Source organism: Megalopta genalis, unplaced genomic scaffold (assembly GCF_051020955.1).
Source record: "Megalopta genalis isolate 19385.01 unplaced genomic scaffold, iyMegGena1_principal scaffold0200, whole genome shotgun sequence".
Classification (NCBI taxonomy): domain Eukaryota; kingdom Metazoa; phylum Arthropoda; class Insecta; order Hymenoptera; family Halictidae; genus Megalopta; species Megalopta genalis.
This window is the reverse complement of record NW_027476269.1, coordinates 208,674-280,762: the sequence shown is the minus strand read 5'-3', so window position 1 is coordinate 280,762 and position 72,089 is coordinate 208,674.

Below are 72,089 nucleotides of genomic sequence, written 5' to 3'. Positions count from 1 at the left end.
GGCAGCCCTCAGAGCCCACGCTGCCAAAGCTTATAGGCAGCTTACTAACGAAATTACGCTTCCAGGAAACGACATCCCGTCCACTGTGGTGCACGCCCTGTGCACACAGGCCGCGAAGTTTAACGACTTACTCATTAAAGCCCTCGTTTACAGCAGCAGGCTGGAGGGACGTCTTGAGGCAGCCCAGGCCGAGTCCAAGGAGTGCAAGCGCTCCTGCCAGGCGCTCCAGGACAAAGCCGTCGCCGTCGCCGCCGCCGCAGCCGCCGCCCCCAAAAAGCCGACAACGTATGCCGAACGCGTCGGTGTCAGGTCCGCTACGGCAGCCAGGTCTACGCAGAAGCAGAACCCACCCAACGTGGGCATCATCACGCCGGCAGACACCAGCAAGTACGAGGACAGCTCGAAGACAAAGGAGGCGGTCTTCGAGCTGGTCTCGCCGAGAGCGGACGGCCTGCAAATCAAGGGCGTCCGCAGGGTGCAGGGTTCAGGCATCGCGCTAGTCACGTCGAAGAACACCGACGTGGCAACCTTAATGGCGCACCAGAAATTAAAAGCTGCCGGTTTTATTGTAGGAGCTCCGGCCAAGCGGAACCCGCGGATCATCGTCTTCGATGTCCCGCGGGCCCAGGAGGACCCCAAAGAGACGACCGCAGCGATCCTGCAGCAGAACCTCAGCAAAGAGGAAGCGGCCAGCCTCTCCAAGGAGATTAATATAGTATACAGGAGCGGCGATAAAACCAGGGACCGCTGCAACCTGATATTCGAGGTCAGCAAGCGTGCCCGGGACCTCCTGGTCTCTAAGGAGAGGCTGTACGTGGGCTGGAACTGCTGCAGGGTCCGGGACCACGTCAGCGTGACCAGGTGCTACAAGTGCCAGGGATTCGGCCATCCCGCCAAGTTCTGCAAGGCCGAGAAGGAGACCTGCGGCCACTGCGCGGAGGCGGGGCACGGGATCAAGGGCCCGAAGAAAGAAAAGCCGGCCACCTGCGTAAACTGCATGAGGGGTAAGAAACCCTCCTCCCACTGCGTGACGAGCAAGGACTGCCCCGCGTATATAGCTGCCATAAATCAGTCGCTCTCCCGAACTGATTATGGTTGTTAGGCCCCCACCCAAAAATATCCCCGAAATCAGGATACTGCAGCTGAACATGAGACGTTCAGCTGCGGTCACCGGAGAGGTACGCGAGCTCATTGCCCAGAAGCGGCTAGACGTCCTGCTATTGCAGGAGGCATACGTCAGCCAGCTGGGCACGCGACATAGGATTAGTGGTTTAGGGTTCGGAGTGAGGTTGGCGGCAGCCGAACCACAACCCCCGTGGGCGACTGTTGCCGTCTGCAACCCCAACTTCGACATGATCTTCGTCTCGCAGCTCAGCAACTCCCACTGCGCCTGTGCGGAAGTGCTAGCACCCGGCTTTTCCTTTTACGCGGTGTCGTGCTATTTCCAGCACCGCGACGAAATAGAAAAGCACCTCAGCCACCTTGAGAAGGTGTTCTGCGCACTGAGGGGGGAGAGACTCATAGTTTCTACAGACGCTAACGCGCAATCCTCGCTCTGGAGCCCCCGGGGCACAGACGAGAAAGGAGCTCAATTCGAGACTCTGATTGCGGCGTTTAGCATGGACGTTGTGAACGACGCAGCTCAGCCACCTACCTTCTGGACGCCAACGGGGTCGTCATACATCGACGTAACCCTGGCGTCGCCTTCCATGTCTCCGTTCATCAGGAGCTGGAACGTAAGAAGTGCGTGGACGACCAGCGACCACAACGCTGTTGACATCAGGCTGCAGGCACCTGGAGCCGCGACGGGGAATCGCAGCGTCGCAAACTCTCGGTTCGACACTCGTCGAGCCGACTGGGAGCGATTCTCCGAGACCCTGTCCGATCTCTCACGATCGAGGCTCGAAGTCCTGAGCCTGGAGTCAGCGGAGGATACGATAGGAATGGCAGAAACGCTCACAGACATCATACAAGATGCCTGCACCGCGTCGATGCCGAGAAAGCGTAGATTTAGAAAGTCCAATCCGTGGTGGACGAAAGAGCTGACGGGCATGAAGAAGGCTGTCTACCGAAAGAGGCGTGCCTTCCAGAAGGAAAGAAATGAGTCCTCACGCCTCCTAAAACTGCTGGAGTACCGCACTTCGTTGCGGAACTACAGCAGAGAGGTGAAGAGGGCGAAATTCGAGAGTTGGCGAAACTTTGTGTCGTCGCACGGGAACACGGAGCCTTGGGGCATCGTGTACAAGCTGCAAGCGAACAAGCTCCGTGTCGAGAGGGTGCTCAGCACCCTCCGGCGAGCTAACGACAACACCATGAGCGCGGTAGAAACAGCCAACACCCTTCTGGAAGCACACGTCCCGGACGACCGGACAGAAGACGACACGCCCGAGCAGCGAGAGACTAGAGAGAACACGCGAGTCGCGCCAAACACCGCGGACGCCTCTCCGTTTTCACCGGACGAGGTCGCGGGAGCGATTCGCACGTTCAGAAACGACAAGGCACCAGGACCGGACCTTATCGAGGTCCGAGTACTGAAGGCCGCCTCGAAAGTAGTGTTAGGACAATTAGTTCGCCTATTCAACGGGTGCCTTCGTTGGGGCGTCTTTCCCCCCACCTCGAAGGAGAGCTCCCTCAGAGTGCTCCTGAAGGGAGAGGGCAAGGACGTGAAGGACCCGAAGTCCTACCGACCGATCTGTCTCCTCTCCGTCGTAGGAAAAACCTTCGAGAAGCTCCTTAAGAGCCGACTCGACCAGACGGCGATGGCAACGGGACGCATCTCCAGCAGACAGTACGGCTTCATGCGCGGAAAGTCGACTGAAGATGCAATTGTCGAGCTGCGCCGCATGGTTGATGCCTCAGAGCATCGGCATGTGATAGCGCTGCTATTCGACATTTCCGGAGCCTTCGACAACGTCTGGTGGCCTTTAGTGTTGAGATCGCCTTAGTGGCAATCCATGTGGAACTCTTCCCACAAGGGCCGCACCACCTACGCCTTCTTCAAGAACATAGAGGAGATGGTGGCGGCCAAGTGGACGAAACCGAGCCACTACATCACGCAAGTCCTCACCGGCCACGGACACTTCCGCTCGCGCCTACGCGAGTACGGAGTTTCCGACGGTGAGGAGTGCGTGTGTGGTCACGGATCGGACACGGTCGATCATTTTCTCCTCGACTGTCCGAATTTCGACACGCAGAGAGAAGCCCTCCGCGATATAGTTCCAACCGGAGACTGGAAATGGCCGGAGGCGGCACAACACTTCGTGTCGTCCCCAGAGGCCTTCCAGCTCTTCTCCGAATTTTGTAGAGAAGCCCTTTGGCTAAAGGGCTTCACGTAGATAGGCAACCTCGCGCACCCGCAATCCCCAGGACCCCAAAGGGGACATTTCACGTCCCCACCAACGACCCCAAACACCCACCCATCCCTCCTAACTCCCATCCTTCTTCCTAGGTCTTCGCTTAAGTGGACGCGAGGCGTCGCGTCACGAGTTCGCGTCCCCGTGGTTCCCCGTGGGCGCCAGCAGATGGAAGGAAACGGAAATCTGCTGGCGGCTAAAGAACTCGTCCATTGTAAACGGCTCAATGGCACGTGCGGATTTTTCCTCGGCCCGTTTCCTTGACAGTGGTTGAACCGGGAGTAGATGGTAATCTTTACCGTGTATGCCCGGAAGGGCGAGGTAACACATCCGTGTCACCTTCGTGGTGACCGGATTTGCATTAGATGTCCCTACCTACCGTTCTGCCGCCAGGTGTCGCAGGGAGAGGACGCGCCGTCACATCGCTCCGTCGTTCAACCGAGATTCCAGTAGCAGAACTTGAGGGAAAATTCCGAGAGGGTGTTCAAAGGGAAGAGGAGGCCAAGACGATCCGCTGGATATACAAATTGTGCAGTTTTGGTGTCAATTGTGAGGAAAAACAGTGCCGAAAAAATCCACGCCACGTGCTCGGCACGCCGGACTTTGGGACCGGATTCCTCCGGGAATATCGATCCCACGAACAAACTGTTTACGTGGAAACTAATTATTTGTGAAGACGTTTAATTTGAGACCTAAATTGTGACAATCGTGCAAAAACTGTGGAAGTTAAAAAATAGAAAAATAGATCGAAAACCCACCTCGAGCTTCGAGACGCCACCGTCGGCGTGGGTAGCGCTGCGGTAGCGGCGTCGCGCGAGCTGATTGGCCGCCGCCGAGTAGAGAGGAAACTCTCTACTGAAAAAAGGGACCACTGCTGCCAACTCCAAAAATTTTTCGACGGTTGGCAGCAACTACCTCCGGGGGCCAAAATTGAAGCTCGAGTCTCCACCATAGACTTACAAAGACCGCAGTGCGCGAAATTTGAAAGTGAACGCGCAGAAAAGGACGGACACTAAACAATTGTTTAAACAATTGTTTAAACAAATTGTTTAAACAATTTTTAAACAATTGTTTATAAATTTCAGGACTTTTCAATAAATAATTCTTTTTTTTTTTTTTTTTTTTGGCTAACTTCCGCTATAGTTTTCAGCCTTTGGCGGTGACATCAGAGCAGCCCCACGATGGAGGTCGCCAGAAGAGGCTGCTCACTACAGACTCCGAAACAGAGGCGGCAAATTCGGACGCGCCCTTCTGTTTCCGGAAGCCCGCGGAGGTCCTTAAGAGGAAAAAGAAAAAGAAAAGGGACAAACAGACGACACCAACAGCACAGACAACGCAGGAGACAACAGAGGAGCCGAGCCGGGTCAACTCGGAGGACGAGGACACGACCGTGGCAGCCCTCAGAGCTCACGCCGCCAAACAATACAGGTCGCTAACTAATGAGATTACTCTTCCAGGAAACGACATCCCGTCCACTGTGGTGCACGCCCTGTGCACACAGGCCGCGAAGTTTAATGACTTACTCATTAAAGCCCTCGTTTACAGCAGCAGGCTGGAGGGACGTCTTGAGGCAGCCCAGGCCGAGTCCAAGGAGTGCAAGCGCTCCTGCCAGGCGCTCCAGGACAAAGCCGTCGCCGTCGCCGCCGCCGCAGCCGCCGCCCCCAAAAAGCCGACAACGTATGCCGAACGCGTCGGTGTCAGGTCCGCTACGGCAGCCAGGTCTACGCAGAAGCAGGAACCCCCCAACGTGGTCATCATCACGCCGGCAGACACCAGCAAGTACGAGGACAGCTCGAAGACAAAGGAGGCGGTCTTCGAGCTGGTCTCGCCGAGAGCGGACGGCCTGCAAATCAAGGGCGTCCGCAGGGTGCAGGGTTCAGGCATCGCGCTAGTCACGTCGAAGAACACCGACGTGGCAACCTTAATGGCGCACCAGAAATTAAAAGCTGCCGGTTTTATTGTAGGAGCTCCGGCCAAGCGGAACCCGCGGATCATCGTCTTCGATGTCCCGCGGGCCCAGGAGGACCCCAAGGAGACGACCGCAGCGATCCTGCAGCAGAACCTCAGCAAAGAGGAAGCGGCCAGCCTCTCCAAGGAGATTAATATAGTATACAGGAGCGGCGATAAAACCAGGGACCGCTGCAACCTGATATTCGAGGTCAGCAAGCGTGCCCGGGACCTCCTGGTCTCTAAGGAGAGGCTGTACGTGGGCTGGAACTGCTGCAGGGTCCGGGACCACGTCAGCGTGACCAGGTGCTACACGTGTCAGGGATTCGGCCATCCCGCCAAGTTCTGCAAGGCCGAGAAGGAGACCTGCGGCCACTGCGCGGAGGCGGGGCACGGGATCAAGACCTGCCCGAAGAAAGAAAAGCCGGCCACCTGCGTAAACTGCATGAGGGGTAAGAAACCCTCCTCCCACTGCGTGACGAGCAAGGACTGCCCCGCGTATATAGCTGCCATAAATCAGTCGCTCTCCCGAACTGATTATGGTTGTTAGGCCCCCACCCAAAAATATCCCTGAAATCAGGATACTGCAGCTGAACATGAGACGTTCAGCTGCGGTCACCGGAGAGGTACGCGAGCTCATTGCCCAGAAGCGGCTAGACGTCCTGCTATTGCAGGAGGCATACGTCAGCCAGCTGGGCACGCGACATAGGATTAGTGGCTTAGGGTCCGGAGTGAGGTTGGCGGCAGCCGAACCACAACCCCCGTGGGCGGCTGTTGCCGTCTGCAACCCCAACTTCGACATGATCTTCGTCTCGCAGCTCAGCAACTCCCACTGCGCCTGTGCGGAAGTGCTAACACCCGGCTTTTCCTTTTACGCGGTGTCGTGCTATTTCCAGCACCGCGACGAAATAGAAAAGCACCTCAGCCACCTTGAGAAGGTGTTCTGCGCACTGAGGGGGGAGAGATTTTTAGTTTCGACAGACGCTAACGCGCAATCCTCGCTTTGGAGCCCTCGAGGCACAGACGAGAAAGGAGCTCAATTCGAGACTCTGATAGCGGCGTTTAGCATGGACGTTGTGAACGACGCAGCTCAACCACCTACCTTCTGGACGCCAACCGGGTCGTCATACATCGACGTAACCCTGGCGTCGCCTTCCATGTCTCCGTTCATCAGGAGCTGGAACGTAAGGTGTGCGTGGACGACCGGCGACCACAACGCCGTTGATATTAGGTTGCGGGCACCCAGAGCCGCGACGGGGAATCGCGGAGTCGCGAACTCTCGGTTCGACACTCGTCGAGCCGACTGGGAGCGATTCTCCGAGACCCTGTCCGATCTTTCACGATCGAGGCTCGAAGTTCTGAGCCTGGAGTCAGCGGAGGAAACCATAGGAATGGCAGAAACGCTCACAGACATCATCAAGGATGCCTGCACCGCGTCGATGCCGAGAAAGCGTAGATTTAGAAAGTCCAATCCGTGGTGGACGAAAGAGCTGACGGGCATGAAGAAGGCTGTCTACCGAAAGAGGCGTGCCTTCCAGAAGGAAAGAAATGAGTCCTCACGCCTCCTAAAATTGCTGGAGTACCGCACTTCGTTGCGGAACTACAGCAGAGAGGTGAAGAGGGCGAAATTCGAGAGTTGGCGAAACTTTGTGTCGTCGCACGGGAACACGGAGCCTTGGGGCATCGTGTACAAGCTGCAAGCGAACAAGTTCCGTGTCGAGAGGGTGCTCAGCACCCTCCGGCGAGCTAACGACAACACCATGAGCGCGGTAGAAACAGCCAACACCCTTCTGGAAGCACACGTCCCGGACGACCGGACAGAAGACGACACGCCCGCGCAGCAAGTAGTTAGGGAGAACGTAAGAATCGCGCCAAACACCGCGGACGCCTCTCCGTTTTACCGGACGAGGTCGCGGATGCGATTCGCACGTTCGGAAACGACAAGGCACCAGGGCCGGACCTTATCGAGGTCCGAGCGCTGAAGGCCGCCGCGGAAGTAGTGTTAGGACAATTAGTTCGCCTCTTCAACGGGTGCCTTCGTTGGGGCGTCTTTCCCCCCACCTGGAAGGAGGGCTCCCACAGAGTGCTCCTGAAGGGAGAGGGCAAGGACGTGAAGGACCCGAAGTCCTACCGACCGATCTGTCTCCTCTCCGTCGTAGGGAAAACCTTTGAGAAGCTCCTTAAGAGCCGACTCGAACAGACGGCGATGGCAACGGTACGCATCTCCAGCAGACAGTACGGCTTCATGCGCGGAAAGTCGACTGAAGATGCAATTGTCGAGCTGTGCCGCATGGTTGATGCCTCAGAGCATCGGCATGTGATAGCGCTGCTATTCGACATTTCCGGAGCCTTCGACAACGTCTGGTGGCCCTTAGTGTTGAAGAGTCTTAGGGACCGAGACTGTCCACGCAACGTCTTCGAGGTAGTCTCCAACTACTTCGAGGACCGCAAAGTCAGCCTCACCGTCGGAACGGAAGGAGTCTCCAAGCGCGCGACGAGGGGGTGCCCACAAGGCTCCGTCCTCGGCCCGGCGTGTTGGAACCTGATGTTCGACGATCTCCTGAGGTCTCTCGAGGCCTCAGTCGAGAATAGATTCGTCGCCTACGCGGACGACCTCATCGTCCTCGTGGGCGGAAACTGCCGTAGAGACCTAGAGATCGAGGGTCAACGAGTTGTTGACCTGATCCTAGGTTGGTGCAGATCAGCAAAGCTAGAGATCTCCGAAAGTAAATCCGAGGCGATTGCCCTGCGCAGCGGATATATCGAGAGATCGAATAGGCCGACGGGGAGGATCGCGCCCAGACCGAAAACGAACGGCAGTCCGCGCTTCCAAGTTAGATTTAGTCAAAAGGCCACCGACCATTCGGATCGTAAATAAGTCCTTGAAATTCAAACCCTTCGTCAAGTACCTCGGCGTCCACTTTGATAGGGGCATAGGTGTTCGAACCCACTGCAACTATATAAGTGACAAGGTCGGCTCGCTCTTCGCGAAGCTGGGTAGAATGGCAAGGCGTGAATGGGGGCTCCGCTTCGGGGCGCTCTCCGCCGTGTACCGGGGGATTTTCATCCCGGTGGCAACGTACGCTGCCGCCGGGTGGGCCGACCGGTGCACGGAGGGGGAGCTCAAGGTGCTGAGAGCTGCACAGCGCCGTGCTCTCATCGCGATGACCGGCGCATATCGCCGGCATCGTGGGACAGCATGTGCGCGGTGGCCGGTGCTATACCCATTGACGTTAAGCTCAGGCAAACCAAAGCCTTGTACGAGACGCGTAAAGGTAAAGACGCCAGAATAGGTAGCATCGTCGTTCCGGCGGGGGCCGACGATGCTAAACATAGGTTAGCGGTCGAGGCGTACAAGGTGTGGCAATCCATGAGGAATTCTTCCCACAAGGGCCGCACCACCTACGCCTTCTTCAAAAGCATAGAGGAGAGAGTGGCGGCCAAGTGGACGAAACCGAACCACTACACCACGCAAGTCCTCACCGGCCACGGAAACTTCCAGGCGCGCCTACGCGCGTACGGAGTTTCCGACGGTGAGGAGTGCGCGTGTGGTCACGGATCGGACACGGTCGATCACTTCCTCCTCGACTGTCCCAATTTCGACCCGCAAAGAGAAGCCCTCCTCGAGGTAGTACCAGCCGGAGACTGGAAATGGCCGGAAGCGGCACAACACTTCGTGTCGTCTCCAGAGGCTTTCCAGGTCTTCTCCGACTTCTGTAGGGAAGCCCTTTGGCTAAAGGGCTTCATGTAGGAAACCCCGGACACCTGTACTCCCCAGGACCCGGAAGGGGACGACTCACGTCCCCATCAACGACAACCCCAAACCCCCACCCATCCCTCCCAACTCCCATCCTTCATCCTAGGTCTTCGCTTAGTGGACGCGAGGCGTTGCGTCACGAGTTCGCCTCCCCGTGGTTCCCCGTGGGCGCTAGCGAAAGGAGGGTAAAACCAGAATTTCGCTAGCGGCTAAAGAACTCGTCCATTGCAAACGGCTCAATGGCACGTGCGGATTTTTCCTTGGCCCCTCTCCTTGACAGTGGTTGGACTGGGGGTAGATGGCCGCTTAGCTGTGTATGCCCGTAAGGGCGTGGAAACATATCCGCGTCACCCTCGCGGTGACCGGATTCACACTAGATGTCCCTATCTACCCCCCCCCCCCCTCCACCGTGGTTCGTACCTTGTCGTGGTGGGGTGGGGGGGGGCTTGCGAGCCTCGATGATCCTCAAGGCTGTGCCGGCGGGGAACTTGTTTCCCTGGTAGGTCCTACCTAGCCGGAGTGGCTTGAGGTGAGAGGCCAGACTAAAATTGAACCTCATACCGTAAGCCCGTGGTCATGTTTTACGGGCCCGGGGGTCTTGCCTTAACCGGCCGGACCGCGAGGATGATAACCTCTCTAAAAAATCCCTAACCCTAAGCTATGGTGCGCGGCGATGGGGTACACCCCGATCGATGGCATCGGGGTGTGGCTGGTGGGTGCACCAGTCACTAGCGGCCAACTACTGGATACCTGGCGACCTCCAGTAGTATATAGCCTTGCCCAGGTATGACGGCTCTGCCTGGGTCGACCTCTTTTCCGACCCTACTCGTGGGAACACTTATGGATAAACTAAAAAACAAATTCAAAGGAGGCAGTGGGAAGAAGAGGAAGGAGGGTGAAGTAGAGAGAGTAAGCCCAGAGGAGGCACCAGCTGCTAATATTAGTGGAGCCAGCTCGGTTACATCTATATTCTCTATCTCTGAAGAGACTTTTGAACCTGGGAATACTCCTGGAGCTAAAAGAAAAAGAATAGAAAAGACATTAGAAATAAGTGAACAAAAAACTAAATCATTAGAATCTGTTAGGGAAGAAAGAGAGAAGCTTGAACAGTTTCTTTTTGATGAAACCAATAAAATTAGCCGGCCTGCGATCAAGTTTATTCTTGAGAAATGGCTGGTATTAGAATCAGCCCTTCAAGCGGAAATGTTTCAAAATGAGAAACTTAAGTCGTCACAACTTACTATAGCTCAGGCTGAGAAACTAACTTATGCTAGCGCTGTCGCTACAGGCCGCTCACCTCCCAGTGAGAAACCTGTGATGGAGAAAAAGAAAAAAGAAAAAAGCAATAAATACGAGGTGGTTCTTATTAAACCAACAAATGAAACCGATAAGAGAAACAACGATCAAATTAAGGCTGATGTTTTAAATAAATTGAAAGATGTGAGGTGTAAACTAAAGGTTAGAAATATAAGACAGATGCGCAATAAAGGCTTGGTAATGGAAGTAAAAGACAAAGAGGATGTTCAGTTAATAAATGATAGTAAATTGGAAACTGCAGATCTAAAAATCGAAAAACCTAAAAAGATCAATCCATCAATAATTATATATGACGTAGAAAAGGAATATAAAGTTGAAGAATTAAAGGATGACTTCATTTCTAAGAATTTTAAGAATTACAGTGAAGCAGATATTGAAGAATTGAAAAATGAAACAAATTTTGTACATAGTTATAACTTAAATGAAAATAGAGTTAATTGGATTGCTCAGGTGCCCGGAAGATTTTTTGACAGTATAGTAGATCTAGGACGGATATTTATGCAGTGGAGAATTTACAGGATTAAAGAGTATTTAAACATCACTAGATGTTATAAATGTCATGGATATGGGCATATTGCAAAGGTGTGCGGGATGCCTGACCAATTATGTGAGGCGTGTGGGTCTAAGGACCATGTTAAAACGGATTGTACACATAAAGAACATCCAACTTGTATTAACTGTGCAAGGATGAAAAGAAAAGATGTCAATCATAGTGTTAAGAGTAGGGACTGTCTTGAGTATTTGCGCAATGTTGAGCTTTATAGAAGCAGGCTGAAATGATGCTAAAAATTGCGCAAATTTATGCACAAAGATCTGTTGCGAGTGCTGTCAACTTGGAGTTAATTATTAAAGAGCAGAATATTGATATATTATGTCTACAGGAACCTTATACCTTTAAGAAAAAAGTTAGAGGATATGGATCTAGGGATATGTACATTATCCAACCTAGTGTTGATACTCCATGGGTGGCAGCAATAATAAATAATGAAAATATACAGATACTTCAGGACGTCCTGATCCAGCACGAGCATGTATGTGTTTTCAAGTGACTACCAGGTTTATGGAATTTTATATTATTAACGTTTATTGCCAACCATCTCTCTCTTTAGAGCCGATTCTCAAGATACTGGAATATGTAATAAATAATTTGGACAAAAATTGTAACTTAATTATTATGGCTGATGCAAATTCTAGATCCACAATGTGGCACTCTGAAGTTACAGACGAAAGGGGAGCATTATTTGAAGAATTTATTTCGGCAAATGGACTACATATCCTAAACGAGCCAAATAATGCATATACATTTTCATGTAATAGGGGTGAAGGAAATATAGACATTACTCTAGTAAACAATAAAATGCTTAATATAATTTCTAATTGGAAAGTTCAGGATATATCAACAACAAGTGACCATAATTTGATTTCTTTAAACATTAAGAAAGTAACCCCCCCGAAAAGAATATGGATTAAGGAAAAGAGATTTAATTATAAAAAAGCTGATTGGGAAAAATTTGAGTATTATGTGGATCTGGAATTTTCAGAAGATATTACTGAAAATTTAAAACACATGGAACCAAATGCGGCAGTAAAACTTATTACTGAAAGGCTCGGTAAATGTTGTAAGCAATCAATTCCTAAGGCTGGTAAATATAAAAACACTATCCCATGGTGGAACAACGAATTAAAGGAGTTAAGAAAACAAACTAATTCTGCCAAAAAACAACTTGCGAGAGCTCGAAGGATGCATTTAATAGATGTAATAGAAGAATACACTGTAAACTATAGAAACATTAGAAATTCATATGTTATAAAAATTAAGAAATGCAAAAGAAACGCATGGCAAAATTTTGTCAAAATTGAAGCAAATAAGGACCCTTGGAGCATAGTTTACAAGATTGTTAGAGAGAAAATACACGAGCATTCAGTTTTAAGTTCTGTTATACTTCCTACTGGCGGGCATGTAAATAGTTATATTCATGCAATTAAGGCCATTCTTAACAAATGTGTACCCAGCGGAGACGAATCAAATGACACAGTTGAACTACATGATATTAGGAAGAAAATACAAAAGTATAGAAACTGTAATTTAGAAAGTGATATAACAAAAGAAGAAGTTAGAAACGCAATCAAATGTACAAAAAGAAAAAAGGCACCTGGATTAGACAACTTTACAATTGAGATTATTGACAATTTTTGGAAAATTGACAATAGAATACTTCTAAATATATACAATAATTGTCTCCGAAGAGGTATCTTTCCAAAACAGTGGAAACTAGCAGATATAAAAATTATATTAAAAGATAAAATGAAGGATAGAAAATTACTTAATTCGTACAGACCCATTGAACTGTTACCAGTTATGGGGAAAATATTTGAGAGAATTCTTATAAATAGAGTAAATGTTGCCTACCAGGAGAAAGGTTTAGTAAACAATAATCAATTTGGCTTCAGGAAAAAGAAATCTACGGAGGATGCTTTCATACGATTTAAGTATCATGCAAATTCACGAGAAGTAAAATATGTTGTTGCTTTATTCATTGATATAGAAGGAGCATTTGATAATCTATGGTGGCCGGCTATATATGAAAGACTTATGGAAGCAGGGATAAGCTCGTGTATACTTAAAATTATTAAGAATTATTTTAGAGGCAGAGTTATGAGAGTGAGTACAAACTTCGAAAAGATTGAGAAGAAGATGGAAAAAGGATGCCCACAGGGCTCTATTATTGGTCCGGCAGCGTGGGTTTGGTGTATGGACCCTTTGTTGAATAAAATAGAGTCAGAATTCTTGGATGGAACGGTTGAAGCTTCGGCATATGCTGATGATGTAGTCTTTTTGATTAGAGGAAATTCACGCAATGAAATCGAGAACACCGCTATTAGAGTTGTTACGTTAGTCGAACAATGGTGTACAGTTCATAAATTAAAAATCTCTTCACCGAAATCAGTGGCAATGTTAGTTAAAGGTAAATTAGACGCAAATAGAATGCCAAGAATTAAAATAAATAATCAAAATGTGAAATATACAAAACAAACAAAGTATCTCGGCATGATTATTGACTCTAAATTGACCTTTGTTGAACACTCTAAATATATTAGACAAAAAATTTTAAAATTTATCATGAGTATTAGAAGAGTGGCCCACCAAAAATGGGGCATGAAATCAAATATCATATATATTCTATATAATGCTGTTGCACTCCCGATTGTGAAATATGGGGCGGCTTTATGGTATGACAAGGCAGAGAACACATATGTCAAAAGGAATCACAAAGATCTACACAAAGATCATTATTATTAGTGTTAACAAGAGCTTGTAGAACAACGTCTACGGTAGCCTTACAAGTCATTGCTGGAAAGTTGCCTTTGGATTTGGAAATAATTGAACAAGGCTTAATTAATAGAGTCAAGAGAAATATTTCAACACACTGGAAAGACTATCGTTATAGAGAGAGAGAACGAGAACCTTTGCAAACAACAGTTTCTAATACTGATTTAGATTCTATAGATGTTGAAATTAATAAAATTAAGCAAGCAACTATGAAAGAATGGCAATGTAGATGGGATTCCGAATCACATGGAAGACAAACATTTGAATTTATTAAAAATGTAGATTTTGCTATTAAAAATACTTGGTTTAAACCTGGTAAATCCTGCGTTTATTTATTAACTGGCTATGGACCGATACTTAGCACCTTGCACAAAAGAGGTCTTTCTGAAACAAATATTTGTCCTATGTGTCAAGAGACTGAAGAAACCATTGACCACATGCTTTTCGACTGTCATCATTATAATGATTACAGATATGCGGAACTGATCCAAAATCGACAAGATAAAAAATACCTCCTTTCAACAAAGGAACTATTTGCAAAATTCTCAACTTTTGCAAAGAAAATCATAGAGAAGAGGAACTTTCATGTTGATGAGGAAAGAAGTGGGTCCGCCTCTTCGCGGCAGGGACGGGCAACGCCAAACTAAGTTTGGCGGCTAAGTGACCCAAATAAATAAAATATCTAAAACAAAATTACAGAAAAGTATAAAATAATAGAAAATGTATTAAAAATTTATAAAATACAGAAATACACTGAACACTGAAAGGCAGATCATAATGAGAATTAACCCAGAACTAAAATGAATAATGTGAACATTAGAAAATAAATAGAACCGAAGTAGCAATGAGCGAGAGCTCGAGCTACACTCTACATGAGAATAGAAATGAAAAAAAAAATGTCCCTATCTACTGGTCTCCAAAGACCAACCCCGCCTCCTCGCGGCGGAGACTGGGCAACGCACATCAGTATGGGCGGCTAAACAGGGCAATGGCATCCCTCTGCGTTAGCGGCGAGCGTTTCTTTTGCTAGGACCTGCGCGCAGAGGAGTAACTTGTTAGAATTGGACATGGATCTCGTTAAGTTCATGTGCGCGCTAACAGGTGAGAAGAGAGGCAAGAGCAGGGGCCAATGAATGATATAAACATGGTGGTGCATGACATGATTACAATTGACTTCCCTACTACAGGTCTGTGACGCTGGGTCGACGCGGTGCTTGCGTGTGGCGCTTGGCGCCCGTTACCGTGGTCGACGGTATTATTGCTACTATAATATCACCCGCGGCCCTCGGGCTTGTCGGTGGTGTATTTCCTACCCGCGGCCTTCGGGCTTGTCTGGGTAGAATGCATCCGCAGCCCTTTGGTTTGTCGAGCGGTGCCAAATTACTTCTATGACACGGGCTGGCTGTGTTGGGTTCAGCAGTCAGCTCTATAAATTTTACAGGAGCAAATACGTAAATAGCCGCCCGCTGGCCTAGCACGCTGCACTATTGCTGTCGTGTGGTATCTTGGGAGCGGCAACACGGCAAGAAATGCCGTTGTAGCGGTTGGCGTGCGCTGCCGAGCACCCGCCACCGCGGTCGCCTGGCAGAACGACCATTTCACTACTTTCATAATATTATCGCCGGCATTATTGCCGGCGAAATACTTAAAGCAAACAAACAACTCCTTGCAGCCGACAGATGAGTTAAGACCGGGTCTTCTGACTCCCCGGTCCAATGAACGTAACAGCGAGGGCGCGATGGATCCAAGTCCCGGTTCCTTCGCAGCTGTTCACCGCTGATTCAACATCGACGGTCATAAGTGTTATCACGCTTCGTACCGTCAGAGCAGGCTTCGGCCTCATGAATGCTCTATTTCTGACAATAAGTTTCCCTATCTACTTGCCCCATAGCCTGACACGCTGTACAATTGCTGTCGTGTGGCACTTTGGGGGCAAAGCAAACCACAAAACTCCTTACACGGACGCGGAGTTAAGACTGGGTCTTCCGTACCCAGCCTAATGAACGATGAGCGAAGGCGGCGATTTACCCACGTTCGGACCCCTCGTAGGTGTTCCGTCGGGGGGTAGGTACTAAATTTCTTGTGTATGCCAACGATGGCGAGGAAACATATCTGCGCCACCTCCGCGGTGGCCAGATTCGCAATAAATGTCCCTATCTACTGGACTCCGCTCTCAACCGCCGAGGTGAACGGACGTGCGACAAGTCGCTCCGAAGTTAATCCGCGTCGTTTCGTAAACGGTAGTTTAAAAATGACGAAAATTAAAAAATTTTTATACCAACGTGCAGTGTTTTTTACCAACAACAACCTTGTGCAGTTCATTTGTTAATTGTTTTAACGTTAAAAAGGTTATAAGCATAAACTTTTACTTTAAATTGTTCGCGTCCGTAAATTTTGACTACCTGCGCCGTCCCGGATTACAAGGGTCGCCGGCCAGGTAACGGTAAACGATAACGGTATCCCGTCCAGGTATACGGTTTTCCGCGTAGCTCCCTAGCAACGGTGCATAGTTACGAACACAAATTCCAACATACATAATATTTTAAACGCAAAAATTCTTTCTCGCACAAAAATTAAAAATTAAAACTAAAAACCTGCACTTAAATTCCGGGCCGCGTGACTCGGTCACGCGGATAAATTACCATGGAGATGGATCTGGACAATGACTGGAAGATTGTCCAGTCCCGCGCAGCCCGAAAACTAGGAGAATCCATCGAGCAGAAAAAGAAGCTCAAGAGGAAGGCCGGCTCTGACACGGAGCAAGAATACAAAAGACGCCACAACAACGAAGAGGAAGAGTCCAGTGAACCTTCGCCGCTCCTGATTCTTCTCACCTTCAGCCGTGAGCTTGCGGAGAGCCTTCCATCGGAAGATGCAAGGCACTTCAAAAACATAATCAAGGACGCCTACGACTATGCCGAAAAAATAGAACGAGAAAACAAGACACTAAAAAACAAGACACAGGAACAAGACTCACTACACGGAAAAATAGAGAAGCTCAGCCAAATCGCCAGCAATGTAGTTCACACCGTGAACAACAACAGCAAGGCCCCGCAACAACAACAAACCACAGCACCGACCTCCTACGCGAACGCAGCACGAACCAACACCAGAACCACGACAATCACCTCCATCAAATCAACACCCCGCTTTGTGACCACAGTTTACCCGAGACTAAACAACGACACCTGCAGCAGCGAAAACACTAAACAAACTATAATGAAAAACATAACACCAACAAAGGACAATATTAAAATAAGAAACGTAAGAAAAATAAAAAACAACGGAGTGCTAATAGAGACCGACACTAAAGAAGACTTAGATAAAATAATACGAAATAAAAACCTAGAAAACGCCGGACTAAAAACAGAATCACCCGCTAAAAAGAGACCGCGAATAATAATCTACTCAGTTCCTAACTCCACTAACGAAAAAGAACTCCTCACAGCCCTGAGAAGCCAAAACTTAGAACACCTAACTGAAACAGAACTCGCGGAAAAAGTAAAAATCCTATTTAAATCAGGAGACAGAACCAAGGACACCACAAACTGGATAATTGAAACAGCACCAGAAATTAGGGAACAACTCGCAGCAACAGGACGTGTTTTTCTAGGGTTGGCACTCGTGCTCTCTTAGAGACTATAACGTTGTTAGTAGGTGTATAAGTGCCAGGCCTTCGGACACATTGCCAAATATTGCAGGGCCACAATTGAAACTTGTGGCCACTGCGCTGAAGATGGACACTCATTTTCCAACTGCCCGAACAAGAACAATAGCCCGTCATGTGTAAACTGCAAGAGATTCAACAAGCCACACAACCACTCATCCAGAACCAAGGACTGCCCCGCTTTCTGCCACGCCCTAGAGATACAAACTTCAAAAACGGATTATGGTAAGTAAACCCTCAACTTTTATAAACTCAGTATCCACTAGACGCAACACAAGTAGCACACCAATCCTAAAAGTAGCACAAATAAACGCCGGAGGTTCTAAGACAGTAACTGACGAACTCAGACAGATAGCGACAAACAAAAACATAGATATACTCTTGCTTCAGGAGCCCAACAGTAACGCGAACTCCATCCCAGGCTTCGGAATTACTACAAAAATCATAACCGACAAAAAACGCTTTGCAAAAATCTCTACCGCAGACAAAATTAAATCAGCAATAGTTATTTTCAACACCGAAATAGAAGCCCTTAAGATCGCACAAATAAGCAACACCCATTGCACATGCGTAGAAATCTGCACGAAAGACGACAGATTCTACATAATCAACGCGTATCTCCAATTTTGCGAAAACATAGACTCATACTTAGCCCACCTAGATAAAGCAATTACAACTCTCAAGGGACATAAAATAATAATTAGCTTAGATTCAAACGCGAACTCCCCCCTCTGGTTCAGCAAACACACAGATCCTCGAGGAGAGACAATGGAAGATTTCATCTCCCAACACAGACTCTTCGCAGTTAACAAGCCTTCCGCAACCTTCGCATTCAACACACCTAGAGGAACTTCTAACATTGATCTCACTCTAGCGTGTGCAAACTCATTCGACAAAATCAGGTGTTGGTCGGTACATGACAGTACGACCACGAGCGACCACAGTCTAATAACCTATTCCATCCAACTATTCCACACTTCTAGCCGACCAGTCAGAACCAGTAGGTTCAACGTTAAAAAAGCAGACTGGGACAAATTTCACCACTGTCTCTCCAAGAGAAACTACAGACGACCCGCCCCTCTTAGAAACCTCAACTCCAGAATCACTCGCCGCGAAAATAGAAAATAAAATTATAACAGCAGCAGAACAATCCATCCCGCAAAAAACACGCTTCCCGAAATCCGTCCCTTGGTGGACTCCGCAACTAAGCAAACTTAGAAAAGAGGTCACTGAGGCAAGACGTATCTATCAAAGAACATAAACGAAATCGGTAAGGCAATCCTTAGGAGAGTCTTATCGAACCCTCCGAAACAAATATATCTCAAAAATTAGATCTGCGAAACTTAAAAGCTGGAGAAACTTCGTCTCCAAGGAAGGAAACGAAAACGCATGGGGAATAACATACAAAATAGCAAACAAAAAACTAAAAGCAGACAAAGTATGCGAAAGTATACAAATACAAGGTGAACAAACAATCACACTACGCGACACAATAGACAAACTCTTAGCCCACCTAGTTCCAGACGATAACACGACCAACGAAACAAACAGACAAATTAACATCCGACTGGAGACGTCGTCACCTCCGGCCACGGAAAATTCCCCCCCATTCTTAAAAACAGACATAGCCACAATAGTAAAATCCCTTAAACCGAATAAAGCCCCCGGACACGACCGACTAGAAAACGTAATCATTAAACGGGCCTGGACTACCCTACATGGGGAAATCACAGAACTGTTTAATGATTGCCTAACCCACGGCGTATTCCCAAAACAATGGAAGCGTGCTCAGATTCGTGTGCTACTTAAAGGAAAAGAGAAAGAGGAGAGCAATCCTAAGTCCTATAGGCCGATCTCTCTACTCCCAGTCCTCGGCAAAATTCTAGAAAAGCTTATGGCCAATATGATCCACTGCCTTCTGCACAACCATGAGCTCACCTCTGATAGACAATTCGGATTCAAACCCGGAAGGTCAACAGAAGACGCCATGGTTGAATTAAGAAAACACGTAACTTACTCTCGGAACAAATATATGATAGGTCTGCTCTTCGACATCTCAGGAGCTTTCGATTCGGTATGGTGGCCCAGCATCCTCTGGAACCTAAAAAATAGAAATTGTCCGCAAAATATATACAAAGTTATTCAAAGTTACCTCTCTGACCGAACAGCAGAGATAGTCACCTCTAGCTTCATATCCCGCAAATCAGTAAATAAAGGTTGCCCTCAAGGCTCTATCCTGGGACCCATGTTCTGGAACTTAATATTCGACGAACTTCTAAATCGCTTAAATAGTCTAGGCCACAAAGTCATTGCTTACGCGGACGACCTAATAGTCCTCACTTCAGGAGACTCTAGATTACAGTTGGAAACAACTGCAAACTCCATCACAGCCACAATCTTAGAATGGTGTAGGGAACAAAAACTACAAATTTCATCACAGAAATCAGAAATGATTCTGCTAAAAGGCTTTCTAGATATTAGAAGACCTCCCACAGTCAAGATCGGGAACAGCTCACTTAAAATGAAAAACTCTTGTCAAATTTGGCACAAGATTAAACATAACTCCTCACCTGCAACTAATATCAAATAAAAGCAAAATGATATTTCACGCTCTTGCTACAATTGCCAAAGCCAACTGGGGACTTAACCACAAGACCCTAGCTACTATTTACAACAGAGTCTTTGTTCCTATACTCACCTACGCCGCTGCTGCCTGGTCAGACAAGGTTAACAATTCACATCACATTAGACTCTTACACAAAACTCAAAGACATGCCCTTATCAGAGTTTCAAAATCATATAGAACAATCTCATACGATGCCCTAATGGTAATCACAGGCGCAATACCGATAGAACTACTCTTAGAGGAGAGAAGAGCAAGATACAATCTAAGTAGAAATCAAAATTTCAAAATCCGAAACTTAGAATTCACAACACTACAACCAACACCATCCATAGAAATAAAAAACAAATTGCAAAAAGGCATCCGGGAGCAGACTCTCGATGCCTGGCAGGAAATTTGGACCAACTCAACAAAAGGCCAGATAACACATGAGTTTTTCGGGAACGTTCGCCAAAGACTTAAAGCAAACTGGGTGGTCCTAAACCACTACGTCGTACAACTTCTATCTGGTCACGGTAACATAAGGAACATATTAAAAAGCATGAAATCCTTAGAATCGGACATCTGCGATTGTGGACAGGCGGACAATGTACATCACATTGTCTTCGACTGCCCACACATACGCAAAGAAAGAGAAACCCTTATGGTAGCCGTCACCAGTACAGGCACAAACTGGCCTTGCCAGCTCAGAGAACTCGTTCTAGAGGACACATTCGGACACTTCTCCAAATTCGCAATAGCAGTCATGAAATATAGAGAGAACATTAACATTAGAAAACCTTAGTGGAACTTAGGATCAACCCAGACCCCGGTACAGCCGTCTAGACCACGCGGGCACTAACAGTTAGTGTCGTCGTTGTGAGTCTAAAGATGGGCTATGCCTGGGTCCTATGTGGACTATACTAGCCGCTCTCTCGACGCGTGCCGATGGTCTGGCTCTACCCTCGTTCGTTATCGTGACAGGGGAAGACAACGTGCTACTCCCGCTGCCACCTCGAGTCCAACCCAATCCAGGCACTCTTGACGGAGTAGTGTTAAAGTCAATTTATCTCCGCAAGAGGGGCTTCAGCCTGGCCCGAGGGGACGAACTCCGAGGGGTCCGCCCAGCATGCCGTTCGAATGGCGGAGTGGACAAGTCCACGTCTGCCCGTCACTCAAGTCGGACACGGGACGACTCCAAAGCTAGCGCCGCCTGATAGGAAGCGCAAGCTGGGTCCCGCGACTTGTGTGCACTAGCCCACCCTCTGTCCTTGCAATTAGAGCAGACCGGAGGTTCACTCTTCCTGCTACAGAGCGTGAAGGTATGCCCCTTTTGGGAGCAGTGACCGCACACATCCTCCTTGAATTTACAACGCTTCGAGGTATGCCCGAAGCGTTGACAACGGTAGCACCGAAGCACCTGGACGAAATCCCGTACACGACAGGAGTTCCATCCAAGGTAAACTCGGCTACCCCTCTGCTTCAGCCGCTGAAGATTCTGCGGACTGACGGCAACGACCCAGTTGGCTGTCTCCGGGGTCTTGCCAGCCATGCGGCTGACCCGAATTCCCGAAGGCACATCCTTCTGGTTCGCATCGCAGAGATTTTGCCTCCAAATACTGGAGGCAATTTCGTCCTTACCCATCCGACGCGGGACGTCGTAAACTAATACCTTGGGGTCCCGCTTGGTAGGTAAGGAGACGGACAGACCCGCGCTCCGGAGCTTCTTATTGCCAACGAAGGCTTGCAGGTCCTCCTTTCGGTCGGTCTCGACGACGATGCCACCGCAGTGGATGCGTCGGACCGACTTTACTCGGATCACCTCCTTCGCTGGTTTAATGAGGGACAGAACAGTAACCTTCGTAACTTCGCTGCTCTGTCCTTTTTCCTTCGGCGGGAAGATTTTTACCACATGCTGCGATTGTGGCCGTCTCCCCGCTTCCGGAGAAGCTCTTTTGCAGTCGACTTTGGCCACTTGGGCGTAAGTCGGCTGCGCGGCATTGCAGGCCGTCTTCGGGAGAGTTCCCTTGGACGGCCCAGGTCGCATCGCACTCATTACGGCAGGACGCGCTTTTAGGTCCGCCCTGACCGCGGCGAGTTGCCCTTCGACGAAGCTATTCCGTTGAATAAGCTCCTGAACCAACTCGTTGAGTGCCTCAACCTCGGAGAGTATCTTTGACCCGGACTCCTTATTGACTTTCGACTCGGGTCGAAAGCAAAAGGTCCGTATTTCGGACACTCGCCTAAAGGCTTCGTCTCTTACGAGATCGAGAGGCCGTACCTTTTGCCCGGAGAACGTCCCCTTCGGTCTCCTGGCCCGGTTTACTGCGGCCTTGCCGGTGGGTGCGCCCGGCTTGGCTCGCTTCGACTTTTTGGTGACGGTTTGCCAACCGTCACCAGTAGGGTCCTCGACACGCTCGGGTGCCGACTGCACCTTCACGAGTGACGTGTCTCCGACTCGTTCGATTACTACCACGTTACCGGTGTCCGGCGTACCTTCTACCGTGGGCTCGGTTTTCACCGAGACCGCTCGCGTGGGAGTCACACATCTTTGCAAGATCACACGAGGATTGGCGATGTTAATCACCTTCCCGGATCTTGTCTTTCTCACAGACGCGGGGGGACTGACAGCTGCATTTGCAGTTCCCGCGTCTGCGGCGACGGCTTCAATCCGAGTAGGAGCTGGACCCGTCGTCTTTGGACGCTTAGTTTTTGTTTGTTTTTCATTTTTATTCATACCCGTAATGTGTCTTGGTCTTTCATCCAGTGCGCTCCCCGGCCACCACCGACCCGCACAATTTGGAACCCGCCAAAGGCTGAGTTAGGGCTACGCACCGAATATAGTCTGCTGGCTGGGTCGGTTTCCTTACCCAGCCCGCGTCTTCGCCCAGCAGAACCCACTTGCCCGAAGCGTGTGGTCGTTCCAAGCCGATTGACTGGACCAGGGCTGCTTTTCTCGTCCAGCCGCCCATCTAGCCGAAGCAGAGGCCAAAGGTACGTGTTGGGGACGTCTCACCCGCAGGAGAGGGCCCCCTCAGATCCCAGGATCCTCTTTTCCGACGACAAGGGTCGCCACGCACGGCAAACACGTGGGAGACAGCAGTCGGAGAGGCTGCCTCTTCCTCTCCACCACACTTCGTTCAGTTCGCTGCGTATTAAGAACACGAGCTATCCAGCGGTACCTTTTTCGTGGAAGCTCAAGTGTGGCTAGGGCACGTTTGCCCCTTGCGGCCTGGGTTGCCCAGGGGATTGATTGCATCCCATGTATTCCTGAGCCCAGCGGAGTGTTGTCTAGTGACGTGTTCCGCCGACGAAAAACGGTCTGAAAAACCGTTTAATGTGAACTGGGGAACTGATGCCACGAATGACAACAGTTCCCCAGTCGGAAGTCATACAGCACATACAGTGCTGTACAAAGAACACGCCACAGCCCGTATGCTGAATCAGGGCCTCGCCATTATGCGAAGTACTACATGTACGGCGCACTGACGGTCTCTAATGCCTTCATCGCCGATACACCCATCGACTCGGCCGATCAACCCTCCTACGCGAGGGCTAGTTCGGGGGTTATCTCCCGCCCTGGGTGGCCACAGACCGCCACCGCCCGCGGGCACTAACAACAGTTAGTGTGTCTAGACGTCTATAACCTCCACATGAGAAATCATGCGGACCCGCAAGAGACCGAGCCTCGCGCTGGTGACCCCGCCTCCTCGTGGCCCCCGCTGGAAACGTCGCGCTTTCAAGCCCATGGCTTGCCATGTACCTGCAAGCGCGACGGCTAAGCGGTTCACCTCCCACACGGGACGGTCTTCCCTTCGGATGAACCTTAAATGGTGACGGAGGGGTTTTTCCCAAGCACGACACATGCATGCTCCAGATGCATGTGTACCCCCTTGTCCGTGGTTTCACTCACCCTAACACCGTCGGTATAGGCTAACCAAGCCTGGTACGACGAGCTAGCGCGTCGCGCTCATTAAAGCTCATTCACAATAGATGTCCCTATCTACTAGTCTCCAACGACCAACCCCGCCTCCTCGCGGCGGAGACTGGGCAACGCACATGTGTATGGGCGGCGGAATAGGGCAATGGCATCCCACTGCGTTAGCGGCGAGCGCGTTTTTTGCTAAGACCTGCGCGCAGAGGAGTAACTTGTTAGAACTGGACATGGATCTCGTTAAGTTCATGTGCGCGCTAACAGGTGACAAGAGAGGCAAGAGCAGGGGCCAATGAATGATATAAACATGGTGGTGCATGACATGATTACAATTGACTTCCCTACTACAGGTCTGTGACGCTGGGTCGACGCGGTGCTTGCGTGTGGCGCTTGGCGCCCGTTACCGTGGTCGACGGTATTATTGCTACTATCACCCGCGGCCCTCGGGCTTTCGGTGGTGTATTTCCTACCCGCGGCCTTTGGGCTTGTCTGGGTAGAATGCATCCGCAGCCCTTTGGTTTGTCGAGCGGTGCCAAATTACTTCTTTGACACGGGCTGGCTATGTTGGGTTCAGCAGTCAGCTCTATAAATTTTACAGGAGCAAATACGTAATTAGCCGCCCGCTGGCCTAGCACGCTGCACTATTGCTGTCGAGTGGTATCTTGGGGGCGGCAACACGGCAAGAAATGCCGTTGTAGCGGTTGGCGTGCGGTGCCGAGCACCCGCCACCGCGGTCGCCTGGCAGAACGACCATTTCACTACTTTCATAATATTATCGCCGGCATTATTGCCGGCGAAATACTTAAAGCAAACAAACAACTCCTTGCAGCCGACAGATGAGTTAAGACCGGGTCTTCTGACTCCCCGGTCCAATGAACTTAACAGCGAGGGCGCGATGGATCCAAATCCCGGTTCCTTCGCAGCTGTTCACCGCTGATGTACCATCGACCGGCATAAGTGAGCGCCACTTCGTCCGGTCAGAGCAGGCTTCAGCCTCATTAATGCTCTAATCTAGACAATAACTGTCCCTATCTACTAAGCATGCGGGCTGTGGCGTGTTCATGTACAGCATTGAATATGCTGTACTACTCCCTACCGGGGGACTGTTGTCACTTGTGGCTTCAGTCCCCCGCGTCACGTTATGCGGTTTTTCTGGTCTGACTGGAATGCCGCATTTTCGTTGTCTGAACGCGACACGTAGCAACATGCCGCTGGATCTAAAAATCGGGATGCAACCAATCACCTGGGCAACCCAGGCCGCAAGGGGCAAACGTGCCCTAGCCACACTTGAGCCTCCACGAAATAAGGTACCGCTGGATAGCTCGTATTCTCAAAACGCAGCGAACTGAACGAAGTGTGGTGGAGAGGAAGAGGCAGCCTCTCCGACTGCTGTCTCCCGCGTGTTTGCCGTGCGTGGCGACCCTTGTCGTCGGAAAAGAGGATCCTGGGATCTGAGGGGGCCCTCTCCTGCGGGTGAGACGTCCCCAACACGTACCTTTGGCCTCTGCTTCGGCTAGATGGGAGGCTGGACGAGAAAAGCAGCCCTGGTCCAGTCAATCGGCTTGGAACGACCATACGCTTCGGCGAGTGGGTTCTGACGGGTGAGGACGCGGGCTGGGTTGAGTAATCGGCCCAGTCAGCAGACTATGTCCGGTGCGTAGCCCTAACCCAGCCTGATGGCGGGTTCCAAAATGTGTGGATCGGTGGTGGCCGGGGAGCGTACCGGATGAAAGAAAGACTCATAACATGGGATCTGAAATAAAAATTGAACGCTCGAAGTCGGCGCGGTCCAGCTCCTACTCGGAGTGAAGCCGTCGCCACAAACTCGTAGACTGCAACAACAGTTGTCAGTCCTCCCGCGTCTGCGAAAAAGACAAGGTCCGGGAAGGTGATTAACATCGCCAATCCTCGCGTGACCTTAGAGAGATGCGTGACACCCACGCGAGCGGTCTCGGTGAAAACTGAGGCCACGGTAGAAGGCGCGCCGGACACCGGTAACGTGGGGACATCGCCTAAGTCGGGGGACTCCCCTAGCCGCAAGGCTGGGAAGGAGAAACCCAAGAAAATGGAACGAGTCAAAGACACGCTCGTGAATGTGCAACCGGCACCCGAGCGTGTTGAAGACCCCGAAGGTGGCGGTTGGAAAACCGTCACCAAAAAGTCGAAGCGTGCCAAGCCAGTTGCACCTACTGGCAAGGCCGCAGTAAACCAGGCCAGGAAATCGAAGGGGACGGTTTCCGGGCATAAGGTACGGCCTCTCGATCTCGTGAGAGACGAAGCCTTCAGACTAGTATCAGAGATACGGACCTTTTGCTTTCGACCCGCGTCGAAAGTCAACAAGGAGTCCGGGACGAAGATACTAACAGAAGTCGAAGCACTCAACGGGTTAGTTCAGGAGCTGATTCAACGGAACAGCTTCGTCGAAAGGCAACTCGCCGCGGTCAGGGCGGACCTAAAAGCGCGTCCTGCCGTAATGAGTGCGGTGCGACCTGGGCCGTCCAAGGGAATTCTCCCGAAGACGGTCTCCAATGCCGCGCAGTTGACCTACGCCCAAGTGGCTAAGGTCAACCAGACAGCTACTCCGGAGGCGAGAAGACCACCGACACAATACGTGGTGCGTATCTTCCCGCCAAAGGATAAAGGACAGAACAGCGATGCTACTAAGAGAGCTGTTCTGTCGATCGTGAAACCTGCGAAGGAGGCGATCCGGGTCAGATCGGTTCGACGCATCCACTCCGGTGGCATAGTCGTCGAAACCGATCGCAAGGAGGACCTAAAAGCCTTCGTAGGGAATAGAAAGCTGGCGAGTGCGGGACTGTCCGTCTCCTTGCCTAGCAAACGGGACCCCGAGGTCCTGATTTATGATATCCCGAAAGGGATGGGCAAGGAGGAAATTGCCTCCAGTCTTTGGAGGCAAAACCTCTCTGAGGCGTCCCAGAAGGATGTGCCTTCGGGTGCTCGGGTCAGTCGCATGGCTGGCAAGACCTCGGAGACAGCCAACTGGGTAGTGGCCGTCAGCCCGCAGATTCGTCGGCGGCTGGCGCAGAGAGGGGACCGGGTGTACCTCGGGTGGAGTTCCTGTCGTGTGCGGGACTTCATACAGGTCACCCGATGTTATAAGTGCCAGCGCTTCGGGCACACGGCGAAGCGCTGCAAATTCAAAGAGGATGTCTGCGGACATTGTGCCGAAAAAGGGCACGGTTATGCGCTCTGTAGCAGGAAGAGCAAGCCCCCGGTTTGCTCCAACTGTAAAGACAGAGGGCGACCATTCGAACATAAGTCGCGAGACCCGGCCTGCGCCTCCTATCAGGGAGCGCTGGTTTTGGAGATGTCTCACGTTAGACAAGAATAATTTGAATTGAATGGATAGTACAAACGACCGGCGACGCTCGAGAGTCATACGGGTCATGCAGCATAACATGCAGCGGGCCCGAAACGTGACCGACGAAGTCCGGACTGAGATGCATAGGCGAGGGGTAGATGTGTTGCTTGCACAAGAGCCATATAGCTGGCGGGGTACTGTGCCCGGGCTAGGCTTGAGAACGAGGCTGATCACGGCAGGCGATCCGGTGATGGCTGCAATAGCGGTCAGAAACCCGGATCTAACCGTGGTCAAAGTCTCTAACTTGTGCGACAGGCATTTGTCCTGTGCCAGCATCTCGGGTTCGTTTGGGAGCTTCTTCCTGATCAGCCAGTACTTTCAATGGTCCGATGACTTTGAATCAGGTCTGGCGCGGTTGGAGAGATCTCTTTCCGCACTTAGGCATAACCGAGTCATTATCTCTGCCGACGTGAACGCAAAATCAGCCCAGTGGGGCAGTGCGGAGACGGACGTGAGAGGCCGTAAACTCGAAGAGTTTATCGTGAGCCATGGCTTGGTTGTCTTGAACGAGGCTGGAAACGCTCCGACGTTTTCCAGCCCTAGTGGACAGCCTTACATCGACGTCACACTATCGACACCTGACATTTGCGACAAGGTGCGAGGTTGGAAGGTCCGCAAGGACCTGACGACCAGCGACCACCGAGTCATAGAGTTCACTTTGAGTTTTTGCGCCGAGGACGGTGCTGCCGAAATTTGTAGTAGCGACAGCAGCACCAACCGGAACGGATTATTACCAAGGTTCCGACTCCGAAGCGCAAAATGGCCCGAGTTCGACACGACGCTGCAGGAAAGTAAGAGGAGTATATCCCCCAATCCATTGAACAATAAGGGGGAAGTCGAACATCTAGCACAGAAGATCGAAAGAATGATCGTCCAAGCGTGCGACTCCTCGATGCCAACCAAGCAGTAGCATTCAAAATCCGTCCCATGGTGGACGGCCGACCTGACGAGGCAGAAGTGGCGAGTCTATAAACTTAGACGAGCCTCGCAGAACGCAGCATGTTCAGAGGAGCAGAGGGCGGCCAAGAGGACCGAGTATCTCAAACAGAGAAAGGCCTACAAAGCCGCCATTAAAGCTGCTCGGTCGCACAGCTGGCGTGCATTCGTGACCGAGCAGGGAAACAAAGAACCCTGGGGCCTCATTTATAAGATCACGAGGCAGAAGACGACAGCCAGCACGGTCATCTCGAATATTAATCTTAACACTGCCCACGATTACACTACAGACTGGGACTCCACCGCTTCCGCGCTGCTGGAGGGGTTAATTCCGGACGATAGCCCCGAGAATGACTCCCCGGATCATGCGCGAGTCAGGAGGGAAGCTGCCATCGAGCCGGAGAGTGAGGACGCCAGTCCCTTCACCCTCTCGGAGCTCAGATCGGCGGTCAACCGATTGAAGAGCGGCAAGTGTCCAGGCCTAGATCGGATCGAGCCGGAGATTCTAAAACGTTCGTTTAATACGATCTCACGCGAGCTCCTCCGACTCTACAACGGATGCCTGGCACACGGAGTCTTTCCCGTGGAATGGAAAGTCGGGTCCATCATTTCCATCCTTAAAGGACCCGAGAAACCTGAAACGGAGATAAAGTCCTACAGACCTATATGCTTGCTTTCGGTCGTAGGCAAAGTCTTGGAGAAGCTAATCGTTACGCGATTAGCTAGTTCGTTTTTGCACCCCGTCTACGCCTCCGATCGGCAATACGGATTCAGGCCGCATCGATGCACGACTGATGCCTTGGTAAAGATGAGGGAGCTTGCGTCCGGTCGAGAGGAAAAGTACGTCGTGGGTCTGCTCTTCGACATTGCTGCAGCCTTTGATAATGTCTGGTGGCCAAGCATACTCAACGCGTTGAGGAAGCGAGGCTGCCCAAAAAACCTATTTAGATTGGTGGTCGACTACTTCGACGGCCGCGTGGTGACTATGGTGTCTGATCGCGGTGCAGTGCGGAAGAAAGTCACTAAGGGCTGCCCACAGGGATCAATTCTTGGTCCGAGCTGTTGGAACTTAGTCTTCGACGAGGTTCTACAGCTCCTATCGAACGCCGGGCTCGCTTGCGAGCCCATCGCCTATGCAGACGACCTTCTTGTCTTGATCTTTGCGAACAGCAGGAAGGGTCTAGAAAGCAATGGCCAATTGGTTGCGGACACCATTTCTCGCTGGTGCGACCAGCAGAAATTGTCGCTGTCTGCGAGCAAGACCGAGATGATATTCTTAAAAGGCTCTCTCGACAGAGAGAGGCCACCTGTGATAAAAGTAGGAGGTCGGAATATTGCCGTCAAGGACTTTGTGCGTTACCTTGGCGTGCATTTTGACTCTTGACTGGGTATCCATTCCCACGTCGAGTATTTGAATGCTAAGTCCTTGCGAACGTTTAATGCGCTAGCAAGGACTGCTAAGTCGAACTGGGGATTGGGATATCGGACGATGCGTACTTTGTACCGCGGCTTGTTTGTCCCAATCGTCACGTATGCTGCCGCGGGCTGGGCAGACCGCCTTACCTCTGGGACGAGTAAAGTGTTCACCAGGGCGCAGAGGCATGTTCTGCTTGGCTGCGTCAAAGCCTACAGGACAGTCTCCACTGATGCGATCCCCGTGATCGCCGGGGAGATACCTGTGGACTTGGCGATAGCGGAGTTCAGTTGCGTGTACAAAGCCAGGAAGAAACTCGGGTTCCAACATGGAACCTATCAAGTGAGTCAGGCCGAATTGGCTGACGAAGTCGTCACCGAAGCCCAAGTTCGCAGAAGGCTGAGGAAGGCGACTTTAGAGATGTGGCAGCAGAGATGGTCGTCCTCGACGAAGGGTAGGGAAACCTTCCAATACTTCGGCGAGGTATCAGACCGACTCTCAGCGAGCTGGATCAGAGTCGACCATGATGTAGCGCAGTTCTTGAGCGGACACGGAGACTTCCGTGCGAAGCTCAAGACGTTCGCCCTGGTCGACGATGAGTTGTGCGAATGTGGGGAGGAGGAAACTCCAAACCACGTCCTCTACGATTGTCAGCGTTACGTAGAGGACAGGGAACACCTACGCCAGGCGGCGATTCGAGAAGGATTTCAGTGGCCGATCGACAAAGCCAGCCTGGTGTCAGAGCAGTTATTTAAGGAGTTCCAAAAATTCGCACGATCCGTAAGAACGACAAAGAGACGAACATAGAACGAAACTGCATACGGAGCGTGGACTCGTCCAGCTCCGTCGATGTACGGCATGCTGGGCGAACCCCTCGGGGTTCGTCCCCTCGGGCCAGGCTGAAGCCCCTCTTGCGGAGATAAAAGACTTTAACACTACTCCGTAAGAGTGGCTGGATTGGGTTGGACTCGAGGTGGCAGTGGGAGTAGCACGCTGTCTTCCCCTGATACGATAGTGAACGAGGGTAGAGCCCGAACATCTGGCATAAGTAGGACGGCCTAAGGACTTAGGTACGGCCCGTCTCTCAGAGACCGCAGTTACGACGACAACACTAACTGTCCCTATCTACTCCCTTTTTAACTACAAATCGGGTATCCGGAAGGAGAAAATTGACAAGAAAATGTCTCAAAGAAAAGAATATGTTCCCCGTGGAAGGGGGCAAAGTCGTGGCCGTGGGCGCGGCTTTGTAGCTAGACGCACCGATCGGGATAATCCCTATTATGATCGAAGCGGAGCTGAAAAAGAACGACAGGAAAAGCCGAGAGCTCCAAAACCCAAGCCTCAGGCCAACATCCGTCCTCCGCGCGTCGAGGGGGAGAAGGTTACAGGTGCTCCAAAGCCAACGCACCTGACCACCTCGGGTACGGCACCCAAGAATGATCCGCTACACCTGGAGTCACTGATTCCGGTCGTTGTGGCTGAGGGCCGGCCCCTCGTCAAAGAAGAGAATGTGTTTCCTTCATTCTCAGGGCTACCTGGGATATCTTCCCAGATTCATCAGTCAGTGTGTTCAATAGACACTGGCTATAGCAGGCGAGTCCCTGAAGCGGCATTTAACTATTATTGCGCCGCAATTACTTTTGCACGAATTTTGAAGCTCAAGAAGCTTTCTGGTACATATCTACTCCTCAAATTTGCAAGTTCCCGCTTTGCTGAACTATTATCTATCAGCATTCGGTGACATTAAATTGAATGGCAGAGATGTAAAGGTAAAGTTCAAGAAAATGACCTACACCACCTCTGAGGATGATGGCTCAGTGGGTTGGTTTGGTAAGGTCAGCGAGCGTACTCATTGGATGTACGCATCCTATCCCTGCCTACCTGTATATTTAACGCGTGTACAAAGTGATATCGTGTACACAGCTGATCGAGACATACATGATCCGTATTGGCGATTACCAGCGGACATTACCATAGACCACCTTGATTCATTACCTACCCGTAATCTACTGGGCTATGGCCCAGCTAGAAAATTGACACCTGTTCAACTTCAGTGGTTGCAGGAGGCTGGCTGGAGTGAAGCCGGCGACTATGAAACCGATATTGACAGCATGGCACTAGTTATGCCATTGATTTTGGCAGTACAGACAGAACTCCAATCTGTTAAGATCAAATTGGTGCCATTGGTTGCAGAAATTAAAGGGGCTTGACGTCTTAGCAATCCAAGAGCCATACATACACCCGAACACAAAATACACTAACATTCTTGGAATCACGACACAAACAATCACAGACAACAAACACTTCTCAGACAACGCTTCGAAAAACATTATTCAAAGCGCCCTAGTTATTTGTAACCCGGCGCTCACGACATTGAAGCTGGAGCACCTGTGCAACACGCACTTCTCCTGCGCTGAGATAAGCACTGGTGACATCTGCTTCTATGTCGTGAACGCCTACTTTCAGTGATCAGATCCAATCACCAAATATATAGACCACCTTGATTCAATCTTGTCCAACCTCCGGGGAAAGAATATCATAGTCCTCGCAGACGTAAATGCCAAGTCCACCCTTTGGCACAACACGGACACAGACAACAGAGGTGAAGCTGTCGAGGATCTAATCTCGCAGCATAACCTCTTAGTTGTCAACAAACCCTCCAACATGTATACTTTCGATAACACCAGGGGCAAATCCAACATCGATGTATCTCTGGTCGCAGGCCCAATAGCGAACAGAATAGATCAATGGTGGATACACGATAAAGAAACTGCAAGTGACCACAACCTAATCACATTTAACATCCAACATACATTCTCAGATAGCCCAAAACTCTCCTCCAACCGGTTCAATCTGAAAAGAGCGAACTGGAAGAAGTTTGAGAGAACCCTTAGAACCAAGTCCTTGCAGGTTCTCAATGCACCCTCAACCAACCACACAGACGCAAACGGACTTGCAGTTGCGCTCGAGGATGTGATCATTCATGCCAGCAATGCTGCAATCCCAAGGAAGACCTGTTTCCCCAGGTCTGTCCCTTGGTGGAATAAGGACTTGGACAGATTGAAGAAGGAAGTCCGAAGGCTTAGAAGGTTAACTCAGCAAAACAGAAACACTGCACAGCAAGAACAAACAATGAAACAATACAAACAAATCAGAAACAAATACAATGCACACATCAAAAAAGCAAAACTCCTCAGCTGGCGCTCTCTCGTGACAACTGAGGGGAACAAAGATCCCTGGGGCATAGTTTATAAACTACAAACCAGGAAGATCAACACTGCAAAAGCATGCAACAACATCGTACAAAACAACACGCACACAACCACGTGACACGACACTGCTGAGTTACTCCTTCACAGCCTTATACCGGATGATGATAGGAGCACTGAAACGCAATGGCACAGGCGACTACACAATAGTACACAAACACCCCCCAACACGCGCGACTCTGCCTCCTTCACCACAACTGAGGTGGAGATTGCCATTCGCAAGCTTAAAGGAAAGAAGGCCCCAGGCGCTGACGTAATGGAACCCGAAGTAGTCAAGAGGGCATTGCCCCTGCTACACGCGCAGATAACACAGTTATACAACACATGTCTCTCTACGGCTACCTTCCCGAAAAGATGGAAGCAGGGCATCATTAAAATTCTCCTAAAGAACGAGAATAAAGACCCTGCTAATCCAAAATCTTATAGACCCATCTGCCTCCTTCCGATGTTAAGTAAGATCTTGGAAAAGCTAATAGCTTCTAGACTAGAGCCTCTCTTAGAAGCACACGCGCAAACGGCTGACCAGCAATACGGCTTCCGACCTGCCAGATCTACGGAGGAAGCCATTGTTAAAGTCAGATCTATAACAGCACAAAGCCAAGAGAGATATGTGATAGGTATACTATTTGACATAGCTGGCGCATTCGACAACGTATGGTGGCCTTCTATCCTGGATGGCCTGAAGCGACGAGATTGCCCGGTAAATCTGTACAGTCTCATCCAGAGCTACCTCTCGGAGAGAACTGTACAGATACAAAACAATAGTTATTCAGTCAAAAAGGATGTGACAAAAGGTTGCCCACAGGGTTCTGTACTGGGTCCTAAGTTCTGGAACCTGGTATTTGACGACCTTTTAAACAAAATTACACTGAAGGGTCTCAAGTGCGTTGCATATGCCGATGACCTCATAATCCTAATCCCTGGCGACTCCAGGAGGGAGCTTGAGGTCAGAGGCAACACTGCAACAAAACTTGTCGCCGACTGGTGCCAGAAGCATAAGCTCCAAATCTCTGACCCAAAAACAGAGATGATCCTACTAAAGGGTATCCTGGACATCAGACGACCACCCACCATAAAAATCGGGAACACATCAATAATGATGAAAAAGGTCGTCAAGTACCTAGGAATTAACTTTGGACCCAGGTTCAATGTCACGTCACATATCCTAGAAATCTGCAAGAAAAGCAAGGCCGTATTCCAGGGCCTCGCGAGGGTCTGTAAGTCATATTGGGGACTGAATTACGGTACCGCCCTCAGGCTCTATCGAGGCGTCTTTGTGCCTATAATAACGTACGCTGCCGCAGGTTGGACAAAACCAATGTCCACCACCTGCGGAGGCTGCAAAGTGCGCAAAGAAATGCCCTCCTTAGAGTCACCAGGGCGTACCGTACGATATCCAACGATGCCCTGATGGTACTAGCCGCCGCTAAACACATAGATCTCGTCCTTCAAGAGAGAATGGCAATATACCGCCTCAGGAAGGGTGAAGAGGCTAAAATCGGAGATACGATCTTCTCTTCTGGTACACAAACACAACCCTCCGGTAATAACGACACAATAACACAAATCACACAGAACATCAAAGACCACACTCTTGACATCTGGCAAGAGAGATGGGACTCTTCCTCCAAGGGAAGAATCACCCATCAATTCTTCCCAGATGTCAGAGCGAGGATGGGTGCGAAGCTGGAGCCGGGTTTCCACAGCTCGCAGCTGCAGTCGGGGCACGGCAAGTTCAACGCCAAATTAATGGCGCTGAACATAGCCGAGTCTGGCGCCTGCAGATGCGGAGGGTCCGACACGGTGACGCACGTCATCTTCGAATGCCCACTCCATGACACACACCGTACAACACTACTCACCCACGTCACCAAACATCACCTCCCGTGGCCGTGTGACCTGAGGAGGCTTACCGAGCCGCCAATACTCAATACATTACTAAAGTTCGCCAAAGAAGCCATGAAAGCGCGCGAGTAGGCGGGTAGTCGGCCCGCATGGCCTGCATTGGTCGGTACACGGCAACGCAGGCATCCCACCGACAGGTGAGATGTGCCGAACCGTCCACAAAAACACTCATGCATTGCACCCAACGCATGAGCCTGCAAGGGACTGAGCATATGCTCGTGCATATGCTGACAACCCCGCCTCCACGTGGCCCCCGCTGTCAACACTGCTCCACTTACCTCCAAGGCTTGCACAGTGGAGCAGTGGCTAAGTGGGTTGTCTCCTGAAAAGGACAGTCCTCCTTCCTGATGATCCCCACCAAAGGTGATGGAAGGGTTTTTCCACAGCAGGTTCCCCTCGTACTGGTTTCGCTACTTTAACACCGCCAGTATAAGCCGCACTCTGCGGCTTCGGTATGGCAGAGCCGGCTAACGCCCCATTAGCTCATAATGTAGACATTCTAATGTCCCTATCTACTCTCCACACAGCGTGGCCACGGGTCGGTGTCTTTGACCGAATGGCCCATATGTGGCAAGCCCTACGGGGTTGGCTACCCGTATGCACTTTGTATGTATACTCGTACTCACTGAGCAATCGACTCTTCTGTCCGAGCGATGGAAAATTTTTTTAAAATGCATCTGTAAGATTTGGAAGCAAATCGTACCACTTGAAAACTGTGGCTAAAATGAATAGCCCAGTGGAGAGAGAAAACTATCAAAAAACTGATTTTTTTAAATCAAGAGGTGTCAGAAATCGAAATGCCTAGCGCGAGCGGAAGAACACGCTTTCTCGCCAGTCCAGCATGTGTCCTGTCCGTTCTTCCTCGGCTTGCCGATTTTGCCCAGATCAGAGGTTTCGTGCTTCCGCGGTCAGAAGATCAGCGTGAGCGTGCGCAATTGACCAAAGCTATTCAAACGGACATGATAACGGAACGAACGGGAAAGGACGAAGGCAGGTAGGAAATTTTAAAACCAATAATGCCAAACAGACAAAATAAAGCTAGGGCCTCGGACACAGGGACTCCCGTCCCTGGGGTCCCTGTGGCGGAATTAACCGCTATGGACAGGAGGGACATCGGCAACGACCTAGGCAATGCAATAGGATTAGACTCGGGTAAACGTTTGGACGGGATCGGTCTTCGCGCCGTCCGCGTCCACCTCGTAAGGTGCGACGCTACGAATATAGGGAATAATAGGAAAAACAACCCCCGCGACCCCCCAACCCCAACGCGAAACCGCGGCCCCGCGACCGCGAATGTAGCCACGGGAATTAGGATCCTACAGCTGAACATGCGACATTCGGCTGTAGTAACGGGCGAAGTTAGGGAGCTAATAGCGCAGAAGCGACTGGACGTCCTGCTCCTGCAGGAACCACACGTCAGTAAGCAAGGCGCAGGATATAGGGTAAACGGATTAGGGACCGAAGTGAGGGTGGCGGCGGTGAAAACCCACTCCCCGTGGGCCGCTGTCGCCATCCCCAACCCTCACTTTGAGGTCACGTTCATCTCACAGCTCAGTAACCCGCACTGCGTATGCGCGGAAGTGCTGACCCCCGGCTTCTCCTTCTACGCGGTGTCTCACTATTTTCAATACCAAGACGAGATAGAGAAGCACCTCAAGCACTTGGAGACGGTACTCCTGGCACTGAGGGGGAAGAGAGTGATAATTTCTGTCGACGCGAACGCGCAATCCTCGCTCTGGAGCCCGCACAGCACAGACGAGAAGGGAGCGCAGTTAGAAAGATTAGTTTCCGCGTTTAGATTAACTGTAGCTAACGACGCTAGTCAACCACCCACCTTCTGGACGCCAAAAGGATCATCATACATCGACGTTACCTTGGCATCCCCCTCCATGGCGCCCTATATTAAGGAATGGAGGATAAGAAGCGAATGGGCGACTAGCGATCATAACGCCATCGACATCCGGCTGCGGGCACCTAGGGCCGCGACGGGAAATCAGGGAGCAACGAACTCTCGGTTCGACACTCGTCGAGCGGATTGGGAGCGGTTCTCGGAGGCCCTGTCCGACCACTCACGGTCGAGGCTCGAAGTCCTGAGTTTGGGGTCGGTGGAAGATGTAAATAGGATGGCAGAGACGCTCACAGCCGTCATCACTGACGCCTGCACCACGTCAATGCCTAAGAAGAGGAAATTTAGAAAGTCCAACCCGTGGTGGACCAAAGAGCTAACGAAGCTCAAAAAGGCCGTGTACAGGCAGAGGCGTGCCTTCCAGAAGACGATAGACGGACCCTCCCGCCTCCAAAAACTGCAGGAATACCGTACTTCGTTGCGGAACTACAGTAGGAAGGTGAAGAGGACGAAACGGGAAAGCTGGCAAAACTTCGTGACGTCGAACGGGAACACGGAGCCCTGGGGCATCGTATACAAGCTCCAGGCAAATAAACTCCGTGTAGAGAAAGTAATAAGCACACTCCGGCGCAACAATAAAAGCACAACCGGTGCTTTGGAAACCGCCAGCGAGCTTCTGGAAGCCCACGTCCCTGACGACCGACCTGAACTCGACTCGCCGACACAAAGGGTTCTCCGGGAAGAGGCGCGAATTGCCCCGAATACCGCCGACGCCTCGCCCTTTTCCTTGGTGGAGGTGGCCGGAGCAATTCGTTCCTTCGAAAATAGAAAGGTGCCACAACCGGACCTCATCGACATACAGGTCCTGAAGGCCTCCGCGAAAACGATCCTCGGGGAACTCACGCGATTATTTAATGGGTGCCTTCAATGGGGCGTCTTCCCCTCCGCCTGGAAGGTGGGCTCCCTGAGAATCCTCCTGAAAGGCGAAGGAAAGGACGAGGAGGACCCAAAGTCCTACCGACCGATATGCCTCCTCCCCGTGATCGGGAAAACGTTTGAGAAGCTCCTTAAGAGCATCTCAACGACGACGGGACGCATCAACAAGAGCGACGGGACGCATCTCCAGCAGACAGTACGGGTTTACGCGCGGAAAGTCGACTGAAGATGCAATTGTCGAGTTGCGCCGCATGGTTGATGAGATCGAACATCGGCATGTGATCGCACTACTCTTCGACATTTCCGGAGCCTTCGACAACGTCTGGTGGCCCCTAGTGTTAGGTAGTCTTAGGAATCGAGTCTGCCCGCGCAACGTCTTCGAGGTAATCTCCAATTACTTCAAAGACCGCAAGGTCAGTCTCACGGTAGGAACAGAAAGGATCTCCAAGCACGTGACAAGAGGATGCCCGCAAGGCTCCGTCCTCGGCCCCGCGTGCTGGAACCTTATGTTCGACGGTCTCCTGAGGTTACTCGAAACCTCAGTTGAGAATAGGTTCGTAGCATACGCGGACGATCTCATCGTCCTCGTGGGGGGAAACAGCCGCAGAGACCTAGAGATCGAGGGTCAACGCGTTGTCGACCAGATCCTAGGTTGGTGCAGGACAGCTAAATTAGAGATATCCGATTCGAAATCGGAAGCAATCGTACTCCGGAATGGGTACGTAGACAGGGAAAAAATAGGCCGACGGGGAGGATCGCGTCCCGATAGAAAAAGAAAAGCAGTCCGCGTATCGAAAGTAGACTTTCAGAAAAGACCGCCGGTCATTCGGATCGGAGCGAGGTCAATTAAATTCAAGAATACAGTTAGATACCTAGGCGTCCACTTAGATAGGGACATGGGTGTCCGATCCCATTGTCAATATATCAGCGACAAAACCGGGTCGCTCTTCGCGAAACTTGGCAGGTTGGCGAGACGAGGATGGGGGCTCGGTTTCAGAGCACTCTCGGCTGTGTACCGCGGGGTCTTCATCCCGGTAGCGACTTACGCCGCCGCCGGATGGGCCGGAGGGTGCACGGCAGGAGAGTTGGGAATACTCGGAGCCGCTCAGCGACGTGCTCTCATCGCGGTGACCGGTGCATACCGCCGGTCATCGTGGGATAGCATGTGCGTGGTGGCCGGTACCCCCCCTATCGGACTTGAGCTACAACAGGCCAAAGCCCTTTACCAGGTCAGGAAAAATATGGATGCCAGGATCGGTAACATCGTGGTCCCAGCGGGAACGAACGATGCGAAAATTAGGATCGTGGCTGAGGTGAAAAGGGTGTGGCAATCCATGTGGGAAACCTCCCACAAAGGCCGCACAACTTTCACCTTCTTCAGCAGTATCGAGAGAAGGATGGCGGCCGGGTGGATGATACCGAGCCACTACACCACACAAGTCCTCACTGGACACGGGAACTTCCGTTCGCGCCTCCTCGCGTACGGGGTTGCCGACAGTGAGGCGTGTGGGTGTGGTCACGGGTCGGACACGGTAGACCACTTCCTTCTCCACTGCAAGGACTTCGATCTGCAGAGAGAGGCTCTGCAGTCACCGAGGAGAAAGGTCATGTGCTTAGTGTGCTCAGTGTCCTAAAAAAAGTGCGATTAACCCTGTGGGCCAGATATCCCTGAAGTGTGTCTTTAACAGGCACTGCCTGTACATTAAAGGATTCCAAGGCGGCGGACAATCGCCGGTCAACCTATTATTGTGAGGGAGCTGCAAACGAGTGGAATATAAGTGGGGCTGCCATGCCCAAAGGGAAAAAACTGCACAATGGCAGGCAGCCATAAAAGAAAATTGGACACTATCTCAGCCGAAGCGGACCGCACGATCCAACTAAAGCTTGGGGTAAGAAACTTTGATAAAGAATTTAGTGCGCGGAACTATGATAAAATATTTGAAAGCACCAGAAAGGTCCACAAACCTAACCTTGCTGTCTCGAGGAGAGGCGGACAAGGCACAAGCCAGACCAATGGCGAGACCGATAGTGACGGATTTCTCCACCCATCTAAGACAGCGCCACGGGAAAGCCTAGGGGACTCTCAGAGGGCACCAGCTTCGTCATTACCAATAAATACAATCTCCTCGCGGCAGAGTGCACTGAGAACAAAGAAACGGAGGGGACTCCCGAAAATGTCACCACACCAAAAGGGAAGGGCAGAATGCCACCAATATATATAACAAAATCAAAGATAAAAACTATAATAGCATTGATTTCAGAAAATAAACTTAACACAGAGTCATTTAAGGTAAAACAACTAGACGAAGATACTGTGAGGCTCAACGCCAGTGATGAGAGAGAGAGTCTCTCTGCTCACTTTAAAAGCATGGAAATCCTGAAGGAAAATAACCTCCAATTCCACTCCTTCACCCCAAGCCATCTTAAAAACAAATCATTCGTCCTTAAGGGCATTCGAGGGGGCTTCAATGAAGCTGAGGTAATGCTGCATTAGAAGAACTCAAAATCAATAACATAAGCATAACCAAAATTAACAAACTACAATTTGACCGCACAAATAGCAATAAATACCATTTTATAGTGCAAATAGACAAAAATAGCAATCATCCGGAGCTACTCAAAATCAAAAAACTGCTAAGCCAATCAATAAGATGGGAAAGGCTTAGAAAGCCTAAAATTTTCCAATGCAAAAACTGCCAAAGAGTAGGTCACGCCAGCTCTAACTGCAACATGGGGTACAGGTGCGTCAAATGCGCACAAAGCCATGAACCGGGAAAATGCAACATCGAGAAATCAGGTAATAAAAACGTGCTAAAATGCGCTAACTGCGGGGAAAATGGGCACCCGGCCTCTTACCTGGGCTGCCCATATATGTCTATGATAATGAACATGAAGAAGCAAGAACACGAAAACAAAAACAGAAAAGCTTTCGAAAAAACACAAAAAATTCACAGACAAATTGACCCCAGCATTTCATACGCAAACATCACAAAAACAATAGAATTCCATACACACAACATATGGCACAACCCGAAACACACACCAGAAACGAAAGGCTCACCCCCCACCCCCCCAAGAATGCTGACCAACAGCAACGAAAGAACACAATTTCAAGTAACGGACAATAATAACCACAACAACATAAATATAAGCCAAATACTCGATATATTCAGAAGTAGCTTAGACGAAATCAAAGAGCAACTTGTCGATTTCAATAATAAAATCACCCAAAATACACTGAGAATCGATTACTTAGCACAATGGTCAATCGAGTAATGGCTCACACAACGACCAGCAACCCAATCAAAATATCAGCGATAAATGTAAATTCACTGTGCACAATTAAGAAAAGACTAGACTTACAAAAATATATTGAAGCTTACAAACACGACATTATACTGATCTCAGAAGCCAAACTTAACAACAAACACAAACTGAAATTAAACAACTACGACATAATTAGGACAGACAGAGCTCCAAACTTGAAGAAAAATAGAATCATAGAATACACAGTGATAATAATAATAGTAAACTCAAAAAAAACATTACTCATCTTCAGCATATACGCCCCACAATCCACAAAAAAACACATTCATAATCGAGTTTGAACAACTTTACAAAGACTTTCATCTGGACAACGAAAACATTTTCTTCATCATAGCCGGCGACATAAACGCCAGAAATACACAATGGGGTGATTCAAACGCGAACGACAGGGGCAGACGATTACTACAATGGGAGGTCGACAACAGTATATCATATAAAACAACAATCTACGCAGCTGCCAACCCTACGTACACCAAAGCAAACTCTTTCCTGGATTACTGCATAACAGACAGCAGATTAGAAATACTGAACCTCAACAACAACAAAATAAGGACAAACCCATACGATAGCGATCATAATGCACTAACATTCGCAATAGAACCAACCACACTGTTCCAAGGAATAACACCAACTCCTCCTAAAGCCCACTCATTCAACTATAAAAAAACTAATTGGCGAAAATTCGCCAAACGGGCCGATAAGCACCTAAAAAATAAACTACCGAATAATAGGAATCTCACGATAAATGAAATAGACGAAGGTATCAGCTACCTCGAACTGCTTATCACAAAAACAATTAAAGAAATAGTCTCAACAAATAAACCTAGCAATACAAATTATTGTCAAAAATACATTAGCAATAACACTAAAAAAAACTACACGCGGCAAAGTCATGCCTAGTATCAAAGTTGTATTTCATCAGGTACCAAAGCTCGAGCAAGCACAGCAGACAAGAGACAAACAGAATTAAACGGACAATAAAAATACTCAATAAAAAACTCCACATTGAAATCTCTAAAGCTGCAACCGCATACTGGGCCTCCATCATTAAAAATATAAACTTCAAGGACGCCAATGAATTTTTCCCGACCATTAACAGGATACTGAGACCACAAAAACACATTAACATCGAAAACCTCAGACTTGATATTAACAAAAACGAATTTAACAAAGAAGTAGCGAAAAGTTTACCAGACAGGACCGACAACGACGAACTTTACATTACAGATCCGATTACTAAACTCGAGATAATAGGAAAGTATCTGGAAAGAATAAATTCACCAAGATACACTAACACCAATACAACCACCAAAAGACTGGCAGACGAAACAACAGACAAATACAGCAAAATAGCAAAAAGAATGACAGATACAAAGGCAACTTTTACAACATTCACAGACGCTAACCCAGCATACAGGCCAGTACACCTGGATAAAGAAACCAATCATTTCATTTCTTGCAGTGAAGTAAGCGAAATTATCAAAAAGCTAAATAATTACACTTCGTCAGGGCTGGACAACATCCCATCAATTGCCATCAAAAATCTACCGACAACCATCATAATAGAATACATGATACTCTTTAATAACGCAATTAACCACGCCTATTACCCAAACAGATGGAAACAAGCTAAAATCCTACCGATACTAAAAAAAGGTAAAAACCCAGAAGAGCCACAAAGCTACAGACCCATTAGTCTCACTACGAACATTTGAACACAATATTATACCAGATAACCAATTCGGATTTAAGAATAAACTTTCTACCACACACGCAATTCACAAATTAACTTCTGACCTCAACAATTACCTACACAACGGACTGACAGTGGGGCCAATATTGCTAGACCTTGAAAAAGCATTCGATTCAGTTAGGCATAATGGGCTAATTCATAAACTAGACAAATACCAATTTCCAGCAGGACTAATCCTACTAATAGCAAATATGATCAAAGGAAAAACGTTCCGCATATGGGACGGAACGAAAATGTCTACCACCACATTCAAAATCTCAGAAGGCCTACAACAAGGAACAGTAACATCACCAAACTCTTCAACATTTATAATAGCGAAGTTATAAACGAATTCGGACTCAACACCGTAGACAGACTACACTCGATTGCCTACGCGGACGACTTAATAATCTACAAAGCTGACACGGACGTAGGACAAATCAAAAACTCACTACAAATGACATTAAACCACATCACTGACTACTATAAAAACTGGAACTTGAAAATTAATCCCACCAAAAGTGAGCTAATATTCTTCCGCAGACCGGTAAAACAAATAAAATACTCAAACGTAGTAAAGATAGAAAAAGCAACAATCACAGCTAAAAACATTCACACTAACGAAACTGTTGAAATCCCCCCCAAAAAGCTAGTAAAATATCTAGGAGTGCAACTGGATCATCTACTAAGACTGAACAAACACCACATTATGCAACTGGACAAAGCCAGAAGAACCTTCAAAGCTAATTCTAGACTTTTCTACAACAAAAATCTTTCCACCAAAGCCAAACTTATTTGCTACCAGCTATTAGTTAGACCCATATTAACGTATGCCGCACCAATATTCTGGAACACCGGGCCAACAATTATAGAAAAAATAAGAAGATTTGAAAGATCATGCTTAAGAACATGCCTCGGCCGATATAGAACAGCTGAATCAAATTACACCAAAAGAATCAGTAACATTAAAATATACACAAAAGCTGATATGCCAAGAATAGACTGCTTCAACTTAAAACTCACCCGAAATTACTTCAGCAGGATTGGCCACACCAAAAATCAAATAATAATAGACACAATGAAAACGGAAGAAGAGACGACCCCCAACAAGTTAAGCTCAGGTTACATACCCCCAGAGCTGTTCCTCTTCTGTGACCATAATGGAATAATCCAAGATCAACATAACTTACTCATAATCTACCATAGGAATAGACACTCCGCTAATAAGAAAATCAATCCAGACGACAACAAATACATACGAGAACAATCCAACTACTCAACAGCACTCTCTATCAAGGACAAAATGGACAGGGATAGACTAAACAAAGATTACTCCTGGCTAGCTAACGACGCCAGGCACATTGACGAACTCCGCAGAAGAACCCGTAAAAAGTGAAAAAATAGACTAAGTTCCGGAAAAACAAAGGTCATTAGTTATTATCAGTGATTGTCTTAAGACCTGTATACAATCCTTAAATAGCGCAAAATGCTTAACAGCAACATTAGTTTTAAGTTCCCTTGTAAATAGATCCTCCGAACCCTAACCCACCCATCCCAACTCCTCACCCCACACCTACTGCCTTATTTATTTATATTTTAATTAGCCTAAGTCATATTTAAGATAGATGGTAAAAGTTTTTTTAAGACTCTTCCTTTTCTTTTACTAACAACTAACGATACAAGACTGATAGCATATAAATCTCTCGCCCTAATAACGTGCCTAAAACATATCATATTACCATAGCTAGCTATAGAGTTTATCCAAATTGATAACTAATGGCTATCAAAATTTTTATTATTAATGTTAAAAGTATTTTTAAGTAGGATTATTCTCTGTATATTATGACTGAAATGAGAAAAATTAAACTTACTTTAAAAAAAAAAAAAGACAAAATCTGATATAATACTGTCGATCAATCCGTCGGAATTAAAACAAATAAAGGATTGTAGAACATCGAACGAGGTATGGCGGAAACTCGAGCAGATCTATCAATCACGGGGGCCTGCGCGTAAAGCTACGCGCATGAACGAGAGCGAAGATGTTCGCGAACACCTCAGGAAATTCTTTGATGCTGTCGACAAACTACACGAAATGGACGTGGATATAAACGCAGATTTGCTGGCAATTTTGTTGCTGTATAGTTTGCCACAGAGTTTCGAAATTTTACGCTGTGCAATTGAGTCGCGTGATGAGTTGCCACCTCCCGATACTCTTCGAATTAAGATCATCGAAGAAAGCGACGCACGCAAAAATGAATCGTGTGACACAGTGCCTAACGCTATGGTTGCCGGAAGACGTGTAAGACCAAATTATGGGAAAAATAATTATAACAGAGCTGCGGAAAATATACCGATGACGACCGCTCAAAACCGAAATGTTTTCGATGTCGGAAATTCGGCCATATAGCATCCGAGTGCCGCAAGGGTAGAAACACGAGACACTCGGCTAAAGGTGCTAGCAGCGATATCTCCTTCTACACAACGTCGGAATTCGGGCAAAAATGCGAAATAACACGAGTGAATAACGGGGTGAGCGACGGACAGTGGCAGCACGCCTCACCTGTGCAAGGATCTAAATAGCTTCGAATATATCGACAAAAGGCTGCATGGAAAATTAAATCTTGCAAACAATGCGTCGACAAACATTAACGCGAGTGGAACTTTGCGCGTAGTTATCGATGAAAGGGGTTCAGAAAAGAACTTGACGCTAGAAGACGCTCTGCAAGTACCGGACCTAAGAACAAACCTGTTATCGGTCGGGAAAATAACGGATCGTGGATACAGAGTGCTTTTCACAAAAGATCAAGCCAAAGTCATCGATGGTAAAGGCAATAACAATTTGACCGCCATTCGTAAAAATGGCCTATATTACGTGACGAAAAAAGGGTCCACACACAGGGCCATGGCAGCAGACGAGGACGCAGCGAAGTCGCAACGGAACAACGAGCTCGAGATATGGCACAGGCGGCTTGGACATTTAAATCAACAGGATCTACTGGAAGCGAGGCGGAAGTGCATCATACCGAGTGGCAACGTTGAAGATTTTAAACGGACATTGTGTTGCGAAATTTGTATCGAAAATAAGATGACGCAAACACCGTTTCCGGAACAATCGAAGCGTGCGACGGAAGTCTTAGAAATAATTCACAGCGATGTCTGCGGCCCCATGCGAACGCACTCACACGCAGGTAACAGATATTTCGTCACGTTCATTGACGATTATTCTAGGTGGTGCGAAGTTCCGTTTATAAGATCAAAGGACCAAGTATTTGATGCGTTCCGAGAATTCAAGAACTATATATAAAATCAGACCGGTCACAAGATTAAATTCCTACAATCGGATAATGGGAAGGAGTATATAAATTCGCGGTTTGATAAGTTCTTAAGCGATAACGGGATTAAACGTAGGTTATCGGTCGCATACAATCCACAGCAAAACGGGGTAGCCGAGTGGAAGAATCGAACAATAGTAGAAGCGGCGAGATGTCTAATCGCGCAATCTGGTCTACCGCGATCTTTTTGGGCAGAAGCCGTATCGACGGCGAATCATATTCGTAATCGATGTCCGTCAAGAGCTACAGCCAGAAAATCTCCTTTTGAGAGGCTTTACGGGAAGCTGCCCGTTGTTAAACACTTTCGTGATTTCGGATGCGACGTCTATTTTCTAAATAACGATCCGAATAAAGGGAAGTTTGAACCACGTTCGCGAAAGGGGACTTTCGTCAGGTATTCCGAATGTTCGAAAGGATATCGAATATGGAATAAGGATGCAAAACGGATAGAAATCGCGCGCGATGTGAGGTTCCTCGAAAATTTCAGCGCGAACGACATTCAAAAGTCTGCCGTAAAGAACGTTCCCTCCGAAAATATCTCGCAAAATGATTTAGGCCGCGACTAACACAATAGCGAACCATTAACTTTCGATGTCGATCTGTCTTCTCAAGATTATCAAAACGATAATATTGATTATCTTCAAAGAGAAGATAATCTACGCATCCCAACTCCCGAAGCTCAAGAAGCACCGTCACAAGCTGAAATCCCTGTCGAACAATTATCGACGAACGATATAATAAATTTTAGTCCTAAAAATCATGATGAAATGTTAAATAGAAAACGACGACAAAATTCAAATTTGCAAATTAAAGAAGTTTATGAACCATTAGATTTAATTTAACTTATGAAAGAGTCTAAAATAGGAAAATTTTGTAACCAATATAGTGGTCCACACAAAGTTGTAGAAATCTTGCCGAATAGAAATACATACAAAATATAGTACACACTAACAAATTGAAAATTGCACATGTAAGATCTAAATTTAATTAACAAATAACGGTACAATTAACAATAATGCCACATATGTATTACGTATCAACGAATGTTCATTAGACTTTAAAATTCCAGTACCAAGACAAGGTAAATTCTCAGAAATTTCTTGGAATTCAACGAACCAATGGATGATGTCATTCTACCAAATCACGACGAACCTCGCTGAAGCCTACCACAATCAAAGCCGTTATCTGTATCCGATGAGACAACTCGACAACTTCGGTGATGGTAGCAGATAGTTGTTGAGTGTCATGAAAACATCAGAACCACATTTCGAAACGTACCAGTAGAAAAGAGCATCCTATATAGCAACGATAAAAATAGCATCTATAGAATACGATATAATAGAGAAGTAAAATTCGACCCAGGTGTTCATTCGCATTAACTTGATTAATTATATCAAAGATAATTTATTATTTTTGATTATAGAGAAATAAGATTTTTGAATATTCTAACTATTTAAATTACTGTCCTAAATAAAATATAATATTTTAAATAATCTATGAGGTTCACAAAATTCGAAAATGTCAAAATTACTTAAAAAATATTGTCATTCCGAAACTAGTCTCGAACGCATTTCCGAAACTCGATCAAGCCCAAATTATGCAAATAACTTCATTTCACATAGAAACAATGTTAGCGAGAAGGATTTTTTGAAATTGGAATGTTACGACCCAAAATATTGCGAGAAATCTATTGCACTGTTATGTAAACAATAAACATTTACCATTTCTGTCTTTTTTAAAAACGTTTACAAAACCTCCAATAAGAATGAAAAATTACTTTCCTGACCGAGTCTTTTCCGTACTTCAACCTAAACCAATGCAGTGTCTCACAATCAGTGATAGTACCAAATTGCAGGTTCGAAATACACAGCGTTCGTACTCAAGCACATAATATACAACGCGATTCCATTTCACAAGAATAACTGCGATAAATACTGTTCGATATAAATCATAGTTCTGTTTAAACCAATAACACTACTATGAAAAACCTCAGAAATAAGTTTATTAATTGCATTAACTCTGTAATACTACAAATGCTTGAGTTTGCTCGAAAAGATTCGACATACCTACTTTTTAACTTTGCAGCTTACTTAATAGACAACAAGGTTATATCCTCGCAAAATTTGCTACAACTAGAAAATCTGCATTATCAATTTCATCGAATGAATGTTCCAAATTGATCATATAAATATGGATTTTTATAAATCTAGAGTATTTGATTTAATCGTGTCAGAATCGGAAGCAGACGGTAAATTGATCAACGTACTCAAGAAAGCAATATCTCTAGTGACAGTAGGATTTGAATGTAGAAATAAGTAGCAAGGCAATCAATCCTTTGAAGCTGTATTGCTTGTTATCCAAATATGGTTGCAAGTTTTTAACTAATGGAAAGCAACAGCAAATAATGACGTGTAAATAAAAATTACCGATTCAGATTTCAAGTTTGCTTCTACATGACGTTTAGTGCCATTACTGCACAATTTGATTCATAGATAATATACGCGACTTCGCACAATCACTTCCGAACCTGTTCACCCCGAGAAGTAAATATTTCAGACTGTTAACCAAATTCAGGAAAGTTCGGTATGAAAGATCCAACATCAAATCTCAAATCCTTGCTCCAAAAGTACATCGAAATTCAGATCAATGTAGTCTTCCTTTTCTTGTTGATTACTTCCGCAATCGCGCCATACAAAGTCTCAAGCAGAAGAACCAGTCTTCTAGATATCTGCTGAACACTGACGTGAATCTTGACATGAAAACTGCATCACTCAATCTCCATATTGATCCAATCGGATTTTGCTGACGATTAAAGCCGTAAATCTTCAAGCAAACAAATTCCTGCTTTCTAAATTTCCACTTGAATGTTTAGTAGGAATCGTGCAATCTTGGTATTTTTCATTATGTGATTAATATTTGTTGCCCGTTTATTGAGAATGTATCCACTGCAGGTTACATTTCTGGTTATGTATATCACACTATTTGAAATTATGGAACCAAATTTCCAAATACTTTGGAAATTGAGATTGATAGTTGTGAACATGCTTTGAAAATGGCTATATTTACCTATAATTAATACTTAGGGAAGCATCGCTCCAACATCGAAAGATATGAGATAATTAATAGCCCAGCCATAGTTTTCTTCGACTACTGAAACCAAGCTGCAGTAGTATCATTAATGCATTTCGAATAATTTGGTTTCGATGAATAACATAAGAGTGGGTGTTGCACTGCTTTTCTTCCTCTATATCATAACCACTACAGAAACTCATTTAGTTATTTCGGGCGCGTAGAGTACAAGAAATGACCTGCAAACTACCAAGAATGCACAGCTCCGCAGTAATAAAAAATGGAGTATTCTCAATCTGAATGTTCCATTTAATGCAACTCTTCATTTGTGGTGAAATTAGATGTTGGCGATTCCGTTGCTGATTCCGAATATTGGAAATTTGTCAAGCAACAACCCGACCCAACTACAAATTTTCCAATACAGATCCAGTACGCTGAAGAAAATAGTCTCGTGTGTCTAAAATCAAATCGATCAATTTTAAATCGCCAGTCGATTACCTCCTCTTTACTGGTATCACTTGGATCGATGCATAAGAATTCTAGCGCGACCATTATTTATTTTCCGTCGTTTCCCATGCAACGTTGTTCGTTAGGGCATTGCCATCGTACACTGTAACGAACATTCAGTTCTGCTTAGTTTTCAATATTCACAACGAAATAAATAGGCCCTCACACCGCGACCGTGGTTAGTTTTCATTTGTCATGAGTTAGCAGCTACTGTTACGTAGATACATATAGTTACGCTTGTAATTCTTCTCTGCTATTGTGCACGCGATTCACGTTACGCTTGTAATACTTTTGCGCTTGCAGCCTAGCTTCGCTACAACCGATTGCGCTTGCAAATTTCGATACAGCTTTGTAGCCATAAATTGATCGCTTAATCGTATCATTCATGACCTTCACGACACATCGTCACATTTCATCATTCTATTGTATATCATCTATAACCTCCTCTGTACGAATCTTATTGGTTAAAACATATTTAGCGTTATTACACCAGCGTTTTTTACCATACAGTCCACTATCCAATTCATCCTTCCAATCCTTCCTCCAATTCATCCTTCCCAACGAAAAGATACATTTGCAACATATTTGGAAATTTGAGAAGAATAATAAACTAGTAATTTTGGAAATTGTCGAACATTTAACTTATTTCTGCACTTTATGAGCCTTCCCGGGTACTACATATTTCCAAAACTTCATCCTCCGGTTACGTAAATACATACAACTGTGAGATGTAGATGGTTCATTCTATTATATAATATTTCACATAAAACATTATGATTCAGATTCTGATAATACTCTACATTGATGTTTAAACCCACGATTTAAAAAAGTGATGAAAAAAGTGATGTCAATTTTGCAGGTTGTCTTCGCTATAGTAAGCATGAAAGTAGTATAATAATACTTTACTATCCACACTTTAATTATGCATGATTCGTACTCAAGCCGCTATATGCACTATTCAGATTTGACGAGGAGATGACTATAAACAGTGCGGGCATGTTCGTCGCAAAAGTCTTCTCGTTAGCTTTAAACTATACGATAGTAGGAGTTATGAATTGTACATTAAAATTAATATAACAATTTGCGTTCAAATTTTTTCGAGCAAACTTATTATCATACATACAAATACACTGTATGTTACCGTGTTCGTTTGAACAGTTCAAACAGATATATGTATAATTCTTATAGTTCAATACTGTGCATAGTACAAACAGAATTAAGTCTTATTACGAATAATTTCTTTCACGAACCATAACTGAACGCGACATCGGGACAAAAATGTGTAAATTGTACATCCGATCGAAAAAATATAAAAACTCGTCTCGATGACTACATTGTGCGACATATGTCCAAAATGATCTATTGGAAACAAAAAATACTCCATAAATACTGCAGAATTCGTTTGAATTGATAGAATTAAGAATTAACTTTCCTACCTCGAGTATAATGATATAAGAAAATGATCACGTTTTCAGCTGGCATTTATGCATTACTATCCTATAAATGTAAGTTTCATAAATAACGCTAAATATTTATTAATAAAAATAAGATCAGATTAAATAAAACTAATTAAAACAAACACTATGTGGTATTACAACATAGTATAATATAAAGAGTATTTTCCCGAAACTACAGAGATTTAAATTATTATATTATCATTAAAAAGAATTTTTTCAGCTACTTTTAAAGTACACCTATGAGATGATTTATTATGTGTACAACATTATTTAAAATACCAAAATTATGAAATCCTTTTTCGAAAATCATCGGTTAGTGTAAACTAGTGTATTACAAAAGATGAAAGGTAACATTCTCTATTATTCCGAAAATGTCTAGTCATATAAGTCAACATAATAAAAAACATGGAGAATACTTAGGCAATTATGCAAACTAATATTTTTGTAATTTCTATTGCGTGTTTCGTCCAAATTTTAATAGGAGTTTGTAGACAAATGTTTTATTTTATTTTCTTCTCATGGTTACTCTGGGGTTTTAATAATGTCAAGTAGAAAGTTGATTGAAGTCATAGAAAATGCTCACTGGAAGTGTGACATACGAAGAACATTCCTGACATATTTTTCATAGCTTATCTTTCACGTACTTTAAATTCGCTCAAGAATAATTATTCAGCCACAGGAAAAGAACGTCGAACATAACGTCGAAAACGTGGGAATTTAAGACAGCGTTAAATTCATTTAAGACATCCACAACCCACACTCTCGATGAGAGCCAAACGTCCAAATATCCAAATAACCAAATCGACGACCCAAGCATCTTTTGCAAACGCAATTCAATAGATGAAACTGTGATAACAGCGAAGCCAAGATTAGAAGAAACAATGATGCAAACACCACTCATCTACAATCTCCCAGGAGCCTCATCTACGCCATTACATCTACCAATAATCTCACCTGCCAAGATCAGTGAACCAAGTATAACTTAGTCTATACCTGATTGCGAATCTAAATCCCAGGAGAACAGCAGTTCAACTGATGGAGACGAACCAGATATTAGCCCAGTTTTGCCACAACCTACGAACACGAATAACATTGTCACACCAGCAGATGAAATTCGATGAAAATTAATAGGAGAAGCTTGCAGTAGATTAATCGCAGGTCACAAGGGTGTAACGGAAACCTTAAATCAATTAACCCTTTCGGTACTACCGCCGCCTATTGGCGGCATCCACGGAAAGTTATGTGGGCACTTTATGTGGGCACCGTGAACAGCACCAACGGAAAGTTATGTGGGTATGATTACTCTCTATAGTACACATTACTTTACTATTCTGTGTTTAAAATTCCCGGCTGTTCTAATCGTTCCATTATAAAATATAATTAGTAACAGTCAACAGCGTGCCTTAATTATATATGTTTTATAATATATAGATAAGCTACGAAAAACAAATTGGAATGTTTGCTTATATCGTTAATTTTTTTAATGTATAACTTACAATTTGAATTTAGTTCCCTTCAGGATGAGTGTAAAACGCTTGAAAGGAGAACAATGAATAAAAGAAATCATTGATTCCAAAAGAGATTCTGATGAAGAAAATCAATATAATTTAGCATTTCGCAAAAGGAGGAACAATCGAGCACGTGTACTTAGCACCTCAGAATCTGAAGAAGCAGAAGAGCCTGAAGTACGAATTGATACTCCTTCTAGCATCAAATGGACATCAAAGAAGCTCAGTCCAAAAATTCATGATGTTACGCCACATCATTCGGGAGTAGTTGGGAACAATTTAAATCGTTCGTCGAGAATTTTGGATTACTTCAGACTACTTTTTTCTGAAGATTTAGTTAAATTTATTGTGGAAAAAACAAACAATTACTGGTGTCGACAGAAGGGTTCAGAAGGGATGGAAGTGGATGAATTATATTGTTTTATTGCTGCGTCGTTATTAATGACGCGAACCAAAAAGCTATCCTTAAATGAATATTGGTCTAAAGATAAGCTTCTCCGAAGCGATATATTCAGTCAAATTATGAGTAGAGATCGCTACTTTTCATTATTGAAAGTGTTGCATTTTACGGACATAGTCGGTCGCACTGCTGATCGTTTATACAAAATAAATGAAGTAGTGGAAATGCTACGAACATCTTTTTATCAATGCATTTCAGCCATACCAGCGGTTATGTATAGACGAAAGTCTACTCCTCTACAAAGGCCGTCTCTCATTTAAACAATATATTCCCTCGAAAAGGAGTAGGTTTGGTATAAAATCATTCCTACTTTGTGACTGCAAGACGGATTATATCCAAGATATAATCATTTATTGTGGGGCTAATATCCACAAGTGATTCGGATTATCAGTGATTAAATAACTGATCAGTGTTTGGTGACAGTGCAGTGTAAGTGAACTTCGCAAATAACCATACCAGAGGTTCCACCGACAGTATCCCATGAATGTTGCGGTCATCGACCTGGGATCAGCTGTTTGTTGTACGAGGTCAGTACGTACGAGTCAGCAAATGCATCCTCAACTAAATGGGTGAGTTTCTTATCGATAATATTTTTCATATCTCTCTAATAAACAAATCCTTTACGTCCCTTAACGCTATTATTTATTATTAAATCAGCTTTGCAAATCATTCGTTGAATTCTGTTCGTACATGGAATTATTCAAATTAAAAAGATAATTAAAAGATAATTAAAAACACTAACTTTATTTTAATTAACCCTGATACAAAAAGTATAAAAATCACTTTTACTTATATTAATATTACTTTCTTCTTCTACAACACACGCAAATAAATACTATAACTTATAATCAGGTAATCAGGTTTCAAATATATTAAATTAAGAGAGAAATCAATAATATTTATAATTCGTACAAATAATAAAATTTTCTTTATTCAGAATCCTTTCAATGTAAATGAAACACTTATTGTTAAACTAAAATTTTAATGAAAACAGACTTATTCCATTTATAACGAAAGTGACGGGCAACAGCCCCCAAAAATTACTTAATACCAAATCAGTCTTTAAAAATTTTAAAATTCTTAAAACTAACGAATAACAGTAGTTTAACCGTTGGTGCTGGCACTAAATTTACCATTATTTAATTTAAATTTTTTATTCAAACTTTCATTTAATAAAAATTAACGATATATTTGGCGCTCCCTCCTCTCCCTCCTCTCCCTCCTCTTCCTCCTCTTCCTCCTCTTCCTCCCCTTCCTCCTCTTCCTCCTCTTCCTCCTCTTCCTCTTCTTTTTTCATTGCCCCTCTTCTGGGGGCCATAAACAGTTCTTTTAAAAAGTTTTTTCAGCTCTCTCTGCAACGTATAAGTATATATTATTATTATTATTTGTTATTATACATATATTACTATATTAAATTATATATAAAAGTATTTTTCATTTACTTACATTAGCAGCCACTAGGTTCGCCAGGTTCCCCCGAGCCAGCTGGCCTAATATATTTCGCCACTGCGACTGTAACATAACAGCAGAATTAGAAGTATATATATTATGAATATGCATTTCATCGTACATATATATTGCATATATCCACAGTTTTCCTGGCGTTGAATGCCAGAGCGATTTCTTACCTTCCGGACAAAAGGGAGATGGTTTCCACCTCCCGAGCTAATTCGCCGAGAATGGTCTTCCACTGCGACTGTAACACGGAAGTAGAATTAGAAGTACATACATTATGAATATACATTTCATCGTACATATATATTGCATATACCTACAGTTTTCCCGGCGTTGAATGCCAGAGCGATTTCTTTCCTTCTGGCCAGAACATTGTCGGTCGGTCCCTCAACCGCATTGGCGCTGTCAATGGTAGCATCGCAAGCACACCTCACTGCCGATCCGCGTGAACATCATCTGCAACATGCAAGGAAAAATTCGCCCACGAAGTGTGCAACCCGACATTGCGTGGGTACGCTCGAGCGAATCTAATGACTCGCGAGCTAAGATCGTTTAAAATTTTCCTTCGCTGAAATAATCAGCGAAGGCGCACACTAAGTGTGCGACCCGACATTGCGTGGGTACGCTCGAGCGAATCTAATGACTCGCGAGCTCAGATCTTTTTTAAATTTCCTTCGCTGAAATAATCAGCGAAGGCGCACACTAAGTGTGCAACCCGACATTGTGTGGGTTCGCTTGAGGTTTTTTAATTAGTTTCGTGCTAATCACAATTGGTTTTTTGTACTCCGTTTCTGTGGCCTCTCGGATACTCATGTTCCTAATGTAGCGGCTGTCCAATATTTCGGGCAACATACAATGGACGTAGAATCGCGACAATTTCGATTTCATTTCGTTCTGCCAAAATGTGTCGTCTTTGGTTACTTTTATAGTTTTCATACCCTTCGGTGTCCACAAACAAAACAGACAATATTGTCGACCTGTTATGTGCAGTTGTCCCTGCACTTGGTAAAAATAGTGATGGGTTCTGCGTAATGCAGTACCTGCATCATCTTCAAATATTCTTCGTAGTGGTTGAATATTTTTTATCGCTTCTTCTGGCGAGAATTTTTCTGCCGTCATCGGGCATTTAATTTCCACGATACCGTCGTCGTCAATTATGCCGTCCGGAGTTGCCCCCAAAAATGGTATCTCTGCATCAATGAAGAGACCGCATTTGCGGATTTCCACGTCTTCCTCCTTCGCAAGTTGATCGCGGGCAATATTCTCACACTGCCGACCATATTCAATGGCAGGCAGCTGCAATATGTTTGGATACAGCACTGACTTTACCAAATTTCCACACTTGGTTGTTTTCCTTCGCCGACACACTTTGCCAAAGTTCGACGCTGTAAGTAATTTGGATCGGTATGTATGCCACTCGTGGCTTTTATTTTGTTCTACCGTATCCCTCTCTATTTTCTTTCGATTCGTCTGCCAATCCTGCAGCATCTCCATGTGCCTTTCTTTTTCAAAGCTAAATAGATGTTGCTCCATATCCGGTTTCTCTGCGCTAACTCCATAATCCGGGTCCGTTGCTGAACAAAACGGGTTTCTCACCTTCTTCGGAGACTTTCTTTTCCTTTCGTTTCCTTTTTCATTAATGCCTTTCCTTCTTTCTTCTAATTGTTCTATCAATTTCGGCGGCTTCGCACCCTTGCCCTCTATTACCTTTGATATTAGTTTTTGCGTGTTGTGCTGTACAACAGTAGCTGCACATCTCGCAGAATATGACCCTTTCTGGCCCCAATTTATCCTTTTCCCACCGGTATATTTTGCAATGATTGCATTGAGGTTCTCAACTGAATTGTTTGTAGTATTATATAATAAACTTTCAGCATGAGCCATCAATGGACGGAAGATCTCATGCATCCGGTTATATATGCCGATTTTCTTGAGATGCGGTACCAAGTTGTCTTCTCCCGTGTTTGCTGGGCGGTCGCAGAAATATCCTAGTCTTCGACACTCCTTATGCTCTCCGAAAACGTGGCTAGGAATATTTAGTATATCCGTTTGCAAATTTTTTATTTTTTGGTGGGTCGGAAGATTTTCCTTCGATCTGTAAACTGCAGCCTTCACAACATCCGTGCGCAGTCTACGAATGTTATTTTCCACGGCTTTTCGATAAATGCCAGGTGGAGTCTTCTTTACAACATCTTTCATTTTGTTGCAAAAATTGCGCAATAAATGGTTCGTGCACTCAATCTTTTTCACACGAACCATCTCTGCCTTGTATGGATCACAATCCAAAATCCTTTTATATACGCTGCTGTCGCCATCGGCAATCAATATATTATATATCAGACCTCTTTTTTCTATGCTGGTCTGGAAACCCTCAGCAATTGCAGCACTCTCCATTCTCGTGGATGTCTCATTTCGTCCCCAGTTCTTGAAGCATCTATGTTCTCTGGGGCTTTCCTTCCTCTTCGAAGCGTTGTGGCAAATCAAACACACTTTATTTTTCACACTTGCAAATAACACTTTTTTTGTGTGGTATCCCACTATTGCACCAATACCGGACGAGGAGTCATGCCTTCCGGTATGGTACGATCTTTTCATCCAGCTGCCGTCAGCCACGACGGGGATGAAAGGGATACCGGAAACTGAAACGTCGCCTCTTCGGACGGCTAATTGTTTCTCCTCTTCTGCCGCTGTTAGCATTTCTGCTTCAGCAAGACTCACCAAATCTTCAACAATGTCGTCATGACGTCTTCGATATTCCGTCCTTGACATGCATGGAATGTTCATTGTTGCAAACATTTCTTCCATCTTTGCGTAACCACCTCCAGAAGTGATTGCAGCGAGGGTCGTAGTATAATTCAAGTCCATTCTTTTGTTGTCTGCCGTTTGACTGTGCACTTCTGCTTCATATTGGCACATCTTGCACTTCAGAGTTATCATTGCTAACAATCCCGAGCGCTTCATCCCGATCACTTGCAAATGTTGCGTGGTACATTCGAACGTTGCCGAGTGGTACCCTATCAGTAGTACCTGCTCCACCACGCACCGGAAGTCCGTTATGGTTAATCCTTCATCGATGATTGGCTGTGCACATGATTGCTCTTGCGTTCCTGGCTCGATGATGAAATGGGGCATTTCTTGACTTACCTCCGCTGCTTCGATCTTCTCGGTGCGCATCTTCCTTGCCGCTGCAGCTTGTTGATTTCTATAAATGCAAAATATACAAACAAAAATAAAGGTTTTCAAATGAGTACTATACCGTTCGATCTAAATAGATTGATATTATTAATTAAATAATGTGAGCCAGTCACTGTGCCGTTGCAACCATTTCGAATCATAACCTGGAGTAAGCCGTTCAATCTTTCCATTATAATTGAACACTTGCAAATGATAACGATGACAATACAAGTAGCAACGATTTGTTGCATATAGCAATTGAATCATATTGAACTGTTAATTATATGAATTAATTTGCTTTGTTGGAGTGAGAACATATATATATATATATATATATTATTTTAATTGCGGCTAAAAAATTGGCTACAAAATATTTTTCATACATGCAATTGATGAATTCATCTAAAAATTTAGATAGTTTTCATACGAGTGACAAGTAGAGATTAATTGTTAATATTACATGAAAGTTTGAATAAGAAATTTAAATTAAATAATGGTAAAAATTCAGTGCGCCAGCACCAACGGTTCGACTGCTGTTGTTCGTTAATTTTAAGAATTTTTAGGGGCTGCAGTTATCTCGATGGTAAATTTTAATAATTATCTGGGTTGAATAAATTTATGCGAACCGTACAAATCGCCCGTCGCTTTCATTATAAATGGACTAAGTCGTAACGGTGTAAAAGTATGGGACAATGTTTTCATTAAAATTTTAGTTTAACAATAAGTGTTTCATTTACATTGAAAGGATTCTGAATGAGGAAAATTATATTATTTGCACAAATTATAAATATTATTGATTTCTTAATTTAATACATTTGAAAAAGGGAATTACATGATTATAAGTTATAGTATTTATTTACGAATAAATTTAATGATTTTAAAATGTGTGTGCGTGTGTTGTAGAAGAAGAAAGTAATATTAGTATAAGTAAAAGTGATTTTTTCGTACTTTTTGTATCAGGGTTAATTAAAATAAAGTTAGTGTTTTTAATTATCTCGAAAGTAAAAGAGTTAATTTAATATTTCTGTTATGTATCATAATAGTTATTAATAATGAATTGATGAGTTTATGTTGGAAGAAAATCCTAACTTTGGCATTGTTAGTTGTTACATTTTTTATTGGAATCTTTTTTTTTCTTTTCTTTTTTACGGATATTATTATTTCATACTTTTAAATATATTTATTCATTTATCCTACATCAAATTGAATCGGTTAGTTTAGGGTATTCAATAATAATTGAAATAAATAATGGTTCATTGTCGTATAAAGTATTAAAGTCGTGTAAAGAATTAAGTTTAGATTTATGGTGATTGAAGATTTAAATTTTTATTAATATTAATCAGTTAAATTAAATGATTTGTATTTCATAACAATTTTATTACTTTGTTGTAATATAATTTAACTTAACTGTATAAATTTATTTTAATACTAATTTAAAATTGGACTTTTGAAATTAGAATATTTAAATTTTCAGTAGTTTTAAGCAATAAAATTAAATATTTTGTATTATGACAATTAGACCGCATTTCCACGGTGGACAGTCGCATGAATTGGGGAAAACCGTAATTCGTTTTCTATGGCCATAAATCCGGTCCACGGGCTAACGATGCATACTGTCAATGTCGTACTAAGAGAAAGAAACAGTTGTGCGTTTGTCGTAAATTATGTTGAGTGCGAGCGGCGATTGTGTCGCGCCTTCGACTGACGATATACACACGACCAGGCACTCGAGGCCCCAATAGTGTTTGGTTTCCTGGATCGCAGACAAAATATATATATATTGCCGGGTAAGTGGCCGAGGACTGTCGCGTGGTTTTCCACAGATCAGTTTGTTTTTCCTTTAGAGAATCGCGGGCCTCGGGGCATACCAGATTACTGCAGCCCCTAATAATTCAACGAATGCCCCGTTTAATTTAAATTTCTTATTCAAACTTTCATGTAATATTAACAATTAATCTCTACTTGTCACTCGTATGAAAACTATCTAAATTTTTAGATGAATTCATCAATTGTATGCATGAAAAATATTTTGTAGCCAATTTTTTAGCCGCAATTAAAATAATATATATATATATATGTTCTCACTCCAACAAAGCAAATTAATTCATATAATTAACAGTTCAATATGATTCAGTCAAATATAAACCTAAATAAAATAAATTATATTATTACAATCATAGTACTAATTAACTATAACCCAATTATTTATTTCTAAGAAAATTACCCCGTAACTGTATATTAGAAATCAAATTCAATTATTCAATTAGATAATTTCATATCTCTCGAATCGAGAAATCAAAATAAAAATTATATTCAACTCTATTATAAATTAATCCCACACATAAGTCTAAGTTCTAATATATAATATTATATTTTTTAAATAATAGATACGTACAATAAATTTTGATTGAGCTTAGATTTGTGCTACATCATTACTGAACTCCAATGGCGCAGCTAGGTTTTTGTTGACCGGTGGGCCGTATTGCTATGCAACAAATCGTTGCTACTTGTATTGTCATCGTTATCATTTGCAAGTGTTCAATTAAAATGGAAAGATTGAACGGCTTACTCCAGGTTATGATTCGAAATGGTTGCAACGGCACAGTGACTGGCTCACATTATTTAATTAATAATATCAATTTATTTAGATCGAACGGTATAGTACTCATTGAAAAACCTGTAAGGACAATTTTGACCATCTTGAGTCGGCTACGCTCTTTGCAGAAGATTGAAGAGAAAACGTTTGTTGCAAACAAATGCAGAATACGTATTGAAATAATATCTGCAGTGGGCCCTCACCGTGGGAGGGAATGAATTGTCGGACGCGGAAATTGTAACCTTCCCATCTGCGTGCCGTACGCGGCCGGGTCTCAAGGACCGGTCGTAAAAGCAACGAGTTCCAGATCCTCGGCCTTCTAATTTCTTTCTTTAGGGACACACGAAGGCAATCAGCTTTCTTTACGACAATAATCCTAAAATTTCCTTTCGACCCCATCTGTTCGTCAAACAATACGAACATACGTCCATACAACCGGGAAAGCATTTGTACGTGACGAAGATCCCAAGAAAAAGGAAGGGATATCTCGATGTCAGTGCTTTCGATGATACAGAAATTTACGTGAAATATAAATAACGTATAAATGACACTAATCAGCTACTTCGACCCGTCGATTTTGTTTTACAACTTCATTCTAATGATTGAATATGGACTACAGCATATGTCAATATCATAAAAATCCGAGAAATGAAAGTACAAAAGCGAGAAAGCGAAAAAATGTATTTCCAGCAGAAATGAGAACTTCTTACCATTTAAATTATATCGAAACATATTACCGAAATCATAGTAACGAAACAAAATGCTCACTTACCTCTCCTTCATAATTTTTCTTTTGCTGTATCTTGGTCTGGTCAAGGTCAGGTGTTTCGATGCACCCCCCCTCATACATCTGAACAATTGGGAAGAAACCACATCCTCCCAATTCATTGAATTCACAACCTTTGGCATCGTTTCGCTCCACTTTTGAAATTGTTAAATTTATCTGTTTCTATTGTTTACAATGAAATGTAGTAGAATAATGCCGAACAGAGTAGAATATAAAAGTAAAATAGAATGAAATAGAATGAAATAGAATGAAATAGAATGAAATAGAATGAAATAGAATGAAATAGAATGAAATAGAAAAAATCTAAAATTATAAGAAATAGGAATCGCGCGCTTTGCACTCCTAGACCGTATCACTTGGAGAACAAATTACGACTGAACGCGACGTAAAAACGCAGGTTATGTTTGCGATGCTACCATTGGACATTGCCATTGGCACACAACCAATGATATTATTTGAACAATTGACAGACAACCAATGATATTATTTGAACCCTTGGCAGACAACCAATGATATTATTTGAACAATTGGCAGACAACCAACGATATTATTTCGAAGGGTCGCAGTTTCATTCAACGTTCAAGTCTTGAAGACGTAGGATTGCATGTAAGTACATACAATTTCTGTTATATAACCATGGTAACGAAGCCTCTCGCATTCCTAAGTAATTGTAGCGAAGCAAATGAATCATTCCAAGAATGTAAAAAATCTTATATAATAAACAGATATATAAACTATATATATATAATATTATTTAAGAATACTAAATGCAAATTAGAAATGTGCGTAAACGTTTGTAGAAATTTGTTCTAGTAATTGTAGCAATTTATTTTAACACACATTTCTAATTTGCATTTAGTATTCTTAAATAATACTATATATACATAGTTTATATATCTGTTTACTATATAAGATTTTTTACATTCTTGGAATGATTCATTTGCTTCGCTACAATTACTTAGTAATGCGAGAGGCTTCGTTACCATGGTTACGTAACAGAAATATTTGCGGCTGGTTGCTTGTTGCCACGAGATATCTCGTGAGCCGTCCGCAATGTGTTAATAATATTATTTTTTTTTTTAGAACCATGGATAAAATTACTACTGAATTTGAAAAGATTAAAATCCCGAATAACACGGCCACAGTAGCGGAGGCAGTCTCCGCAACGGCTAAAACTAGCGCAGCAGCGGAGGCAACCTCCGCAACAGCTGCAACCAACGCAGCAGCGGAGACGAGCTCCGCAACAACAGCAACCGCGGCAGCGGAGAACGCCGCAGAATCGCTGGACTCAATTCTGGCGCGGCAGCGAGAAATCGCTGCCGCGTACGAGTCTGGAAGAGCTGTAAGTATATGCAATATATGTGTAAAAACCAGAATGTATAATTATAATATATATACTTCTATTTCTGCTGTTATGTTACAGTCGCAATGGCGAAATATTCTGGGCCAACTGGCCAGAGGGGTGGCCAGGCCAAACCTGGCAAACCTGGTGACGGCAAATGTAAGTAAATGAAAAATACTTTTATATATAATATAATATAGTAATATGTATAATAACAAATAATAATAATAATATATACTTATACGTTGGAGAGAGAGCTGAAGAAGCTGCTAAAAAAAAATATATATGGCCCCCAGAAGAGGGGCAAAAAAGGGGAAAAAAGAAGTGGAAGAGGAGGAAGAGGAGGAAGAGGAGGAAGGGGAGGAAGAGGAGGAAGAGGAGGGAGCGCCAAATACATCGTCAATTTTTATTAAATGTAATGATTTTGTTTTAGAAGAATAAAGTAATATTAATATAAGTAAAAGTGATTTTTGTACTTTTTGTATCAGGGTTAATTAAAATAAAGTTAGTGTTTTTAATTATCTTTTAATTATCTTTTTAATTTGAATAATTCCGTGTACGAACAGAATTCAACGAATGATTTGCAAAGCTGATTTAATAATAAATAATCGCGTTAAGGGACGTAAAGCATTTGTTTATTAGAGAGATATGAAAAATATTATCATTAAGAAACTCACCCATTTAGTTGAGGATGCATTTGCTGGCTGAAATTCACGATGTCGAAGGGCACTGACCTTGTACAACGTACAGCTGATCTTTCACTGCACTGTCAGCAAACCAGCAACTCGAGACGATTTCGGACAAATTATGCAAATATTTTAGAAGTAGTTTAAAAATATTTATTAACAAATAAATGTATAAAAATAATAATATTTCACTAGTTTACTTATTTATATGTTGAAAACAACAAACTTTGATAAATATTACACTCTGTAATTAGTTTTGGTGTGATATCTTGTAAAACAATATCCAAGATGCATCCTAGGTTTATCAGGACACGTATCACAGTAATATGACATTTCCCGCCTACCTCCAGGCGTGTTACGGTCAGAACAAACCTTGCAGTCCCTTTTAGGCCCTTTTAGCATTACGTGAAGCTTCCCGTTTAGTCGGATTTCATCGGAATGCGACGTAGACGCTTGCTCTCGTTGCTGGCGATATGATCCTCTCAATTGGTCGACAATCGTTTTCAGAAATCGCAAATGGCTCAGCGGCTTTTCCCCCTTTTTTGTCGTCTCTAGTTTATATGAAATGTATGAATTGATCAGGCAAATTTCCATGCCCCCAAAAAATAGTTTACGCCACCATTTAAGCGATTTTCGCAGGAAACAATAGGTTGATGCATATTGGTCCGCCCGATCAACACACCACCTCGTGTAATTCTTTTGACCGTCGTCATTCCAGTGTCACCCCTCGTAGTCAAACAAGTGACAACCCTCTTATCTTTCCACCCTAAAACTAAGGTGTTGCCCCGTCGATACGCGACCGTGGATTTTGTCAAAAACTTCGGCTTTTTTATTTCTTTGGGCAATTCTTTTCTGTTTGCTAAGATTGTTCCAGTAATGTTACACTTCAGTTTGGTTAGTTCTTGAGCTAAGAAATAACTGGTGTAATAGCGGTCCGTGAACATATGGTGCCCCTGAGCACCTGGAATTTTATCCAACATTTGTTACAAATGTAACGGAATTCTTGTTGACACTGGTAAATCGGGTCTGACCAAGAGCTCTGTTGCTAGCGATCCATAATATGGCAAAATACAGCAAATGTAGCCAGTCTTTGAGTCAGCTAGAGTATAAACTCTGATACCCCATTTTGTCGGTTTCTTCGGATTGTACGTGATGAACGAAATTCGACCCTTGAATTTTATAGTTGACTCGTCCACACATATTTGTTCGCCCGGTGTAAAATAATCCAAATACTTCCCATTGATATAATCCAAGAAGCAACTTACGCGTTGTAGGCGCGTTCGCGGATTGGTGTTGCGCGTTGCAATAGTTTGAAGATGGAGCATCCAGAATATTTGACTGAATCGGTCCCTTGTAAATGTCTCCGAATAGAACGGAATATACCTGACGTTATTCCGCGACCAATATTCCTGCAAATTGGCTAACGGCATTGTCCCCATATTTATTATGACAGCAATAAATGCCCAGAATTCCTCGTTGGTGACATCACGCCAGCTTCGCCATACGGAATTCGCAGACAGTATCTTCCCTTCCAATTTTGTTTTTGCGTAGACATTTGTTTCAGAAATAATTTTTTTCACGAGATCATGTGTGAAAAACAGTTTAAAAAAATCCTGTGGTTCTTTTATTTTCGAAAGTATTCGTGATGCTGTGGGATCTTCGCCAGGTATAAATTGTATGTTTGACGGCACTTCGTCGTAGTCTTCGCAAATTACCCATGCTGAACTGCTTGCACCTTCCGGAGCTTCATTTTCAATTTCTCTTTCAGCATCACTTTCAACTTCACTGTTGCTCTCTATAATTCTAATTTTTCGCCCTCTCACACCTCTTACTGTATCACTATCGTCACTGGATTCGTTCGTTTCACGGCGTAATCCGTCGGAAATCAGCATAATTTCTTCATCCAAAGCGGCAAAATCGAATTCGTCCGAACTTGAGCTGATTTGTTATTCCTCCATATTTTTAGGGCTCAAACACTTTTTAGCTACTATTTTTACTGGCAAGACTGTTTCAAGCGAATGCAACGCTGAGACTAACTAAACTGAGCTAAGATTTGGCTACAATGCCAGCCAAGCCTAGTCCACGAAAGTATTTCCGAGAAAAATATCTTATCGCTCATCGTAAATAAGCAGATCGAGTTACAAACGACCATAGCGGCGTAGCAGCATCGCTCGAGTTGACACTTGCCGCAAGAGCGTCCCGCAATTTGAGACTTCAAATCAGCCGGGTGCCGCAGCAGCGCTGCCCGAGGTGACACTTCAAATCGGCCGGGCGCCGTATCGGCGCCGCTCGAGCGCAAAGGATTAATTTTAATTCATTCTTATGAATAAAACATAATTTTTATCATTCCTGTTATTTATTTTACTTCCGAATTGCTCCATCACCCTCACTTTTTTTAAATAAACGAACTATATACATAAAAATCTTAACCTATACAATAATAAATGTCAAGAACCATAAATAGAAATAATACCAATCAATATTAAAATTCCTACATCACCAACCCGATTACTTAAAATTGTTAGAGTCCCAGAATGTTACGGCCAAGTGGCCAGGATTTATGGCAGGGGCCATGTGCTTGGGTACCCGGACGGTATGGGTCTGTCCCGGGCCGTTCCCGGGCACGTGCGGCACCGTCATAACGTCTCCTGGTCCTTGATTACGGTCCAGTCAATTACGGTTGGGTCTGGCATTGTTCGGGCACGTAGGCCCATCAACGCGGGATGTCTAGCAGGAGTTATTTTGCCACTCTCCCTCCTAACTCCCGGCCCACCGTTTTGGGGCAGTCTCACTGGATTTGGGATTGCAGTGATTGGACCGTAATTCCTTGCCGCCCACCCTAGGTTAAGAGAAGTAGGGAGGACCGAGGTGATATTAGGCATGACTCCGGTCCTCTAGAAAACAGACAAAACAGACTAGCGGAACAGACAAGCAGGACAGACTAGCGGAACAGACAAGACGAACAGACTAACGGGACAGACAAGAGGGACAGACAAGAGTAGAGACAAGATAACTCAGTCAGGAGAAGAACCTCGTCAGCACCGACGGTTCACTACACACGAGGCCACAAGGGACTCGCTACACACGAGGCCACAAGGGACTCACCACACACGAGACCATAAGGGACTCACAAGACAGAAAAACCATATTACTCGGACGGCACACCACGTGCAAACTTCTACAAAGCTCGACGCTCACAAGGAGCACCACGAGCACTAACACAGAATTTAATCCATTTTTATTTTGATAATAAATTAATAAACAAGATGAAATAAACACCAATCCACCCTAACTTCGTGACAACTGTTCGTATCAACCAAGATGGACGTGCCAATATTCCAGTGAGCAGTTCGGGAGTTGGACATCTCGATTCAGAAAAGTCTAAGCTGTTGGGCTTCGGTTGTAGAAATGACCATTTCTTTATTATTGATGAGATATTTACAATATTCGACGAGCGTTCTTGCTGGAACTGCCGCGTCGCTCACGACTGCTCCGCACGCCACCTTCCCCTGGTCTAGTGACCTAGCGCGCGGCAGAATATCTTCGTGACAACTGTTCGTATCAACCAAGATGGACGTGCCAATATTCCAGTGAGCAGTTCGGGAGTTGGACATCTCGATTCAGAAAAGTCTAAGATGTTGGGATTCGGTTGTAGAAATGACCATTTCTTTATTATTGTTGAGATATTTACAATATTCGACGAGCGTTCTTGCTGGAACTGCCGCGCCGCTCACGACTGCCCCGCACGCCACCTTCCCCTGGTCTAGTAATGGTCAAAATATTTGGAATGGAAGTATAAAACTATGTAATTTGTGTCGATCGGTATTATCGACTGTAAGTAACTATACCGGCAAGCTCGCTGTGGTGCAGCTTGTTGGTTGGAAGAGAACTGTGACGCTAGTAGTGAGAAATGTCGGAAGCTCGAGTTGGTGTTTCGGATACAATTCCTATCAACTACTCCTGTGTCTTAATTAACTAAGAAATCAACTGAAAATACACTCCATTGCCTTTGTACGTGCCTTATCTACTGGGCTTCGGTTGTGAATTTTCGATTCGAGCTCTATATCTCTCGATATTTACGAAAAACTGTTAGCGGCGGCCATCTTATGACGTCATGCTGGTGAGATTGACACCACTCTGGCCGAATATTGCAAATATCTCCGCAATAACTGCAAAACGGATATTTCTACATCCGAAGCCCAGTCGTTTAGTCTTTCCGGAATCTAAATTTTCCGCTTGTGAACTGCATACTTCGATATTAAAGCGTCAGTTTTGGTCGATAGAAACCTCTAAAACTAATATACGTATATGGTTTTCTTCTATGTGTGGGTCGTCATAGCGTGCGGCGACCCGGGCCCTTAAGCACCAGCCTATTCTCCTTAGCTGAATGGGGGACGGTATCAAAGGCTTTGGCTGTATTGACGATAGTCACCACGTCACCTGTTTTCTCTTTCGTCACTCTCATGACCCTGGCCAATATGGAAATGTTAAGCTTACAACCATCCTTTTTTTGTGAATCTCTTTTGTCTAGTGCTGTTCGTAATTTTGGTTCGTAATATTTTTTCTAGTGGGCGAGAAAATATCCTACCCAGTAGCGATTCTATAGCAATAAGCCGCCGGTTTTGCACATCTTTAGAATCTTTACCCGGTTTTGGTATGAGAGTGGTCCTACCCCCCCGCCCCCCCCCGCGTCCCCCCATTGTGTTGTGTAGGATCCGAACTGCACTAATAGGTTGTAAAACTTGACCAGGGCATGAAGGAATGAGCAACATACTCATCCCAGAGGTAAGATGGTCTGCCTTGCCCGCAGCAGCATACGTTACGATTGGAAGGGACAGTCTGCGGTACATATATATAGTACGCATGGCCCGATGTCTCAATCCCCAGTTCGACTTGGCAATCTTTGCTAGCGTATTCAGCGTTCGCACAGACTTAGCACTCAAGTACTCAACATGGGAATGAATTTCCAGTCCGTAATCGAAGTACACATTATGATACCTAACGGAATCTTTCTTGGCGATACTCCGATCACCTACTTTTACAAAAGGCGGCGTTTCTCTATTGAACTATCCTTTCAAGAACACCACCTCGGTTTAGGCTGCAGACATTGACAATTTTTGCTGGTCGCACCAGCGAGAAATGATGTCCGCCACCAATTGGAGAATGCTTTCTAGATCTGCGCTGTTATTCGCGTAGACCAGGACGAGCAGATCGTCTGCATAGGCTACGAGCCCGCAAGCAAGTCCGGTGTTCGATAGGAGATGCAAAACCTTATCGAAGATTCAGTTCCCATAGCTCGCACCGAGAATCGATCCCTGTGGACAACCTTTGTTGACTTTCTTCCCCATTGCACCGCAATCAAACACCATAGTCACCACGCAGCCGTCGAAGTAGTCGATCATTCGACGAAATAGTTTCTTTGGACAGCCTCGCTTACTCAACGCGTTGAGTATGCTCGACCACCAGACATTGTCAAAGGCTTCAGCGATGTCGAAGAGCAGACCCATGACATACTTTTCTTCACGACTGGACACAAGCTCCCTCAGCTTTACCACGGCATCAGTTATGGATCGCTGCGGCCTGAATCCGTATTGCTGATCGGAGGCGTAGTCTGGGTGCCAGAACAAGTTAGTTAATCGCATCACGATCAGCCTCTCCAAGACTTTACCTACTGTTATAATGAATCGAGGCTCGTGGTATCTGTTTTGATAATTATTTAATAAGATATGATGAATACAATTAGGTTATGTCTCTTCGTGGACATTTCTAGTTACTTAACCCTTTTAGCACCGAGCGAAAGAAGCGTACCTAGGCGAAGAATACCGGGCCGAATCGGCGAATTTGTAGAGGTTTGCGAAAATGCTCGTAAAAACCAAAGTAGGCGTGATATTTACAAAATTCAAAAAGCAGCATATTGCGAAAGGAGTGGAGAATAAATCAATACCAATGAAGTTTCGATATTTGTTAAAAATCATAAGAATAACATAAGTATAAGACATAATGAAAATCGTACAAAGCAATTTCTCTTGTTCAAAACGTAATTGCATATGGAAAAAATCATCGTTTGGTCATCGCTTTATATATATATATATAGACATTGCATTTTGCAATCATTTGCAATGAAATAGCTGGTGTCGGATATCAAAACGAAAGGATAACGCAACACGTTATCCTCGTTATCATCGAATATGATGCACAGCAAACGTCAGACAAATCTAATACCCAAGAGGATCGTGCAGCTGGTAATACGTCACTAAAAAAATATAAATGTTATTATAAATATTTATAGTTAGTTCTCTGTCCACTAAAAATGTGTAATGTTTCCGTATTTTTACTTACATAAGCCATTTATCCGCATTGATGCTTACTTATGCATACACCATGCACCCCTTTATTGCAATGATTGCAAATTGTGCGCGATCTTCGCACAGGCCCTCCATCCACCCTACTACACACAACGCAAACCTTTTCCCTCCTTCCAGGAAGTTTACGGATACTTGGGACTGTGGAATCTCTCGATGTGTGACCCAATGAACTTCCTGGATCCATATTTTTTTCAGCCATCCATTCTTCTGTGATCGACTGAATGATACTGGTTATAAATTCGAGTCGAGTCATAACCTTTCCTTCTGGATTGTGTTTGTATAATATGTATGCATTCAAGACCATGCGGGAGAAAATGGAAAATACCACTTTCTTCCAATATTTCACCGTTCTCCTTTCGTCCAAATATGAGTAGACCATCATATCTGAGACATCAATGCCTCCCATATATTTGTTATAGTCGCAGACGAGTTATGGTTTTTGAACTTCCGTTTCCTGATTCCGTCTTCGAATTACAGTTGTTTTATTTGCGGCTGTTCCATTACGTTGACAACAGTAGTACATTTTTTTTCTGTGATTTCTTTTCTCTGTACGCTAATAGAAGTATTTCCCGATTTCTTAGGTACTTATATTCACCCACTTCCAATTTTTGTTTGAGCTGCGATGGAATATGTTCTCTGTTACTGCGCGCGCGCGCGTATGGTTCCGGATAAAAATGTATTCTTCTCATACAGAGATCTTGCTAAGGGGATGCTCGTAAAAAAATTGTCGACAGTTACATGGTATCCTTTCATAAAGAAGTTACTCATACTGAGTAATTTTTCTATTACTACTGGAGCGAGGCTTTTTTCTTTTATTTCCCTTTTGTCGCGTTGGTCCTTGGCTCCCCGATAACAAAAAAATGACAAACAATAATGTGAGACCGCATCGGTAAGCATCCAAAACTTTATGCCCCATTTGTGGTGCTTTTTGTTTGGCAAGTACTGGGTCAGTACTGATCTACTTTTGGTGCCTACTAACGATTCATCCACGCTCAAGTGCTGATTTGGCGAATAATAAAATTTGAATTTGCTATTTGCATGAGCAACGACAGGTTCAAACTTAGCTGTTGGGTCGTATTCATTGCTATCACGTGCTGGTAGTGTACTATTGTCCACAATATGAAAAGATTTGCTTAGTAACTGAAATCTATTCCGGCTGAACATTTGACCAAACCATGGGATATACCGATAATTCCGTGACCAGTAACTAAAAAATGTTGGCCTACGGGTTATTCCCATTTCGAGCAAAACGGCTATGAATGCTTTCAACTATTTGATTGCCGTTTTCTTCCAGTTCAATGTTGTAGATCTATTTGCTGGTCCAGCATTCTCGAAAAACTGTTCTGCGTACCGATTTGTTTCGAATCTCAACATGTTTAGAAATTGGTACGTAAAAAATAAATCGAAATATTCTATTGGTTTGGATATGTTCGGTGGCAAATGTTTAGGGCCGGGTATTTCCGAAAATAACGGGCGCGGGTTATATCGGCTATCGTTTTCCACATTTACTTCCCTGAAATTGGTGAAAGATTCCACACTACCACTCTCGTCATCCTCATCTTCCAATTCTTCTTCGCTGGATTCACTATCGCTATATAGCATGCGATCACACCGACGGCTTGGCGCGAATAATTCGTCATCACTGTCAACTCCTTCTTCAGCTATATCTAACTCGTTAACAATTCGCACTAATTCTGCCTCATCCATGTTCGTAACAGGATATAATTTTTCCAAAAAGGTAGCAACAAAACTGACACAATTTTCTACTGCTAATTGTGTTTCTATGAAAACGATGACGGCTTTGGAACACTGACTGCACGTTCGACGGATCAAGAAAGAGTGAAAAAGATTTTAGGCTCGCAGCTTCGATACACTGGTGCCATTTGAGTTCTCTGATAACTATAATAAACATCGTAAAGATTGCGACTACGGTCCAGAGAAAGTATCTCGTGTCGACGGATATCCGAGGGATATCCCGTGTCCCGTTTCTACCTTATCACTTTGACATATACAAACCCTCGGCACGAAACAACATAAGATATAACAAAAAGTTGATCTAATAAACATTTTTTCACTTGTGTTGCATCGAATATGAACCATTTTAACATTTTTGAAGCTATACTTAAACACAGATCTTTTGTGATGAGTATAATAAGACTCTAATGGAGGCGCAACGATATATCGTCGTTGGTATTTTTGGCTCCCACGACCACGACTGCTCTTACACTGTCTCTGTGTAGTGCTCCGACGGAAGCAAGAGGAGCCCTACTTCACGGTGCATACATGTTATATGGCGCGTGATTCAAAACATGATTGTGGGTGACATTGTAATATCCATTATTTACAACACCTACTACCGAGAGTAAGCAGATTGTCCTGTAGGACTCCGTCCTAGGTCTGCCAGGCCCTTTCAGTATCGTAATAATGGACCTAAATTTCCATCTAGCAGGAAAGATTCCGTGTTCTAGGCATCCATTGTAGAGACGGAGGAGTTCATGGTGGATCATTCGACTCGAGCGTTTTGAAACCTCCGGCTCAATTCGGTGAAGGTTCAGATACTCTCCGCTCTTCAGTCGGGTTGACCGCCGCGCTAAGCATCGAGTGAGTGAAAGGACTTGCGTTCTCTCTTACCGGCGCGGAAGCAGCTTCCCTCCTGACGCGCACATGATTCAGAGAGTCGTTCTCGGTCGAGTCGT